This window comes from Castanea sativa, chromosome 2 (assembly GCF_040712315.1).
Source record: "Castanea sativa cultivar Marrone di Chiusa Pesio chromosome 2, ASM4071231v1".
In the NCBI taxonomy this organism is placed as follows: domain Eukaryota; kingdom Viridiplantae; phylum Streptophyta; class Magnoliopsida; order Fagales; family Fagaceae; genus Castanea; species Castanea sativa.
The window spans coordinates 27,262,134-27,334,222 of NC_134014.1; the positions used below are offsets into that span (position 1 = coordinate 27,262,134).

Consider the following 72,089-nt stretch of genomic DNA (forward strand, 5'->3'; position numbering starts at 1 on the left):
GTTAGATCACATCGAATTTAAACAATTAAACACATTTGATGTTTAGGGTTAAAATTGTGATAAGATCATAATGATTTTAAGACAATCCACTTGTTTTGAAATTTCTAGTGGGAGAGAGATACAAGGGTTGGATCTCACGACCTTCATTATCGGTTCATAGTAGTATGGGTAATCACATCGTCTTGGCGTATATGCCTCGTGATCCCAAAGGAGAGTATTTACTTCATAGTACTACAAGATTGAACTTACCCGTTTAAAATAGTGTGAACAAACACCTCGTCTTGGCATATATACCTCGCGATCCAAAAGGAGGGTGTTTTGCTTCATGGTATTACAAGGTTAAACACTATAAGGGAGATGAAATGTGGCTACACATGATTCTAGATAATGGTGTACACTAGACTAAGTGTAATGTTAACCTCCCAAATGAGCTATGTCATTATTGCTTAAAGGCTAAAGGAAGAGCGGAAAATTATTTTTGTTTAGTAAGAGTTACTATGATAGCATTAATAATGAGAATAGTTCTCGCCTGATCATAGTGATTGGTATGACCTCGCAACCGAGGAATATTAATTGCGGGATTGGGTTGTCGTTGCACCTAATATAATATGGTTTTAGGGTTTCATATTATATGGTTATGGATGCAAAATATAATGTCTATGTAGTTATGTTCATAGTCTTAAAATAAAGTTGTCATAGATTTTTGTTCTCTAACTACTATTTTAATTGAATTACATTAACTAGGAAATAATTTTGGACATGGTGCTTAAAGGAGCTGAAGTACATAAATATGTTTCGATTCAGCATTGTCATAATTTCCTATACATGATGCATTTATGGAAGATAGCTTATGATGTGATCATAGTCTCCATTGAAATACTAAAATGTTTCATTGGCTTCTATCTCAATTGTGCTACAGCATGAGATGCAAGAGTTAGTACTAGATTTAGACTTTATATTAAGTCTAAATGAGATGTTTGGTATAAATCATATTGAGTGCTAAAAAAAGCTTAAGCAATTCCAATTTGATGTCATTTTATGAAAATATTTTTATTTTTAAAATGAATTGGAATTCTTGGATGTAGAGATTAAATATTAATCTCATATTGATATGATCCATAAGTCCTTGTTAGAATCATTTGATCAATTCAGATTGTTTTGAAAATAAGTAAATTCCTTTTATATTTTCTGAATTGATGAGTGAGTTCTATGCAACGGAAGACATCCTAAAAGTTAAGGCTAGGATTAATATGATTTAATTCAAATTCTTAGCCTGAACTGAAAGGTAAGGGTTGTAAGAAGATGAATTATAATACCAAACAGTTGGACAAGCTAGTTGCCCTAGTAGTTGCCAAAAGGAAATTAGACTCAAATGTATGAACAAAAGGATTGTGTTTCCATTTTGGTAAAGTTAAGCATTTTTCATGATTGTTTTTTAGATGGAAATTTACATGTTTTACTTTTTAAAGAGAAAGTTGCCATCTTTTGGTATTGTATGTTTTGACACTTATGTCTAGATTTTATTAATTTGAATGATATTCAAGATTGGTGAAAGATGGGCTTTTAAAACCATTATTTTGTTATATTCCAAGTCTATGAATTCTATTTAGAGGATAATATGATCTAGGGCTCCTTTTTTGTAAAGGAATAAAGTTCCAATGATTTCTTTAAGTCAGTGCATACATGAAGGAGGAATACGACTCTTTTAGAAATAGTAAAGTTCATGATAAGTATTTCCATTTGCTTATTTCGTTTGGAAATATACTCCAATTATTACTATACATTTTCTAAAATTCATTTCAAAAGTTTGTTCCTAGGACATTTATCAAATTGTGGATTGGGTGAAAACCTAGTATATGATACTTCCACTTTTGGAGATGTCCATCACTTGTGCTAGAAAGGAAGTCTGACAAATTGGAATCAAAAGGTAGAAAAATGTGTGCTTATGTTGGGTATCCAAAAGGAATTACGGAAGATTATTTTAGTAGTCATAATGATGACAAGGTGTTTGTAAAGAACAAATACAAAGTTTTTAGATAATGACTATGTGAATAATCTTAAAGCTAAACATAAAATTGTTCTAGAAGAAAAATGTCAGAATTTGTTGTAAGACAACTATAAAATACATTTGGAAATGAGATGGTTGTATTAGATACACCACAAGATATTATTCTATATATATAGCTAGTACATCGGTACAATATCATAGTGGGAGGATTATTAATTACCAAATAAATTCATACTTTTGGGATAAACTTTTGAAGTCATTCCACAAGGATATGAATTTGATCATCGGTCCTACGTAAATGTAGTAGATGATATGAATATGGATTACTAGATCAATGTTATGTGAATAGAATTAGATTCTATTTAAAGTCTAGAACTTGTAAAAGGCGCCTAGTGGCATTATGCCTATTGTTCTCAAATAGGTCTACAAGAAAATGAGATTGATAGATTTGAAGGTGTAAACTGATGTGCATTGATAATAGCTTAATTTTGCATATTTATATTATTGTTAGAAAGTATTATCATACTTATTTTGAGGTAATTCATACATTTTATATTTGGTTTTGGAATAATGTTGAATAATCAATTTTGTACTTAATTGAATCTTATTGCATGAATTTATCTTTTGTAGGAGAATGAAATTAAATAAGTGGATTTGTGCAAAGAAGAAAGCTAATGGACTTTACTTTTACAAGGGTCATGATGAAGTTAAAGAAGGCCAACCCAATTAAATTTAAGTCCAATTGGAGCAGTGAATCAAAGGAAATTTGCATCAAATCCAAGTCCAATTTGGATTAGGATTCCAGCCTGCACATCAGTTAGTATTTTTGGCATAACTTTTGGCTCAGATATCCAATTGAGATGATTTAAGTTGGCCTAGAAAGTTAACTTAAAGCGCTACAACTTTGTAGTTTACTAAAAGTCCGAATTCTGAAGTTAAATGGGCCAAAATCGTCAGTTAAGTGAAGCTTAAAAATCTGGGATTTTCTCCAAACGGGAATTCAACATGTAATAGGATTCTTTGACCTATTTAAAGGCTCTTTAGGGCAAAATTCAGGGAGGCTAGTGCTAGGGCTGGGGGCTGAACATAGAGAGTGTGGCTACTTCTTTGGTTTTCTTCGATGACGGTTAGTTTTATTTTATTTGTCTAGTTTAGTGTTTAGTATTTTATTTTTGTGTTTTTTTTTCAATTACCATGAGTAGCTAAATTTATAATTAGGGTTAAGGATGAAACCTTGTTAAGGATTATTAGTGATATTTATGTAATTTGATTTTTCCCACAATAGTTGTTCTTTCATGATTTAAATTGTTCTTGCTTCATATCAATTGACTAAGATGAGATTCTAGATATGAGTTCAATCATGTTTTTCTCATGATTTAGGATTTGTCTTAATTAATTGAATGCTTGGTTTATTATTTCTTGAATTTAAAATTGGATATCTCTTGTAATTTGTTTGGCTACGGATACAATTAATGATTCGATTTTATACTTAAGAAGCAAAGAAGAACATGCTTTAGATTTTTAAACATAAGTTTTAATGATGATATTTTCCATGAAAGCAAGATTGATTTCTAGATTATCAGGTAGTGGTTGGGAAAAATTAATTATCATAAATATATGCTAATATGACTTACAAGGCAGATTCCAAAACCTTAATTCCTTTCTCTTGATTGTTTACATCTTTTTATTGCTTTATATCTTTTGCTTAGTTTAACTATTTGCTTAATTTTTTCATTGGCTTAGTTTATTTAATTTCAAAACAACCAATTTTTATTAAACTAGATTAAAATTAATTTTGTTAAGATTTGATTAATTTTCTTACATTCATACAAATCCTTGTGGGTTCGACCTCGTTCTTGTCAAACTATATTTCGGTACGGTTCGTACACTTGCGAGTACTTTAAAATTTCACAACATAAACCTTCAAAGTCAAGACTAGTGGCAAAAAGATTTATTCAGAAAGAAATGGTTCAACTATGAAAAGATTTTTTTTACCAATAGTCAAGTTTGACTCAATCTAGATTCTCTTATCCATTATATTTCATTTGGATGAAATAAGACAATGGATATTAAGAAAGCTTTTTTTAGTAGCAATCTTGAGGAAGACATCTATATGATGTAACTAGACTTATTCATAGCAAAGAACCAGTAGTGTTTAGTGTGCAAGTTGCTTAAATTCCATTTATGGACTAAAGCAAGCATTTGAATCATAAAATTTCATCTTTGATCAAGCAATCAAATTATTTGATTTTGATCAAGTATTAAAAAGCCTTATGTGTGTAAAAGCTATATAGAATAATAAATTTCTTAATGTATGTTGATGACATTCTAATAATTTAGAATGATGTAGAGTTATTGTCATCAATAGAGTTTTTTGTTGTCTAGTCCAGTTTGATATAAAGTACTTGGGAAAGACTAGTCAAATCCTAAGAATTAAAATTTGTTAAAATTCAGAAATTAAGATGTTGGATCTATCTCAAACTGCTTAAATAGATTAGATTCTAGCCAAGTATAGCATGCAATACTTCAAGAAGGATTCTTTCCTTTTAAGTTTGAAATTCCTTTATAAACGACTATAGTCCTAAGACATATAAAAGGAAGAGCATATTAAAATTGTTCCTTATACCAAATTGATAGGAAGTGTTTATGCTATGCTATATACTAGGCTAAATTTCTTTTTTGCGGTGGGCATGGTAAGCATTTATCAATTGAATCTAAGATCACTTAATTTAGTGGAAGTAAAGCATATACTCAAATATCTTAAGAGAATGAGAGATTATATGCTTGCCCACCAAAGCGAGGTTTAGATAATTACTAGATGTACAAATACTGACTTGTAGTTTGATTGTGATTCATGAAGTTGGGCTTCAAGATATGTGTTCACCCTAGGTGGTGAAGATACACATTAAGCGTAAGTATTATCTCATTAGAAAGATATGAGTATGTGAGATGTAGTAGTAGAAAAGATAATTTATGTAATAAATCTAGCTGAAACTTGTTTCCAAACCTTGCCTTAGAGTGACTATGAATAACTCTAAAGGGAAATAAGTGTCGGATATATGGTAAATTGTCTTTGAGGGCAAGTGGGAAATTGTTGGGGTTTATGCCCTAAAATTCAATTTATTGGCATGTCATAAATAATTAAATTGTTTAATTATATAAGACTATTTGTAAATGAACTAATGAGACATTATCATAGTCCATGAGATGCATAGTATGTGATTTATGTGATTTAGTCACAGAAGATATAAATCACAAGTTCTTTGTAAACTCTAAATTTTAGTTTGTAGTTGGTGATGAAATTGGGCATTTCATTTGCAAAGACTATAACATATCAATTAAGATGGTTTCTCTTGATCATGGAAGTAGAGACTTCTAGTTGAGTCAAGACATATTAATCAATGTCATGAATGTTGACTACCACTTTGAAGATTACTACATTTTAATCCTTAAGTACCCGGTTTAATCCTTTAAGTTATCATCATATATTTATGAAATGCAATTTCATAAATATATACTTTAGTATCTTCTTACTAAAGTAGTTAGGTCTAACATTCTAAATAACCAAATCCATCAAATTTATCTCAAGGGAATATTTTATATCTCCGTTAAGAGATTATGAATTCTATCTTGAGAATTTATGTTCCATCAACATTAAATGCAACTGCCCAACATATTGAGATTTTGATTGTGACTTTATATCTCAATCCTGATATATCAAAGCAACCTACACTTCATGATTAGATTCATTATTCTCTCAGGATTAAGAGTTCATGTAAATAGAAGTCGTGAGATTTATTATTTATTTAACAGTCGTTTGGAGAATAATAAATCTCACAGCGATTCAGTTCAATATGTCTTGACTCTTAAAACATATCAACTAGAAGTCTCCACTTCCATGATCAAGACAAATCATCTTAGTTGATATGTTATAGTCTTCGCAAATGAAATGCCAAATTTCATCACCGATTACGAACTAAAATTTCGAGTTTACAAAGAACTTGTGATTTATAATTTCAGTGACTAAATCACATACTATGTATCTCATGGACTATATGATAATGTCCAAATATTCTTGTTACTATTATTTTAGATGATAATAAAACAGTTTTATTAATCACTACATAATCTCATACATAGTATTATACAATAGAATTTAAAGGGCACATATCCTAACAACTAGAGTTGTTGGTTTCACATCGTTTGCCATCTTCGCAGATCTTAAGGAAGGCTTGTGTGTAGGTTATTGCCATAGATATCCTCTACTCCATGAAAAGTGGAAAATTTTTGCTCTAATTTAACCTAATTTATGACATGTTGTTTCCATTGCCTGCCGTAGACACCCCATTTTGCGCCTCTCATTTAAGCTCACTTGCATTGCATATCATCACCATATCACATCACAAGGAAAAAACTATAATTTTGGTCGTTTAATCTCCCAATACATTTCATAAAATAAATTTTGAGGTTATAACGATCAAAACAGTAGTTCATGGGTCTCAATTGGACAACCAAATTAAAAGATATCAAAACAAGTTTTAAGGATGACATGCGCTTGTATAAATTAATCCCAACTATGTGTGATTATGAACTCTTAATTTTAATTGGTCTAAATTTAGTACAAATTAAATTTAATGATGTGTTAACATTATTGGTTGAACCGTTGAGGATATAGTTTATGGTAAGGTTGCATGCACGGGATTTAATTTGGAGACAAAGCATTTATTGGTTCCTTACAAAAATGGCAAGAATTAATTAATTAAGTACATAATTAATTAATTTGACAAATTTAGAATTTTTTTTTTGAGCTTGAGGACCAAAGAAGTCTAAAAAAAGAAAAGAAAAAAGAATTCAAAATTTGGAAGGAATCCCAGAATCCCCAAAAATCTCCCCCTTTTCAGCCTGTCTTACTTTCCATCAATTTGACCTAGCTCTCCAACTCTTAATATAAATTACCCCCCCCCCCCCGTCACCTTTAGTTCAAAATACAAAGAAACATTGGAAAAAGCCCCAAAATCTCAGAGCTTACTAGCAAACTAAGAATTCTCTCTCTCCCTCTTGAGGTGCTGTCTAGCTTTAGAGTGCTTAGAATGCTGTGTATATAGGTAAAGCTTTTAACATCCTCCTTTTTTATTTATTTATTTAAATTATTATCATGTCCTAGCATTATATTCAATCATCTTTAATTTTCATGTTCTTAGTTATTTTTTGTTTGTTTATCATGCTCGATCCATGTTTTGCTTAGTTTTTCATATTTTCTATGTTTCTAGGGTTTTTAATTCAAATAGTATGTTACTATGCTCACATGTTTAAAATTAGGGCTTTTCCTAATTATAAATATGTTTCCATGCTTTTGATTTTTAATACTAGAATCATGTGTTCTTGTATCCTATATTTATGATTTTTTATTATTATTAAAGTTTGGTACATAGATTTTAAGATTTTTTTATTATTGTTAAAGTTTAGTTCATAGATTCAAGATTAGATTCAAGCATGCTTTTATTTCTAGTTCTTCACATGTTCTTGATTGCTAACATGTTAGATATAAGTTGTCCTTAGAGTTTGCATGATTCAGATTTTCAATTCAATTAACATGTTCACATGTTCTAGATTAGGGTTTATCACACATGACACACATATTCACCATGTCTTTCAATATCAAATCTTTGCATTAGAATCATCATTGAATTCGGGAACAATAGGCTACTACAACAAAATGTATTTTTGGCGATGAAAATTTTCGTCACCTATGACTTTTAGCGACGAATTTTTTTTTTTGGCGATGAAATTGTTTTAGTCGTTTATACCATGTTGCCAAAAGTCCTACAATGAAAAATTTCGTTGCCCAAAGGCCCGACTATTTAAAAAGAAAAAAAACTTTTGGTGACAAAACCATTTCGTCGCTTAATATTTTCCTTACTAAATATATTATTTAGTGATGAAATAGTTTCGTTGCCAAATGTATTTTTTTATTATATTAAATCATATTTGGCAACGAACTATTTTGTAACTTTTTATAAAAAAATTTAGCCATATTTGGCGACGAAAATTGTCGCCAAAACCAATTTTTTAATTCTACCATATTTGGCGACAAAATATTTCGTCACCAAATTTTATTATTCCATCATATCCAAACTGTTAGTGATGAAAATTTCCAAATAATTAGAATTTGAGCATAATTTTCTATTTTCATTTATTTCCTTTCTTTGATATTAACCTGTCATTACATTATTAGAACCTCACATTTAAGCAACACATTTATAGGCAAACGATCCATACAATCCAAAAGTAAAAATAAAACAAGTATTAAATTCAATCCATCCATACAAGCAGTTTGGAATACATACAATAACACAAGATGTATTATAACATTACAAAAATATTAATGTAATATAATTAGGGCCAAAAGAAGATGTCTTCAAATATCTTCAAGTAATGCCAAAAGAAAATGCTCTAAAAGCCACCAATAAGAAATTTGCACAAATATAAAAACAAAACTACATTAAAATTGTAGGACAAAAACATTAACTATGTTATAAGAAACATTCTAACAACACATTAAAACTTGTCACACTAATGAATTAAAGTCACAATCCTAAATAATAAGTTGTCGAAAGCAAAGATACATTTTCAAGTGTAATGTAGTACAAATATTTTCTAACATCGCATTAAAAGTAGTCACACTATGTAATGCACAATTGCTAAAATACAATACTAACCAATAAGTCTTTTAGCTTGAAGACAAGTTACCCCCATTTCAAAGAAAAGATACAAACAATCACAATAATAATTCATATCTTATAGGTTTACAAACATGATAGGGATGGAGCGATACACGTACATATGTCTCTTCATTCTCAGGGTGTATTTTAATGATGAGTGATATGTTAGGAGTTTGGAAAACATGCTGGCTGAGGTCTTTATATGACCCATACAACCCTGAAATTTTTTTTTTAGGACATATGTGATTGATGTTAGGAACATATGTCAACATTTTATGTAATTGACTAATCCATTGACAAAACACACTTTACTTGTAATTGGGTAGATCTAAGATGTGTTTAATACTTCAAGAAACAAGGTTTCAAGTTCAAGTGTTAAAGTCATGTAAGTCTGTCCAAGAATCAAGTAAGAAAGTGCTATTTATTAAAGCTTGATAGCTAACTCGATAGCTAGTATCTATTGAGCTTTAAAAGCTATTGAAGCTTGTGGCTCGACAGCTATCTCGATAGATACAATCTATCGAGGTTTGTGAAACTCAGTTTTTCAGAGCTGTTTGTCATCCAATCCGTGAGTATGTGTTTAAGCTTTCTTTTCTCACAACTCTAAACATATATAAGGATTATTTTAAGGGCCGTCATAAAGAGCACAGTTGCATAAGAGCACAATTTCACAAGTGTGATCGGAAACCTAGTTGCCCTAGTTCATCTTGAAGAAGCTGCTGTATTTGTACACCGTAGGGTTTTATGACCAAGCAACTTCGTGATCTTCATCAGTTAATGAACTAAAAAACTTTGCAGCCAACATCCTTCTCAAGTTGGTGATCAAATTGGGTAATGGGATTCGCGCATCTATTGGTTAGTCACTTACTAGGAGCTGTGCAATACAAGGAGAGATTGTTACTACAGAACAAATTTAATTGGGTATTGGGGTAAGGGTTCAACTGTAGATTGGTATAAGGTACTGAGATTTCTTTACTTGTAACCGCTTATTTTGATAATAGTGGATTCTCGGGAGTGGTGACCTTAAAATCACCCGGTGGGGTTTTTGCCTCGGAGGTTTTCTCCATTCATAAACAAATCACCGTGTCAATTTATTTTCCACTGCATATTTATTTAGTTGGTGATTTATTTGTGCTGCCACGTACATTGTATGTTAATTTGATTAATTAATTAAACTTGGCTAATTAATCAATTAGACCATCACAAAGGGTCAATACGTTCTTGGCCTATCAAGTGGTAACAGAGCAGACACACTCTGATTAGGTTTTAATCTTTGTTGTGTGCTCTATTGACCCCTGTTTGTCATGGATAGAGGACAGTCACTCATTGTACCTCCTTTATTTGATGGAACTAACTATGCATACTGGAAAGTACGCATGAGAGCTTTCTTGCAGTCATTAGATGAGAAAGTGTGGCAAGCTGTGGAGATAGGTTGGATCAAGCAAAAGGAAGCGCCGACCGACTGGGATGATGCAAAGATCAAGGCAGCAAACTTCAATAGCAGGGCATTGAATGCTTTATTTAGTGTAGTCACAAATGAGGAGTTCAAGAAGATCTCCTCCACTGAAACTGCAAAGGAGGCTTGGACCATTCTCCAGATAACTTATGAAGGAGTCAAAGCTGTCAAGGATTCGAAGTTTCAAAAGCTCACTACTAGTTTCAAAGGCTCAATACTAGCTTCAAAGAAATCAAGATAGAGGAGGATGAGTCATTTGATGAGTTCTATGCCAGGCTCAAGGACATAGTGAACTCAGCTTTCAATCTTAGGGAAACCATTTCCGAACCCAAGATTGTGAGAAAGGTGCTCAGATCTCTACTCGAGAGATTTCATGCCAAGATCACCACTACTGAGGAATCAAAGGATATTGACAAGATTCCTTTGACAGAGCTCGTTGGTAATCTGCAGACCTATGAGTTAGGTTTGACAAGGATTGGCAAGTCGGGTAATGGCAAAAGCATAGCATTGAAGGCCAAGAATAATGATACGGATGAGCCTTCCGATGATGAAGATTCTAAAATAAAGTCCTATATCACTAGGCAATTCAAGAAGTTTATGAAGAATGCTAATGCAAAGGCTTCGACAAGGACCGTAGACAATCAAGTTCTTCTCAGTCTAAGAGCTAAGACAAAGGGAAGAAGGATGCTAGGGATGGCGGTCAGTACACTGTTCCCTCAGGACTTAAGTGTTTCGAGCGTCAAGGCTTCGGTCACATGAAACAAGAATGCCCTACCTATCTCAAGTCCATTGGGAAAAGCAAGGCACTTGCTGCAACTTTGAGCAACACTGAACTTGAGGATGATTTCGAAAATGAAGATGACGGAATCCTAAATGCCTTCACCACCACTGTCAATCCTACTGAAGGGATTGTAGAAGATGTGGATGAAGAAGAAAACTTAGTGGAATCAAAATTTGAGAAGATGGATGAGCAAGATGACATCCACACAACCTATGCAAAGTTATACAAGGTCTCGAAAAAACATGAGAAGCTGTATAGGTTGGCCACCAAGAAGCTCAGTGATGTAGCCAATCAGACCATTGGAGCACTGAGGTTTGAAAAAAATTTCTTTTCTGAGAAGATCAAGAAACTTGAGGCGAAACTGTTCCAAGTTAGAGCTCAGTTGGAGAGGACCTCAAGTGCAAAGCTTGATAAGATGCTCGGCATGAAAAAATCTGCCTCCGATCGAACTAGTTTATGGTATGATTTTTCTTCTCCTAATATTGCTTCTTCCAATACTAGTTTTTGTTTCTCCTGCTAATAATATTGATTCTGAGAATAATGATGTTAAAACTGTAATAGATAGTGAGAACATAAATAAGGGTAAATCTATCTTAGGAGCACCCCCTAAGCTTGCTAAGAAAGAAACCAAAAACCTTAGGGCTAAGAAGAGTAATACTCAAAAGTCTAAAGAGAAGAAGCAACATCTCTGTCATCACTGTGGCGTAGCTAGACATACTCGACCTAATTGCTATAAGTGGTTAGCCACTCAACAAAGCAACAACATGATTTTGTCGGGAAACCAAAATCAGCTTCCATCCTCTATTGCTCCTCTTGGAGATCTCCTCAAGGCCTTCATGTTCCTTTCGAACTTGAACAGTTTCAATTCTTCTCCCTCACTGTCGATTCAAAATTTTTCTCAAAGGAAAGGTTCCTCCAAAGTATGGAAGGAAAAAGGCTCCAAGTGATTCTGTCACTTTTTCTCTTTCTCTCCCTCTTTGTGTTATGTTTGCATTACTTGTGTGTTTTGCTTTCTTATTTTGAGACAGTCTAGTTTTTATGCATTGCTTTATTTGACATGTTTTTATTTGGTTGTTTTTCAGTTTTGTTCTTATTTTTGTTTTTCATTCATAAAAATTAAAAAAATTTGAAAAATCAGAAAAATACAAAAACAGTATGTGTTTGTGTACATTGGTACTTGTGTACCTTGAATGGCCAATGAAACATAGTTTTCTAAATTTTGTATCTTTTGTAACTTAGATGAGCATCTCTATGCACAACTAATAAGTGAGCTTTGTGGCTCGTGTTTGTGATGAGTAAGGTTAAGTAATCTCTTGTACTTAACACTCGTATCATTCTTTTTGAAGGGAATGACTAGAAAATTTTAAGAGAAAGGCATAAATAACCATCTCACCACTGTTGCCTGCCAATCATGAATTGACATTGGTATGCTTCGGCATAGCAAAAGTGCAATATCAAAAAGCTTAACATAATTGAGTATTTCTTTTCTCTCTCTTATATGCCCATGCATGGTATGCTTAATAAAAGAAAAAATATGCAAAGAAAAATAAAAGCAAAAAGATCAAAATGCTTTATATATGATTGCAAGCGTGTGTTCTAGAAGATGTGAGAGTTATCACTACAACAAAATATATTTTTAGCGACGAAAATTAGTGAGGAAATATTTTTTGTCACTAAAAATACAGATTTAGTGACAAAATATGGATTTCGTCGCTAATAATGAAAATTTTTTTAACCTTTAGCGACAAAAAGTAATTTTCATCACTATTGATGATCTAAAATATGAGCACCAAAGGGAAAAATTGTGGCGGGAACTTAATTAATCTATAACGACGAAATAGTTCGTCTCTAAAAGTTGAAATTTTTAGTAATGAAAGATTTCATTGCTGTAGGTGTTGCTCTGAATAGTATTAGCTACGAAAATCATTTCGTCACTAAAAGGGAGCATTAGCGACAAAAAACTATTGTTGCTAAAAATATTCACACAAAATAGGTTTTTCATTTCATAGTTTTAGTGACGAAATCATAATTCGTCACTAAAAGTATGCTATAGCGACGAAATCTGAATCTCGTCACTAAAAATATTCACACAAAATAGGTTTTTCATTTCATAGTTTTAGCGACGAAATCAGAATTTGTCACTAAAGTATGCTATAGTGACGAACTCTGAATTTCATCGCTAGAAATCGTAACAAAGTCTGGCTAAAAGTATGCTATAGTAACGAAATTATATTTGTCGCTAAAAATCGTAACAAAATCTGGCTAAAAGTATGCTATAGCAACGAAATTATATTCGTCACTAAAAATCATAACAAAATCTGGCTAAAAGTATGTTTTAGTGATGAAATCATATTCGTCGCTAAAGAGTACGGCTTAAATGGATTAAATTTTAGCAAAAAAATTTTCCTTTCCCACATAAAATTTCATTTCTCCTACCCACTCACTTGAAAAAATTTCAACCCTCCCTCTCTCATTATCACTCACTCCCTAACACAAACACAAACTCAAATACAAACACAAATACACACATCCCTCAATCTAGCAAGTCTCTCCTCCCTCTCGGTCTCTTGGTTAGCTTCTACTAGATTTTTAGTCATCAAACTCTTATCCATGGTTTGACTTCTCTTGCTCTTTATGTTGTGGGTTTTGTTTTAGAAGTAGTTTGTTGTGTTTTTTGGTACATTTAAAATCTTATTGGAGGTTTTTAATTTAATGGAGTGAAATGGATTTTGTTGTTTGGCAACTATGTGAGTTGGGTTTCTTCAGAAATCATTTGGGTTTTTGACTTATATAGGAGATTGGGTTAATTTTAGAAAAAAGGGGTTTCCTTGCATTTTGAAATGTCTTTGGCATATGTGGTTGTGATTGTGGTGTTAAATACAAATTTGTGCAAGTAATATGAACATGTGTCTTTTGCTTACCAAGTGTTTGACAACTTGCCTATATGAGTTACGAAATGGATTTTGTTGTTTGACAACCATGTGAGTTGGGTTTCTTGAAAAATCATTTGGGTTTTGATTTATATGGGAGATTGGGGTTAATTTTAGAAGAAAATGATTTCCTTACATTTTGAAATGTCTTTGGCATATGTGGTTGTGCTTGTGGTGTTAAATATAAATTTGTGCAAGCAATATGAGAATATGTCTTTTGCTTACCAAGTGTTTGACAAATTGCTTATATGAGTTATGAAATGGATTTTGTTGTTTGGCAACCATGTGAATTGGATTTTATTTACCATGTGACAGATTTGGTGTTTACAACAAGAAAAATTTGGATTAAATCATATTCCATGAATTAGAATGTTAGGAGTAGTTTTAAGAATTCTAAGACACATATGGTTGTAATGGAAGTGGTCTCACAGCATTTGGATCAATATAAAAATAATGGTTTAATTTCTAAGTTGCATGAAATTCTATCAAGACAGATTTGAGCATGTTGTCTTGTATGATTTTTAATTAATCATGGTTTTATGCTTTGACTCTGACATTGATATGGTATATACTAGACATCTAGGGGAGTGGTTTTATAAAATTGCATGACGTTTGGATGTGTATGGACAGCCCATTTGTATTTTACAGATGAGACATATGCTGCTAAAATGAGCAGTGAACGCATATGATACACCAAACTTTAAGAATTTAATTCTAAAGTTAGGGTGAATTTTTTGAGCTATAAATTAGTATGCTCATCCTTTGGTATGTTTGGATCATATATAAATTTTATTCCTTGGTTTCTCTATGGTTTGGGTACATAATGTGTTTGATGAATGTATCATGTGCTTTAGGGAACCTTGTGTGATGGGAATTAGAGATTTTCTTGAGTTTGAGAGTTAGGTTGTGATTGATGTATAAGTTTATATATTTAGGAAGAGTTGTTAGTAATAAGTTTTAGTCTTCCATCTAGGTGAAGATAACGTTGTTGAATCAAAGCTTGCTCTTATTAAAGTTTCAGCTTCAGTTGTGGGCAAGTATATATGTTTATTTTCTATTATGAGTATTTAATGGTGTAATGGTTTGCTTTAGTTTCAGTTCTATATTCTCTAATTTGATTGTTAGAAGCTGAAATTTGTGGTTTTGTGTTAGCTATTTGAAAGATTGAAGATATCATGGTCTTTTAGATGCCTATTCATGTAATCTAACATGTATAGTATATGTTTAAAATACCCACATGAAGTGAAAGTCAATTACTATTAGTTGATGATTTTGTAAGAAAACATGTTAAAGCTGTCATTGTGGCAGATTTGGTGTTAACAACAAGAAAAATTTGGATTAAATCATATTCCATGAATTAGGATTCTAGGAGTAGCATTTATGAATTTTAAGACACACATGGTTGTAATGGAAGTGGTCTCACAGCATTTGGATCAATATAAAAATATTGGTTTAATTTCTAAGTTGCATGAAATTCTGTCAGGACAGATTTGAGCATGTTGTCTTGTATGATTTGTAATTAATCACGGTTTTATACTTTGACTTTGAAATTTATATGGTATATACTAGACATCTAGGGAAGTGGTTCTGTAAATTTGCACGATGTTTGGATGTGTATGGACAACCCATTTGTATTTTACAAATGAGGCATATGCTGCTGAAATGAGCAGTGAACAGCATATGATACACCTGAATTTGAGGATTTAATTCTAAAGTTAGGGTGAATTTTTTGAGTTATAAATTAGTACGCTCATCCTTTGGTATGTTTGGATCATACATAAATTTTATGCCTTGGTTTCTCTATGGTTTGGGTATATAATGTGTTTGATGAATGTATCATGTGCTTTAGGGAACCTTGAGTGATGGGAATTAAGGATTTTCTTGAGTTTGAGAGTTAGGTTGTGATTGATGTACAAGTTTATATATTTAGAAAGAGTTGTTAGTAATAAGTTTTCGTTACAAATATAGTAACAAAAAATTGTTTTAGTGACGACATATTTCGTCGCTAAATGTAGTTAAATTTTGTAAGAAATGGTTTTAGTGATGAAAATTTTTGTCGCTATATGTGCCTGGATTTTCTTAAAAATAATTTTAGTGACGAAATTTTTCATCACTATATGTACCCGAAACTAGTTTTAGTGAAGAAATTGTTCGTCACTAAATATTGTTTAATAAACTAAAGTGTTTTTAGTGATGAAATATTTTCGTCATTGAATGTGTTTTTAGTAAGGAAAACATTTAGCGATGAAACGTTTTCGTCGCTAAAAGTTTTTTTTTTAAAAAACAAATCGGACTTTTAGGGATGAAATTTTTCGTCGCCAAGACTTTTAGCTACAAGGTTTCATCAACGAAATGAGTTTCGTCACTACTTAGTAGATTTTGTCGCTAAAGGTCCTTAGCGACGAAAAATTGGACTTTTAGTGACAAATTTTTTCATCACTGAAAATTCATTTTGTTGTAGTGTATAAGATGTACCTCGAAGGTGATAATCCCCATCAAACAGTTATAATTGTGTGTGAGTTAAAGTGGTTTTCTCATACCTTAAATCGTCATAACATGTAGACACTTATGCAATCTTGCGATGTTTTCACACACAACACGCAATATTCTTTGCTACTTTTGATACATGTGCAGGTACAATGTGATTTGGTCATCACAAGGTTTACATGCGCTAATATATGCTCACTAAACTGTCTTAACTTGTTTTTGAAATATAAAATTGGTTAGACTTGTTTAGTGTGTGTGTGTGTGTGTGTGTGTTTTGGATCTAAATGCATGACATTTTTCTTGGTTGAGAGATGATTTTGAGAGCTTAAAATGTTGGTTGGATCTTTGGTTGAGTAGCATGCTTGATTGCATTTATATCTGTGTTTTTCTCTTCTTTGAAAAACTGTTTAAAGCAATCTCAATAGCTCTCGATAGATAAGCTATCTATCGAGACCCTTCAGCTGCTTTTTATCGCATTCTCGATAGCTCTCAATAGCTAGTTCGATCCATCAAAAAACTTTCTGTCTCCTTGATAGCTACCTCGATCCATCGAGCTTCATTGTTGTGAAAACATCTCATTAGATCCTCAATAGCTGGTTCGATAGCGAAAACATGCATTTCTAAAGCTCGATCGATCGAGGTTTATGAAGTTTCTATATATACACGCCTCAAGATTTCAGATCTATTCTCCTCGATCTCTCTCGACTACTTTGAGTCTTTTCACCTCCCAAACACCTCTCACTCTCTTCAAACTTCATTCCCAAGCTTTCTTCGACCTTAATCTTGCTTTTCTTCACTAGTAAGGTCCTTAATCCCTCTCTTCATCATGCATTTCATATGTTTGACCTAACTTTTGGGATTTTTGGAAAATTTTGGAATTTTTCAAAATTAATGAATTTCTTGTGAAATTTTTGGAATGGGTCTTGTTTGAATGGTTTTTAAATCATCATACATTGCATTACATGTGCATTATAACAATGTTTCATGCATTTTAGATATGTGTTTACCTTGTTGTTATGTTGTGTGCTAGTAGGTGTGGATTGGGCTGAGCCCATGATGAATTTATATTTGCATGTCACATGTTCATGCATTTACATGCATACATACCTTCAAGTTTCTATATTTGTTATATAGTATCTTGTTGGTTCTTTTCTGATTGTCTCTCTCTCCCTTTCTCTCTCTTCTTCTTACGTTAGTTGCGTCATGGCACTTAAACGTAAATCCACTCCATCACGGAACCCTCTTTGTTTCGGGGCATCTTCATCTTCTTCTCCTTCTAACCCCACTCCTTTTCACATATGGTTCTATGATGAGAAGGCCAAATCGAACTTCTGGAGAACTTTTCATGACGTGGCATTCATTTGGAACGCCAAGTCATTCTGTCAGATTTTTCTGGCACTGACCTACCCATTGTTATCTACAGTAGGGGTTGGGAGTCACTATGTGGCATCCCGGTCATGTGCCCTTTTGTGATCATACAAAATTTCTTCTCCAATATGCACGGATTTGATTATTCTATACCCCATTTTGTCACTCGCATTCGGGGTATACGCATGGTAGTTACTCCGAGTATTGTATCTGAGGTACTACTTGTTCCTAGGGTAGCACATCCTGACTACCCTGGCTGTGAGCGTCTGAGGACAGTGTCCAAAGACGAACTCTTGCTCTATTCTGTGAGACACCTTCTTCTTGGGGTGACTATCAGTACACCCCTTGCTCGGAATTTGCTAAAGGACCAAGGTTCATTAACATGGTGATGATTTTTGTTCTACATCCATTGTCTCACTTTAACACCATCACAAAGCCTCGTGCTCGCCTTTTGTTATCCCTCATTGAGGATCTTTCGATTGACTTCCCTTCTCACTTTATACTCTCCCTTATAGATGACTATAAGGATAATGCGACTCATGATAAGCTCATTTTTCCTTCAACTATCACGCGGCTCCTTTACCATTTTTCAGTCCCCTATCCTAAGTCTCCCCACTTCACGATCATGTGTGCCATTGATGCCGCTACCGTTAAGCGGAGTTTTGCACAGCTTCGCTCAAGGTGGACTCAGACCAAGAAGGTTGCTCCTCCAGCTTCTATCGCTTCATCCACCTCCGCTCCTTTGTCTTCAATGGGTGGTGTGACACTTAAGGCCATTATGGCACAGCTTGTGCGCATGGATGCTCGCCTTGACACACTCAGTGATGAGTTGTGTCAGGCGAACAGCCGTGTCGGTCGTATTGCACGACGATAGGCTGTCATGGGTGGTTTCATGGTTACTTCTTCTCCATCTCCACCAGCGTCCAAGGATGAGAGTGACAATGGCTCCGGCAATGATGATGCTGATGAGGACGGTGATGTTGGCTCGCCTAGTGATGATGAGATGTCTACTTGATGTACTTACCCCTTTGTTACTCATGACAAAAAGGGAGAGTAGTTTTCAGATGAGAGTAGTCATACTCATAAGGGGAGGGTTAGTTTAGGAGATAGGGGGTGTTTATATTTTGAGGGATGTAGTGAGGATTTCTATGTATCTATATCTTTTCTTTCTATATTAGATACATTGTTCATGTACCTTAGATCTTGTGATCATATTGTGATAGCAAACCTTGTAATTGTTGATATATATACATTTGAGGTTGTTATTACAATTCTTTCACCTATCTCTCCATGTGTTGTTTCTTTTCTCTCTTTATACACATGTTTCTTATTTATTGTATGCAATCTTTTATTTCTGTCTCACACTAAGATGCCTTGATGAGTTTTGTTTAAAGTGTTTCAGAAATACAAGTTGTCAAAGTCTACTTGCCATAAACTCTCTTCTTGGAAAGTTTTTTAAGAATTTGTGTTAGGATATATTTTATTGTACTTAGCAAGTGAATATGAGTTGATTGATTTATGACTTCTCTCATGTGTTCATTTGTTTGTTGTGGTTTTGTCACGGATTGCCAAAAGGGGAGATTATTAGGACATATGTGATTGATGTTAGAAAGATATGTCAACATTTTATGTAATTGGCTAATCCTTTGACAAAACACACTTTACTTGTAATTGGGTAGATCTAAGATGTGTTTAATACTAAAGCCATGCAAGTCTGTTCAAGAATCAAGTAAATAAGTGTTGTTCATTAAAGCTCGATAGATTGCTATCAAGGTTTAAAAGCTGTTGAAGCCTGTGGCTCAACAACTATCTCGATAGATTGCTATCTATCGAGGTTTATGAAACTTAGTATTTCAAAGCTGTTTTTCATCCAATCTGTGAGTATGTGTTTAAGCTTTCTTTTCTCACAACCCTAAACATATATAAGGATTATTTTAAGGGCCTTCACAAAGAGCACAGTTGCACAAGAGCACAATTCCACAAGTGTGAAGAAAAGTGTGATCGAAAACCTAGATGCCCTAATTCATCTTGAAGAAACTGCTGTGTTTGTACACCGTAGGGTTTTGTGACCAAGCAACTTCGTGATCTTCATTGATTAATGAACTGAACAACTTTGCAACTAACATCCTTCTCAAGTTGGTGATTAAGTCGCTTGCTAGGATCCACGCATCTATTGGTTAGTCACGTATTGGGAGCCGTGCAATACAAGGAGAGATTGTCACTACAGAACAAGTCTAATTGGGTATTGGGGTAAGAGTTCAACTGTAGGTTGGTATAAGGTACTAGGATTCTTTTACTTGTAATCGCTTATTTTAATAATAGTGGATTCTCAAGAGTGGTTACCTTAAAATCACCCGGTGGGATTTTTGTCTTGAAGGTTTTTCCCATTCGTAAACAAATCACCATGTCAATTTATTTTCCAATGCATATTTATTTAGTCGGTGATTTGTTAGTGCTGCCACGTACATTGCATGTTAATTTGATTAATTAATTAAATTTGGCTAATTAATCAATTAATCTATCACAAGAGGTCAATATGTTTTTGGCCTTTCAAATTTGATAAAAACTATCACAACAACTTTAACATGTACAATTCAAAATGGGATTCAATTCCTACTTATTACAAGAGCTTGAAACATTGAGCAAGCTGAATTATGGGTTCTACCATGGACAAATTACAACATGGCACACCATAAAACCTAACAATTATCCAACTAAGAAAGGAATTCATCATGGAAGTGTCACTTACCTTAACCAAGGAAGTCAATACCGTACCGGAGGTTGTACCGGTTTGGCCTACGGTACGATATATTTCGGATACCGGTCAATACCGGTGTACCGTTTCGGATTTACCGCTATTTTTTACTATTTTATATAGTATACAAAATTATATCTCTAATAATTCAATATATCATTTTGAGAACATTATATATATATATATATATATATATATATTTTTTTTTTTTTTTTTTTTTGGAGTTGTCATCATTAATATAAGTGAGAAGCTTAAAAAAAAAAAAAAAAAAAGACACCTATTAAATAATCAAAGACCCACCTACTCAATAAATACCAACCCATCTTCTCATGCTTTGAAAATATCAATGGGTAGAGGTCTTTTCTTGGGCAGACCGGCAGACAACTTTGAAAAAAGAAAAGAAAACCGAGACAGAGAGAGAGAAAGAGAAAGTAGCAGAGACGCCAGAGAAAGAGAGAGGAGAAGAAGAAGAAGAAGAAGAAGAAGAAGAAGATGAAGATGAAGGAGCAGCAGCAGCCAAATTAGTCCACGACCCCGACTTGAGGTCGAGAATGTCGAGATCGTCGCCACCTCGCCGGTGGAAGGTGAGAGTGACAAAAAAACATAATTTTTTTTCCGGTCCGGTATGCATTTACCGGCCGAAATCTGAAATTTTCCTCCGGTATGGCCGAAATGACCCGGTGTGACCGGTATATTTTTCGGTACGAAACAACTTTGTTTTTGTACCGGCCGAGGTGCCGGAACGGTAAATACCGGCCGGTACGGTACGAAACAGACTTCCCTGACCTTAACCCGAGAGTCCAAATTTTTCCAAGCACTAAATCCTCTTGTTTTCCCTTGCTAAACATAGCCTTTTCCTTCTTAGAAAATTTGTTACTTGGCTAAATGAGTGGCTGGTCTGTTGGAGCAAGGTTTGAGAATGTTAGACCAAATAAAATGAAGTGATGTCAAGCTATAGCAAGTACAACAAACAGAAGGTTAGTATCCCTATTTTTTTCTTGCAAACTAGCCCTCCACTTATTTTCAGCTCTATTAACTCTCTACCTTCCCAGAATAAAATCTCTCTTACCTTGTTTTAAGAATTTGTTTAGAATTTCTTTGGTTCTTATGTGAATATATTAAAAAATAATTTCAGTGAAATTTTTATTCTATTTTTAAATAAGTAAATTAGTTTAAAATGCAATATTAAAAATAAGAAATCACTTCACAAAAATAGAAATTGACAGTTTTTTAAATGTCATTTTGCTACATCAATAGGTAGTTGAATTAGGCTTGTTGAGAGCAAAATTTCACAAATTTGAATATCATGATCGAGATAATGTTGGTAAGTTAAAAAATGACATTTGATACTTTATTTTATTCATTAACATAGACTGAGAAAAATCCTAGAAGAAAAACTATTTGAAGCTAAAATGGTACTGAACAAACCACAGCAAGTAGAAGCCATAGGTAAAACAAAGACGCACCATGCTTACCTGTTTCCTAGTCTCAGGGAATGTACGAGTCTACCACCTACCATGCTTGAATCAAAATATCATACAAGACCCTATTGCTCACCCTCTCATCCAGATTACCTTCATAGGAAATTAATAACAACCAAGTCAAAACAAACAATGTCTATTAATGTTAAAGTGGAAACTTTTTAAAAAAGAAAAGGCAAGAGAAACCTTGGTCTCACTAACAAAGTGAATCAAATGGAGATCCTCTACCCCACTAAAATTTCCAAATCTTGAAGAATCATATCTCTTCTAAATGCCAAATCTTATGCTATCTTTTCCATGAGAATCCAAATTAAGTACCATATGCATCAATTCTATTTTGTAAACTAGCTTTCCTATATATCCATCCCAACGATTCAATAAGATCATGAATTGGACGATATCAAATTCAAGTTTGCCGCACCATAAACAATCATGTACTCAAGAAGCATGACAAATCATGCTTGCATAATACGACATAAAACGTGGGTGTCCATACTACATTTTGTCTGGCCCCGACTCACGTGTAAAAAAAACAAATTTGAAAAAGGTGCAAACTCATGAGTATTAAAGCCAAAAGGGATAAAATAAAAATACAACGATTGAATGGTGAATCAAAAAGTCACAACGATTGAAAAATCCATTTTACAGCAATTAAGACCAAAACCCTAACCGGGTCAAAACGTTGACTTTTTTATCCGACCGTTGGATCGTGTTGAATTTTGGACCTTCTTGTAGGGCATAGTTTTCCCTTCAAAACGATAGTTTACAGGCCAAAAGTGGAGTTAAAACGGATGAGATATTACCAAAAAAACCAAAAACCCTAATAAAAATCTTCACCTTTTCTTTTAAAAGGAAAAACTAATAGTATTTTACCTGATTTCACGTAATAAACTGTACTGATTGGGTAAGAAATGGAATGAGCAGGCTAGACCATCTTGAAGAACAAGGTCTTAGCTAATCTTCATAAAAAGGGTTCGACGATATCTGCTTGGATTGGAAGATATGAATTTTTCAAGAAAAAACATCACAAAATTTTTCAGCTTTGCTTCACCTTCCTTCCGAGCATGATATTTCGATGACCATAACTCTAAATCGAGTGAGGCCAGGACCGTTGGAAACTAGAAACCCAAACCTTCCTGTGCATATAAAGTTTTAAGAAAACAAAGCTCAAAAAGGCCTTTAAACAGCAGCGCGAAGATCGGACCAAAAATCAGAAAAAGAAAAAAAATGACTGATGAGGTGACAAAAATGGTAGGCTAGCATTAGTTTATCATGATACACTAATGCTAGCTTCCCATTTCCTCACCTCTCCTATAAATACCCCCCCCCCCCCTCCAATTTTTGAGAAAAATCATGAAGAAAAAGGAGAAAAAAGTGTGGAAAAAAATGGAGAAATAGAAAGAAAAAGTGAGGAAAATTCTGAAAAGGTAAGGAAATTAAGAAAGAAACAATCTTGGGAAATTCAAAAAATCTCTCTCTCTCTCTCTCTCTCGGAAACCCTACACAAAAAAGCCTTATCCTTTTCTTTTCTTTTTTGCAATCTTTGTGGGTAAGGCTATAGGGATGGGTTAGTTCCTCAATAAATAGACCCACCCCACCCCTTTATTATCTTCTAATCATCATTTCCATATATATAAAATCATTTCTTACACTTTGCTTGTTGTTCATAGTTGCTTTATTTTTACTATGCTCTTATACATATTGTATATATATCTATCTCTTTATTTCAGTGTTCATATTATTGTTGTTGGTTTATATTTTTCTGTTGGTATCCCTTTATGGGCATTAGACCATCTCCTAAGCTATGTATGGGAAGTATCCTTAGGGGGAAGAAATCTCATCTCACCTAGGCATCAAGGGATTTTATTATTATTGCCTTTTAATTTATGTCATCCCATTTAATTTCTTGCACATCCCCACTCCCCACTCCCCTTTTATATATATATAGACACCTAAAAAAGAAGAAGATTTTTTATCATCTCTCTTAAATGGTTTTTAAACCTCCATTAGAGCACAACATGAGTATGTCTCATAAGAATGGTGATGGCTTAGAACTCCCATTTCTTTATGTTGAAGAATCCATAAGACTTGAAAGAGATTAAAATCCATTTAATAGGAAAAAAAAACATTTTTAATCAATCTTCACAATATTTCAATTTCTTTACTTTTATGTCATTTAAATTTTAAATTCTTTACTTTTGTGTCATTTAAATTTCAAGCTCGTTATTTTCCTTGCAATTTATTTTTTGCACTTTATTATTGTTGTCTCTTTACATTTCTCATTAATAATGTGTCATAAAATGAATATGCTTGGGTAAAACATTTCCCCTACACACTATTCTAAGAAAATTTTTTTTTTTCTTTTTTTCTTTCCCACCTCTTTCTTTCTTAAAAAAAATGAAGTTTTTCAAATAAAAAGAGTCTTTTCAAAAGAAGTGTTTTCCCTTGTTTCTTTTTAAAAGTTTTCAAAACAAAAACCTTTTCTTTATGCTTTTTTCTTTTAAAAAAGAAAATTTTCGAATAAAAAAAATATATATGTTTTTCCAAAGGGGAAACCCGAAACCTTAAAAAAAAAATGTTTTTTCAAAATTTTTTTAAAAAATGTAAAACTGTTTTTCCATATAAAACTGTTTTTTTTCTTCAAAACAATTTTATTTTTAAATCTGTTCTTATAAAACTGTTTTCATAATATAAAAACTGTTTTATAAATCTGTTTTTTTAAAAAAACTGTTTTCAAAATTTTTTTTCTTAATAAAAATTTTTTTTTAAAAAAAAAATGTTTTCAAAATGATACAAAACAAATTCTAAAAGCTGTTTTTAAAATTAAAAAATCTGCTTTTCTAAAAAACTGTTTTAAGAATAAATATCTGTTTTCCCAAGACTGTTTTTTATAAAACTATATTTTTTAAAGAAATATAAAACTGTTTTCAAATAAGAATCTGATTTCCAAAACTGTTTTTTTAAATATAAAAATGTTTTCAAAAACTGTCTTTCAAAATAAAAATCTGTTTTTAAAACCAAAAATCTATTTTTTTAGAAATTGTTTTCCGAAAGCTGTTTAAAAAAAGTCAGTTTTTTAAAAAAAAAAATAATTAATAGAGGAAACCCGAAACTAAAAAGAATAAAATAAATATTTTCAATTTTTTTTAAGAAAGTGTTTTCAAAAAATAAAATTGTAAGGACGGGATTTGAGTCCTAAGCTCAAGAGGTAGCAGGGTTAAGGCCCAAAAATCCCAATACAATGAATTTGTAGAAAATGGGCTGAAAACTAGGCTCCAATGGAATGAACAATGTTCAACATGGACTAAAGATGATATGAAAACAGAGAAAAAATAAGGTTATGTTTCGTAATAGTTTTTGTTTTCTATTTTCAAAAACTTGTTTTTAGGAATACAAAGAAATAACAATTTTCTTGTATTTTTGAAACCAAAAACATGTTTGGTTAGTTGAAATTAAAAAAATAGTTTTTTGAAGGAAAAAAAAAGTACTGAAATATGTTGTTACTAGGATTTGAACTTTAATGCTAACTCATTAAATGAGACAGATTCATTAAATTAAATGCGTATTTTTATTGACTTTTGAAAATTAGAAACTAAAAACAACTTTTTGCATGTTTTTAGTTTTCTTCACAAATTGAGTTTTGAGAACAGTTTTTATTTTCTATCCATTTTGGGTTGTCAAACAAGTTTTTTAGTTTCAAAAATAGAAAATTGTTTTTGAAAATAGAAAATAAGGGGAAAAACAGTTACCAAACATACCACAAGCTTTTTGCAAAAGATCCCTCATCGGCAAAGTCCGAGGTGAACAATTTTTTAATATATTTCTTTTAGACTGGATTACAATTTCAGTTTTTGTTGCTACAATGTTTTTTCTACAGATTCTTAGGAACCCCCTTTTTTCTACAATTTCAGTTGTTGGCTTTGATCTTCGTCCCATTAACACCTTCTTGAAGTCTTTGGGAGTAGTTGTAAGGCTAATTATCACTGTTCAGGTATCACCTCCACATTAATGCGGCTAGAGAGTTAGCTGTAGAGCATTCAATTAGGTGGTAGCAGCTTTCCTAATGTTTATTTTTATCAATAGAATCCTCCGGAGTGTTGCTCTTGATAGCAGACCACACCTTCTAATCTCCGCCTTGCTTAGCCGAAGAGGCATTCCTCCTCGGACTACCTTCCCAAACCTTTATTGTCATAATCTTCTCTATCCCACCGTTTCTTACCCCTTCACTAACGTCTGCTTGTCCTCGAACTACTTAAGCGTCCTTGGACAAGATTCACAGCCCAATATACATTTCTGGGACTTTTATCCCTACAAAAATGTTTTCAAAAGTGTTTTTCTACATACAAAAGTGTGTTTTCAAAAATTCCGTCTTCAAAAGATACATGTTTTTCAAAAGAAATAGATGTGTTTTACCACTTTTTTTTTCAAAAAAATGTTTTCTCCCTTCCTCCAAAATAAATAAATAAATAAAGATTTCAAAATCTTTTTACTATGTAAGAAATTTTTTTTTTCTCAAAAATCTCACAATAAAATATTCTCTAAGAAAAACTTGCTTTTCCAAAATAATAAAGTTAACGCTGTAACTTTTTATTTCCAAGCATTTTTTTTAGAATAGTTTTAGTTTGTAGATTTGTGTTCAAGGTTCATTCTCTTGAGTCTTTGGACACCCTATAAGCAAACATTGTCCCTAACATTTTTTTGCTTTTTCCCTTTTTGGACAATTTTTTGCAAAGTGACCGGGTCTTCTGCATACAAAACAGACTTTTGAAGTTTTTCCTTTGAACTGCTTTCTTCTGAGGAATTTCCATTTCTTTTTTCTAAAAGATTTCTTCTTCTGGTTTGCATAGTGTTTCTTCTTCCAAGAATACTTCTTGAAATGATCTCTTCTTTTTGTTGGACAAGCACAATTTTTGTCATAGCACTTGATATGCAAATCTTTCCTTTTACAATTGTCTTTAAGCTTGCTATGGACCTTGTCAATTTTTGAAAGAAACTTTCTCTGATTGCAGAGATTTTCAAGAGCAATAAGTACATGCTGATAGATTTCTCCCAAGGAGGCTTGCTGCAGGGTGATTTTTTGAAGGTTCATCATGCGAAGAGTTTCATCTCCTAATGTCTTTGGGAAAGAGTTAAGAAAAGTGTGCTTGGAATTGACATCATCCATTCCATTAAAGGAATAGTATCGGCTTGACATTTTGTCAAATTGTTTTTCCAGATCTTTTCTTTCAAAAGAGCAACATTTCATCAGTAAGAATTCTTCTCTTGCCACCTCTGTGTAATGGGCCAGTGAACTAAGGAATTCACTATGAATGATTGTGAAAAAATCTTCTAGAGTATTGCACTGGGCTGCTTGCCTTTGCCTGTATTCTCCAAGGTTGATCCACCATTGTCTCAATCTTCCTGTAAGTCTTGCAACAAACTTGGCACTGATCTGTGCAACAGTATTATTTGGGGCCTAGAGTTCAGCTGTGCACCATGAATACATGTTAAAAATCTCATCATGCCATTTTGAAGGAGGACTATTATCAATGGTAAACAAGTGCTTTGAATCTGTGGTTGATGAGTAGGCTAATCTTGTATGGTGATCAAGGATGAAAGGTGGTGGTGGAAATATTGGTGGTGGTAGTGGTTATTCAGGGTGAAGGACATCATCATCTTCTTCCACTTTTGGGTTGGTCATAAATATTCCGTCTAATTCAAGGCCAGACAAGTCTAGATCTGTGTCATCAATGACTGGGAGGACAAAATGTTCTTTTGATTCTTGAAGAGTTAGAGTTTTAAGAAATGATGAAATTAGGTTTGGGGGATCAAAGTTTATGGCCAACACGTTCATATCTGGAGGTCTTGAAGAAGCACCAATAGTTGGATCTAGGGATTGGAATAATGGTTCTTTGTCCTTTTTTATGGGAGATGGTTCATTTTGTGGTCAGGTTTGAGATTCTGGTTGGAGTGGTGTTGAGCTTATTATGCTGGGAAAAATTCCACTTGGTTTAAAAGGAATATGAGCAGGATGTGTCATGGTTAATGGTTGGAGGTTCTGGTAGGGTGAAACTGGAGAGAATGGTGAGGTTAAAGGTATGAACAGATCTTTATACAATGATTGGCGAGGTTGATAAGGCATGTAGACTTGCATTGGAAGAGCTTGGGTAGCTACCTTTTATGAACTCTCCATAGACTAGAGTTGCATCAACAATTGTTTTCTTTCTTTTTCTTTTTGCCAGATGAGAGGGAAAGAGACAGACAAATCTTTTACTGTGGAGGCAATTGTTGCCAATTCTTGTTCAACTGACTGTATTTTCTTCTTCAAATCTTCAATAAGAGAATTTGAGGACGAGAAGGTATGAGTTACTACTTCAGACCCAGAAATCCAAACCATCTACACATCTCAGCCTCTTATAGCCCCACTAACTGGCCCCACACCAATAGCCCAGGTTCACATCCTTCTTGATACTTATTCTAGACCCATCCCAGTAATAGCCTTGTTTGATATAGGAGCAGCAGCAACAATTCTCCATCCTAAGATATTACCGAAAACTTTTGGTTACCCCATCATCAGATGTTCAGAACAGCCAATGGAGAAACATTTCTGATCGCCCGGAAAAGTAAGCCCATTCGCATTAGAATCTTTCCAACCCTTACCATTAGACACCAAGTCCTTAGATCCCCACTCACAGGCAGAGACCTTCTCATAGGATTTGATCTCCTTCATCAAATACCTAGTCTTAGATGGTCATCAAAAGGACTTTTGCATAAACAACACCTTCTCACCTGGACCCAAGTACCTCATTTGTTCTCAATAGATCCCTTTGATTCTTTGAGACTCCAGATTATCAATGAATGTTGTGCAACCACACACTCTGAATTCCTCCTTAAAAATCCAAATCCTTTGTGGAAAAACTAATCTTTTTTCATAAACCTACCCTTCAAAAAGAATGAAGACGTTAACCCCACAAAAGCTAGTCATAGAGGAATGAAACCAAAACACCTATCCTTGGCTAAGCAAGAGTTATCAACCCTTGTTTCAGAAGGCCTTATTAAGCCCACAACTTGTCCATGGGCGTGTGAAGCTTTCTATGTTAACAAGCATGCTGAACAAGTCCGAGGAAAGCTTAGATTGGTAATTAATTACCAAGATCTTAATCACTTTCTTGCAAATGACAAGTTCCCTTTGCCAAACAAAAGTGCCATTTTCCAACATCTTTCCCATGCTAAAGTATTTTCAAAGTTTGATCTCAAAGCAAGATTTTGGCAATTAGGAATCCATCCAAAAGAAAGATACAAGACAGCGTTTTGCATCCCAGAGGGTTCTCCAAGGAGCAAGCCCAGATTCATGCAGAAGATACCCCCTTTTTAGATGTTGAATCACTCTTCTCACTGGATAATGATTACTCTCCCCAGGCCTTGGCAGTCATGGCTTATTCTACCTCAGAAGATGATTCAAATCCAAACCATCTACACATCTCAGCCTCTTATAGCCTCACTAACTGGCCCCACACCAATAGCCCAGGTTCACATCCTTCTTGATACTTATTCTAGACCCATCCCAGTAATAGCCTTGTTTGATACAGGAGCAGCAACAACAAATCTCCATCCTAAGATATTACCCGAAAACTTTGAGGACAACCCCTTGGTGTTCTACTTGATGTTCGGGCAGAAGGAATCCTCCACCCTCCAGAAATAAAAGACCAAATAAAGACCCTTCTTTGAAGCCAGATCCAAAAGAATCATTAGAGTCCTCCATGATTACCTCAAAGAACACCAACAAGCTTTTATTAATGGCATATATTTCTATAACACTATAGAAAATAATATGAACGTATGGAATAGAACACAGAACAAGATACAACAAACTGAGGGATATTATTAGATTCAACAAGCTTTTTACAGGACTGGAAGACATATATCAGACTGGAATTATTACATAAAGTTTTCTTTCACTGGCTAACTCAGCCGTTCTAAGGATACAAGAGGCTTATTTATAGGCAATAATTTACAAAAATATTTTACATTCAGAGGATAAGAAGTCTCTACAGCAGGTGGTAGGGGCTAGTTTATCTTTGACAAATGTCCGATAGAGTAGGGGTCCTAAAAATGGTGTGACAAGTGTCCTCTGGAGTCAGGGGTCCTAGTGCAGTAGGTATCCTCTTTCGGATATGTTGCTGACAAGAAGTAAATATCATGTGGGAAGAAGGATAAGATTTTCTTGCATGGTTGACATGTGTGAGCAGAAAGTAATAGTTACGGTCAACAAACATATTGTAGGGAAAGTAGAAGCTGGTGAATGAAAAGTCTACTATAGTGGCTTTGCTTGAAAAGTCCATAATAGTGGCTATGCTTGAAGTTGTTTCTGACACTCTTGTGTGTGTGTGTGTGTGTATATATATATATATATATATATCTAGTCATCTCACCCATCTCTTCCTTGGAACCATTCTTCATCAACATCTGCATCTAGATCATGATTATGATAGTAAGGATCATTATAGCCGATTAAAGGATTGTGCATCTCCCAATGGTCTTCATGCCACCATTGCTATTTGCAAACATCTAGGTCGGCTGGTACTATGTCTAGGAAGATTCCCTGATTGAGAGATTCTGCCATTGTGAGGGAATAGTGACAAGATATCCAAGACACGCCCATGTATGTGTGAAGAGTACCTTCAGCATTAGTCACCCAATGTATTTCTATAGGGTGGAGGATTCCTTCTGCCCGAAAATCATTTTTGGAATTTAGCTTGGCTACCATACATGCAGAAGTAATTTTGTGACCAAAACGTGGGTGCTCTATTTTGGAATATTTGAACCATTGACCATCATGAGCATCATTTTTCAAAATTTCAATCCAGAATTTGTGAAAATATATATTTTCACGAGGGAAAATATATGAATAAAACTCTGGTTCAAAATGGAGGCACAAATAATACTCATTGAGTAAGTACCACATGTAGAGGTAGTGTACAACAGTCCAATTTGTTGTCCAAAAGGCAAATGTAGTTTTCCATGGTTGTTCAATGTCTGGGAAAATGGCAAGGAAATGACGTTGGTGTTCTTTGAGGTAATCATGGAGGACTCTAATGATTCTTTTGGATCTGGCTTCAAGGGTCAGGGTTTTTATTTGTTCTTTTATTTCTGGAAGAAGGGTTTCTATCATATGAAGGATATCATTAGGGTCTACGGTAGAAGGGCCAGAGGATGAGGATGGATTTGTTATATGATATACACATAAAGGTGGAGGAATTATTGTGATATGAAGGACTGGAGGCTTTCTAGAAAAGTAATCAGAGATAAGATTATCTTTACCTTTGATGTGTTTGACTTGGAAAGACTATTGTGAACCAATTTGACCATCTGAGTAACTGAGGATGTGGGAGCATTTTTCTTTTGAATTGGAGCATTTTAGGAAAAGAGGACATGTCCATTTCTACAAGAAAATTGTGGCCAAGGAGGTGAAACTGGAACTTTTCGATTCTATATTTGACTGCCAGAATTTCCTTGAAAGTAGAATAGTAGTGAAGCTCTAAAGGGTTAAATGCATCACTTTTATAACCACAAATACTTCCTTTGTCATCAACTTCTTCAAAGAGAGCTGCTGCCCAATATTCATCACTTGCATCTGTCTGCAGGACTAGTCTACCTGGTCCTGGAATCTGCAAAGAAGGAAGTGTTGCTGCTAATTTTTTCAATTGTTGGACTGCTTTTGTATGAACTGAATCCCACTCTAGAGGAGATTTTTTCAGTAATTTAGCTAAAAAATCCCCGTGTCTAGAGATTTTTGGAATGAAGTCTGACATGTAATTAACAATTCCAAGAAACTGTTGGATCTGTTTGTTGCTGGTGAGCTTATCTGGAAATTCAGTAAGAGAGACTGCTATGTGGGGCTGGAAAGTATACTTTCCATCTGAAATGTTTACACCCAAGAAGTCAATAGAGGATACTCATATGACCATTTTCTTTTCTGAAAGCATTATTCCTTGAGCCTTTACTAAATTGTAAAATTCAGTAAGCAATTTTTCATGGGATTCTGCATCTTTGGAAGATAGGAGAATGTCATCTACATAAATTAATGCATTTGACAAGAGTGGCTGAAACAATGTTACCATTGCTTTTTGGAACTGAGATGGAGTATTTTTAAGACCAAAAGGCATTACAGTCCATTGGTAATGGTGGTCTAGGATGCAAAATGCTATCTTGTATCTTTCTTCTAGATGAATTCCTAATTGCCAAAATCCTGCTTTGAGATCAAACTTTGAAAATACTTTAGCATGGGAAAGATGTTGGAAAATGATACTTTTGTTTGGCAAAGGGAACTTGTCATCTGCAAGAAAGTGATTAAGATCTTGGTAATTAATTACCAATCTAAGCTTTCCTCGAACTTGTTCAGCATACTTGTTAATATAGAAAGCTTCACACGTCCATGGAGAAGCTGTGGGCTCAATAAGGCCTTCTGAAAGAAGGGTTGATAACTCTTACTTAGCCAAGGATAGGTGTTCTGGTTTCATTTCTCTGTGACTAGCTTTTGTGGGGTTAACGTCTTCATTCTTTTTGAAGGGTAGGTTTATGAAAAAAGATGAGTTTTTCCACAAAGGATTTGGATTTTTAAGGAGGAATTTAGAGTGTGTGATTGCACAACATTCATTGATAATCTGGAGTCTCAAAGAATCAAAGGGATCTATTCAAAAAAATAAAAAAGCCAAGTATTTTATTTCTTCATAAAAAGTTAACATTCGAAATAAATTAAAATGAGGTACTATCTTCAAATAGGCGTTGTGGGGTGCTTAACAAATTCCCTACACATAACCAAACTTCCTTGTCCATGATCTTTGGTTCAAAGACTTTTGGTTTACCTTAATTAATGAACCCTTAAAATTTGACTTAGTTAATTAGGTAACTTAAAATGAATTAAAACATCTAAGTGACCAATCACACCTAATACAAAACCAATAATTTGTGGCGACTCCTAAAATAAAAATAAGAAAAAAGGACTCATATACACACACCCCACCCTAGAGACACAATCACACAAAAGTCACGTCGCCAAGGACCCAATATACAACAAAACCTAGAAAATTCTAGAGGTGTCCACAGTTTGGAGACAAATAAAAACTATTTTGATGTAAATCTAGAAAATTATAAGTTACACATAAAGCATGTTATCATGTGAAGGCAGTGGCAATAATTATTTGTTTCCAACAATTCTTCCAAGTTGATTTATTTTTTTTCAAAAAAAGACAAATAAGAAGAAAGAAAAAGACAATGGGGTACATTACCCAAAATATTTAACATTCGTTTGGGAGAAGGAAATGAAATGGAATGAAAAGAATATTTTTAAAATATTCTTCTCTCCCCTTGTTTGGGAGTTTCAACGAAGAAAATAGAAAGTCCGTCCCCTTATTTGGGAGCTTAAGTGGGAGAGAATGGAATGGTTAGAAGAGAACACTCATTCGTCCATTTTCTCTCAAAACCTCAAATTTTTGTTCCGAAGAATGAGAGGAAATGGATTTAGGTTTAATGAAAATTTTGTTAAAACTCCTAAAATACCCCTTCAATTTCAGACATTTTTACACATCAAGACAACTTTTTTTTCTCAACTAGCCATAAAAAAATAAATAAATAAATAAAAAGCATAGCTATCATTCTTGCACTCTACTACTCACGATGCTTGTGCCGTTCTCTTCGCAGCTGCTGCTGTGTTCACGTTGATTCTGTTAGGATTAGTGCCATTAAATCCTATTGTATGATGCTATGTATGATATTATGTATGACATTATGTATGACATTATGTATGACTTAATATTGTGATTGATAAAGTTATTTTATTATTATCTAAAATAATGGTAACATGAAAATGGGGCATTATCATATAGTCCATGAGATGCATTGTATGTGATTTATGTGAAAAGTCACAGAAGATGTAAATTACAAGTTCTTTGTAAACTCAGAATTTATAGTTCGTAGTCGGTGATGAAATTGGGCATTTCCTCTGCGAAGACTATAACGTATCAACTAAGATGGTTTTTCTTGATCATGGAAGTGGAGACTTCTAGTTGATATGTTGATATGTTTTAAGAGTTAAGACATATTGAACAGGACCGCTGTGAGATTTATTATTCTCTTAACGACTATCAAATGAATAATAAATCTCACGACTTCTATTTGCATGAACTCTTAATCCTGAGAGAATAATGGACTTGATCATGAGGTGTAGGTTACTTTGATATATCAGGAGTGAGATCTAAAGTGACGGTCAAAACCTCAGTATGTTGGGCAGCCACATTTAGTGTTGATGGAACATATATTCTCAAGATGGAATTCGTAGTCTCTTGATGGAGATATAAAATATTCCCTTGAGATAAGTTTAATAGATTCAGTTATTCAGAGAGTTAGGCCTAACTACTTTAGTAAGAAATTACTAAAGTATATATTTATGAAATTGGATTTCATAAATATATAATGAATAACTTTAAAGAATTAAACTGGGTACTCAAGGATAAGATGTAGTAATTTACAATGTGGCAGTCTACATTTATGACTTTGTGTTACTACGAAATTTTATGAAGAGGTTGCATGTATAATAAAGTCTTGGGATATAATTTATTAATAAGGCCTAAAGTGCAATTATATTTATATAGTGGTATTAAATATAATTAATGGTAACTTTGGACTTGTCAAGAGTTGACGGAAAAGCCTAAGGCCCATTGGAGCTAGTGTCTTATTGGTCACTTTTGGTCCCACTCCAAGCCACACACTAAAACCCAATTGGAAAGGCCCAATAGGCCAGCCCAATTAGATAATTAGTTAGTTATAAAGGGAGAAACATACAAAATTTTTGTTAGTGAAAAAAGAGAAATAAAAAACGGTGTGTGTGAGAGAGTGTGAGACACACTTTTATTCTCCCTTTGAAAACTGATTGAGAGACCACACATCTTGGGCGTAAAGTGAAATTGGAGTGAAGATTAAAAGTGTTCCCAAGTGCTTCTAATCTTTGTTTTGAATTTCTCCACACCAAGGTACACTATCTTGTTCTTAAATTCTGAAATTTACATAGTGCACGTTATCAAACATGAATGAAATAGATCTTTGTTTGTTGCTTCCGCTATGTGTTTTGTATGAGATACAAAACCAGAATTTTTCCTTTAGATTCATCATATTCTGTAGGTTTTTATATTGATTTTGCTAGTCTCTTAACAAGTCTTTCTTTGTATGCTAGTCATTCAAGTCTTTCTTTGTCCGCTAATCTTTCAATTCCAAGCCATGCCAATTTATCACGCCATTTTTGTGACTATGCAGTACCTTTCTGGCAGAATATCTAAAAGTTACTTCAACAATAGCTACTCAGATATAGAGAGTTATTATTGACTATAGGTTTGCTTACAATATTGTTTACTCTAAATTACCAAGAGATATCTACAACTCGCTACCTATTAATTAATGGAACTATGCCCAGAGATTTAATAGAGATTCAATGGCAAGACAAGAAAAATCATTTAATATTTAATAATTTAATGGAACTATGCCCAGTTTTGTATTTCTATCAACCCAACCATTTATGTATTTCTATAATTTAATATTGTTAGTTTTGTTTGTCTATTTGTTTGCTGCTTTTCTAGTATTGATTTGTCATATTGCTACTTTTGTTTGTCTATTTGTTTGCTAGTATATTTCTATCATTCAATATGCTATGCAACTGTCATATTGCATAGTGCACCGCTATGAACCTTGATAAAACTCCTCTATACTTAGCTATTAAAATATTTGATTTTTTTTTTCTTTTGTGAAAGTTTCTTGTTCATATATTTAAATATATGTTAAAATATAAAAAATAGTTAATTTATAGAATTAGGTTCAAGTTACACTTAGTGTAACTCTGAGCAATGTTACACCTCCCAATAACTTGTTATTGAATTAATATTTTGAAAATCCAACCATTGAATTACATGTTCTATATGTTCTTAGCATGCATGCCAATTTTTATGTCAATCGGATGCTATTTACCATTTGATCCATAAACTCATATTTTATGCATTATGTTAAACTACAAAAATTTGAATTTTAACAATTGATTGATGACATGGATATTAATTTTTAATCACCTTGAAATTTTACAAGCATAAAGAATATACAAAGATAATGTAATCTAACGGTGAAATTGTCAATATTTGTATCCAATTAAAAAATATCGAGTGGTGTAATATTGCTTAGAGTTACACCAAGTGTAACTTGAACCCAACCCTAATTTACAATTTAGAAACTAAATATATGTACACCATATTTGGAAAACAAAATAATATTTTTTGCTTTTTAAGATAGTCTAAAACTGATAATATGATCTCAATTTTTGTAATAGGATTTGCAGTTTCCGGTAGTAATAGAAGTGTCCAAATTTTATAATGAATAGAACATGTACCTATAATTTCTTTGACTAGGACTCCAACTAATAACATAACTATAATTTTACTTTGATGGATTTGAATGATGAGGTTCTTAAGACCATAATTTTTTCGGATTTTATGTGAAAACTAGCATTGGTTCATGCTACATGCCATTATTTGTACTACATTATTTATCGAAGGCAATGACTAAAAAGACGTGTTCCCCACATTCCTACATAATCAACCATAGAAAGACAATTAGTTTGTGATGAAATAATGCATCGACTTAGAACTAATGAAAAATGTTATAATGTAATACGCATGCAGCCACAAGCTTTTCAAGATTTGTGTGACATTTTGCTAAAAGACAAGGATCTTCAAGACACACAACGTGCCATGGTTGAAGAGCAAGTTGCCAAGTTTCTTCACATTCTATCACATTATGTGAAGAATTGTACAATTTCCTACTTTTTTCGTCATTCCGATAAGACCATTAGTCATCATTTTCATTATGTGTTAAGATTAATAATTATGTTAGACGATCAATTCCTCAGACAACCTGATGGAACCCAAGTGCCACCTGAAATACTACAGAGTGTATATCATGTATTCAATGTGTTCAATCCATATTTTAAGGTAAATAATCATGTATATATTATGTAAAGTTGTAATTTACAACTATTTATGTTTGCTTTAATTTCTGCCAAATTTGATTGTAATTTCCTCGATCATATTTCCTTGTATTTATGTGGATATAATTGTAAGGGATGAGTGTGAGAGAGTGTGAAGACTAAAGCTTAAAACGATGAAGAAGTGGATTTCGCGAGTGCCTTACGAGTAGCTATTCTGCAAAAGAGCCACATGTAAAGCACATGACTAGAAGGCGAAAAGTCATGCCAGCTTGGAGGATTTCGCGAGTGTCTCGTAGGTAAAGCCTTCTCCCGAAATACTCATGAAACATTTTGTTTGGCTAAAAGGTCATGTTTTGTTTTACCAAGTCTTTACCCACACTATATATACCCTCATTACCCACATATTGTAAGGAGTGATTTTCAGAGAGAAAATCTTAGAAAATACACTTGAGAGTTAAAGATTGTTATACCCACAATCATCTACACATTTCCTTGTGGTTTTCCTCTACTCCTATCTCTCCATCTCTAAATCCATGAGAAGTTGATAGCCCAAACGCTTACCACACCCAATTTGAGTGTCAAGTGAGATTTTGGTGCTGCTGGGAAGCATTGGAAGGAGTCATTCATTGGCAGATACAATAAGGCTGAATTGTGGGATCCGAGAAAGCTAGAGAAGACAAGGTTACAAGAAGCCAGTTGGTAACAAGAGCTTGGAGGGCTCAAGTACATTGGGTAGACTAGGCTTGGAGGGTCTTTTGTTATTCATGTACTCCAATTATTCTCTAGTGGATCGATTTACCGCTTGGAAGGTGGCAGAAAGGTTTTTCACCGAATTCTTCGATTTCCTCTTAGATAACACATCTCGGTGTTATCCTGTGTTTGCATCTCTGTTCCCTACTCTTTAAGCTTATCTTTTATTGTTGACATTGCATAAAATATGGCCTAGGGTAGTCGTATCAGTTGTTTGCGAGCATTTACTCCTATTCCGCACTTAATTTAAGTTAGAGTAAAAGCAATCTAGCCATAATTTTTATTGGGGGTCTAAACAAGCTCTTGTGTTTTCACACAAATCCAAGCTTTCAATTGGTATCAGAACGGGTACACTTCTCGGATTTCAATATCCTTGTGTGATCCTAGACCCCAAGTGAGATGGATAGATCCCAATCTCTTAATGGTCCTCGATTCTTTGATAGGAGCAATTATGCCTTTTAGAAAGTACATATGCCTGCTTTTCTTTGTGCTATTGATGAGATAGTATAGGATACTATTGAGAATGGGTATGTAAGACCCACTACTACCAAATCCGAATGGGATAAGGCTGCTCTTGCTTTGGCGAACGCCAATAGCAAATCAATTAATGCTATTTTCTGTGGTGTTTCTACTGATGAGTTCCACAAGATTTTGCATGTGAAGACCGCCAAGGAGGTGTGGACTATTCTTGAGACAACCTATGATGGTACCAAGAAAGTCAAGGACACCAAGTTTCAAATGCTCACTACTCGGTTTGAAGAAGTTAAGATGAGTGACAATGAGTAGTTTGATTCCTTCTATGGGAGACTCAACGAGATAGTGATTGTCAAGCTCAATCTTGGGAAGAAGATTAAAGATGCTTAGTGAAAAAGATTTTGAGATCCTTACCCAAAAGCTTTCAAGCTAAGGTCATAGCCATTGAAGAGAGTAAAAATTTGGATGAGATAAAGATTCATGAACTCATTGGATCTCTCCAAACATATGAGCTCGAACTGCCTTCTCACAAGTCCAGCAAATTACTTGCTCTCAAAACTATAAATGAGAGAATGGGTGATTCCTTCAACGAAGATGACGTAGAGAAGGAGGTGGCATTTCTTGCGAAGAACTTTCGGAAATTTCTCAAAATGAAGAACAATGGAAAGTCATTTGGCAAAGGAAAGTTCTCATCCTCCAAGAATGACAAGAGGGTGTTCAAGTAGAAAGATGGGAAGGATTCTCCATCCACTCAAGGACTCGTTTGCTATGAATGCAACGGTCATGGACATCTCAAGAAGGAATGTCCAAACTATTTGAGAGGAAAGGGTAAAGTGTTTGCCACTACCCTTAGTGATTCTGAAACCTCAAATCCCGATGCGTAAGGAGAGAGTGATAGTGAGGGAAACTATTCAGCTTTCATGGGAATTACCGTGGTTGACTCTAGTGATGAATTGAGCAACTTGGTTGATGAGCTTGGTGTGCATTTGAACGGTGAAGAAGTTGAAGGTTCAAATGATGAGGATGTGTGCCTCAACGAAGGTGAGAAGAACCTTCAAGAAGTGTATGATGCACTGCTAAAAGATTGTGGCAAATATGCCAAGGTTGCTAACAACGCCATCAAGAAAATGAAGAAAATTGAAGAAAAGCAAAAGTGCACTCTTGTTCGACTTAAGGAGGCCAAGTGTGAAGATGAAGAGCTAAAGGGAGAATTGGTGGAAGCCTATTCAAAAATCAAGTTTCTTGAACTTGAAATTATACAAGCAAATGTCAAAATGGAGCGCATTTCCACTAAGAAACTTGACAACATGCTTTCTTCTAAAAAAACTTCACAAGACAAGACTGGTCTAGGCTATGCCGGTGAAGGAAGCTCTAGCAACGAACCCAAGAAGGAAGTGAGGTTCGTATCGGCCAAAAATATAAAGAAACCCAAAGTGGAGAAGCCCGAGATTGAGACCCCTACAAAGAGAGCCATTGGTGCAAAACCAAAGGATAAAAGGAAGTCATTACCCAAAAATCAAAGGGGATCTCAAGTGAAGCATTGTTGTCATTATTGTGGCATGCAAGGGCACACAAAACCAAATTGCTTCAAGCTTCAAGCACTCAAGAGAGTTGATTCTATGCATGGCCAAGAAAATTCAAGAAGAATGCCAAAGGGAACTCAAGCTAAAATAGAAAATGAGGGTCAACTCATTGGAGATGTTGAAGAACATTTCATTATGCCTTGCTAGCTTCACCCCGAGGTTTGAAAGTTATGTCGGTTGTACCCCTCCATCTAAGGATCTCACCCAAAACACTCATACAGTGTAGGTGAAGAAGGGTACTCACGCATGACCACTCTCTATGCCAATGCATTAATACTTCTAATGTATTAGGGTTATAGGTTCATGCATCATGACATATGCAATCTTCTCGTGTCATTTCTTATAGTTTGTAGCATGTTTCTTTTTCAAGTTTTTTGCTTGTTGTTTGTATTGATCTTACTTTGCTTGTTTTGTTTTTGAGTGTGTTGAAAAATTCAAAAACCCATAAAAAATGAAAAATCTCAAAAATTTTGATCACTTGTGTTGTGTATATCACATATGAGTTTAGCCTAGTACCTCCATACCAATAGCGTAGTGCATTTACGAGCATAGCTTGTTATGTATGCACATTTTCTAAGTATAAGCGACATCTAGAAATCTACGTTTTGACTGTTGTAAATAGATCTTCAAGCTTGTCATGAATGATTATTCAATAGCCTTGTTTGATCTTGATGCATGCCTAGACTTGTGCCTATATATCTCCTCGTATTTACTTTTATGTTTTTGCTTATAACTCAACCATTATCAAATCTCGAAAAGAGATTTTGAGCTGTAAAAGTCATCGCACACACTAGTATTTGACTAGGAAAAAAGAAAAGTGACTTGTATTAAAATGTATGGTACCAAAGTCAAAGGCTAATTTGTCAAAGTTCTATAAAAAAATTTATGACATCGCTTCTCAAAAATTTTTTTTTTTTTATCAAAAGTATGAAAAATGGAAGCCAAATGAAAATTTTTCAATCAATTGTAATCACATTAGTGAGGGGTCATATATGTTCATTTCTACAAGTGAAATAGGTCACTTGATTTCGTACTAGTTATATATGACTTGATTGAATTGATCATTGAAGCTTCATACTAGACTATGAACTAGTTCATACTTGGTCCACACACATAACACACAAATCTAATGTTTTAATGAATGCTTATTCTATTTGTGTGCTTGTACGTGTTCAAATGTGATGTATATACTCAATTGCTTGTCAATCAAATCCAAAAATATTTTTGAGTGTTTTATATGTTTTTGAAACTATTTTTACGCTTTTGTGTGTTTAGAGTTTTTGTCCAAAATGTTTACTTCTTATTTTTAACAAAAACCTCTTTCAGAGGCATTTTCACGAGTATGTTGCGATTAACCTCTTCTCGTAAAAATGAGGATGGCAAAATTTAGAAATCATTGAAATTCATACAGAGAGTTTCACGACTGTCTCGTGAGTAACGTCTACCTGCAAAACTGTTTTGTGCTTCAGTGGCCATTTTTGCGAATAACTTTGCGAGAAGCTTACTCACCAAAAGCACATGTTTGCAATCTTTAAAGGCAAACATTGACAGTTTTTTAAAATATATTCTATTGCCTCCTTCGTGCCCCTCTCCACCCAAAACTCGTTTTCTTTCAAAATCAAACCCAAAACTCAAGATCAATCACTCCTAAGACACTTCTAAGATATGTTTCAACATCTTTTTACTTGTGAATGCATAGATTTAGTCTTAGACTCTAGGATTTCTAGGGTTGGGTTTATTTTTGAAAGGGTTGGGAAAACTTAATTTTCTGCAAAATCTTTTGTTTTTCTTGTTTGGGCTGAGTCCCATTTTGTTTGTTTGTTTGTATTTGTGTTGGCCTTAAGTGGCATTTTAACATGTATTTAGGCAAGATTCCATCATGTTCATGCATTATTTTACATGTTAGTGGTTTGTACGCATACTATGTGTTTGATGAAATGCCCAAATGACATTTTGTTGTTGTTTTGGACTCCGATGAGTACCAAACTTTGGTGATTACCATATTTTTACATTCTCAACATGTTTTAAACATTAGTTGTGTGTTTTACACACTTTGCCCCAAGTGGGCTTGATCATGCATCACATATGCACACCACATGCACACTTGATGCATACACTTGATCACTTGACATGTTTTGCACTTCAATTATGCTAGATAAGTGTTGTTACACATTTAGCACTTAAAACATGGTCTTGTGATATTAGGTTTTATGTTTTTTATGTTTTTTCTAGGACTTTTGGTTTATGGACTAACTTGGAACAAATCAAGTTTATTTCCTTGTTTTTGTTTTTATCCTTGTTCCTTTGTGTTTGTGTCTGTCTTGCAAATGTCTCCTCTTAAGAAATCAGCCACAAAGAAGTCCTCAAAATGTCCTCGCACTTCTTCGGCTGCATTCCGAGATGCTGATGCAGAAATGGCCTATAACAACTACTACAAGAGTCGATCATCTTGGAAAGGACTGTATATTTTGAGTCCCTAGAACACACTTTTATTCCTGAAGTGTTCAAAGAAAGGACGTGGACAAAGCTACTAAACCAAGCTGGGAATGTCCATGCCGAAATCAGAAGGGAATTCTATGACAATGTCATTGTGGAAAGGGATCGCATAAATTGTTGGTTGCAAGGAAGAGAGTTCTATGTCACAAGGGAGTCCATCCAAGAGATATTGGAGGTTCACCCAACGACTCCACACACATCCCTCCAGTATGATGGGAGAAGAGAAAAGCTTAGAGAAATTGTGGAAATCCTTGGTGGTGAAATCAGCAAGAGGGCAATGCACACCATTCCATTCACCCTGGAGATGAGAAAATTGGCCTATATCATGATCTTCATCCTCTACCCAGTGAAGAATTTGACTACCTTGTCAGCACCAAAGGCCACATTTCTGTTTGATCTCTTCACGCACAAGGAGATTGACATTTGCAACCACATCTACTTCCTTTTCACCAAATGCATCACAAAGAGGAATTCGAGGATGATCGTAACATTTCCAAGCATAGTCATGGCTCTTATCACAAGGGCAAAAGTAAAGATTCCTAGGGGTCTTCCCATGATGCAAAGGAATTATCCAATCGGTGCTCGAACCACGAACCGAAGCAAAGCCCATATCCCCAGACCATCTGTTGGTGTCTCCTAAATCCCAAGAGACACTGTTGATGAAGAAGGTGGAGACACAGAAGAAGAAATTAAGCATTTCACATCAGCTCCGGAGGATCGTCTTGATCATCTCATTGCAAGGGTTGAACAAATGTGTGGCATGATAGACTCCCACATGATGAAGCCAGATCACTGCACTCTCATCTCAAATTGATGACATAATGAGGGACCAACAGCAACAAGAGGATTCAGAGTCAGAATTCGAACAATTCTAGTCTCTTTGGCCATTCCGGTCAAAAAGGGGGAGTAGCATAGCTTGAGAGGAAGCATTGGTTCATTGGTTTATCTAGTTTACAATTTATTAGTATTTACTTTACTTTAAGTTTTTAAAACTTATGAATATTTACATTGCTTTCTTTTAAAGCTTTCAAGTACTTTAGTTTAAATCTTGGTATTTCCTTTAGTACTGTTTATGTATCTTGATTTTTGTAACCGTTTTGATGCTTATTGCTTTCTATCGCTTTTAGCTTTAGTTTCTATAATGCATCGTGCTTGTTGGACATGCAATTAACTTTTGCATTGCTCTTAATTACATTACGTGTTCGGATGATCATTTACTAGTTAAATGTTCATTGCAGTCATTCCTTAATGATTGTTCATGTTTGATCAAGTTATGCTTCATAGCTTATATCTTGTATTGTATTTTGATCACATTTTACTTGTTCCTATACATACCTTATGTTCTACTTGTCATGAGCTTAATGAAAATTTGATGTGTATGCAAGCGTTTCAGGATACAGGTGTATATGGTGCAAGTGCTTCACAGCTTCTAGAATTAGGTGTGAGTGAGTTTTGCCTATGTTCCCAAACTTACGTTTAAGTCTAGAATCTGTTTAGAGGTTTTGTCATGGAATAGCCAAAGGAGGAGATTGTAAAGTTTTAATTTACAACTATTTTATGTTGGCTTTAATTCCGTGTCAAATTTGATTGTAATTTCCTCAATCATATTTCCTTGTATTTATGTGGTTTTAATTGTAGGGGATAAGTGTGAGAGAGTGTGAAGACTAAAGCTTAAAACGATGAAGAAATGGATTTCGCGAGTGCCTCGCGAGAAGCTATCCTACAAAAGAGCCAAGTGTAGAGCACATGACTGGAAGGCGAAAAGTCATGCCAACCTAGAGGATTTCGTGAGTGTCTCGTAGGTAAGACCTTCCTGCGAAATACTCACGAAACATTCTATTTGGCTAAAAGGTCATGTTTTGTTTAACCAAGTCTTTACCCACACTATATATACCATCATTACCCACATATTATAAGAAGTGATTTTCAGAGAGAAAACCCTAGAAAATACACTTGAGAGTTAGAAATTGTTATACCCATAATCATCTACACATTTCCTTGTGGTTTTCCTCTACTCCTACCTCTCCATCTCTAAATCCATAAGAGACTGATAGCTCAAACACTTACCACACCCAATCTGAGTGTCAAGTGAGATTTTGGTGCTACTGGAAACATTGAAAGGAGCCATTTATTAGCGAATGCTATCGGACCGAATTGCAGAATCCAAGAAAGCTAGAGAAAACAAGGTTCCAAGAAGCCAGTTGGTAACAGGAGCTTGGAGGGCTCAAGTACATTGGGTAGACTAGGCTTGGAGAGTCTTTTGTTATTCGTGTGCTCCAACTTATTCTCTAGTGGATCAATTTACCGCTTGGAGGCAACGGAGAAGTTTTTTGCTGAGTTCTTCGGTTTCTTCTTCGATAACACATATCTGTGTTATCTTGTATTTGCATCTCTCTTCTCTACTCTTTAAGATTATCTTTTATTGTTGATATTGCAAAATATGGCTTAGGGTAGTTGTATCGGCTATTTGTGCTCATTTACTCTTATTCCGCACTTAGTTTAAGTTAAAGTAAAAACAATCTAGCTGTAATTTTTATTGAGGGTCTGAACAAGCTCTTGTGTTTTCACACAAATCCGAGCTTTCATATTATATATTTGATAGCAGTATAGTATAAATATATTTTAAGATAAATGTCTTTGAGAGATAATGTTAATCTCAAGGTTGTATTGGAGCACTTGCTGGAACACATGTCTGTGTTAAAGTGTCTAATGAGGATGCACCAAGATATCGAGGTAAGAAGGGTTATCCAACACAAAATGTGTTGATGGCATGCTCATTTGATTTGAAATTCATGTATGTATTTCCAGGTTAGGAAGGAACTATTTTAGATTCAAGAATAATAAAGAGTGCTTTAACTAGAAATGATAATTTGAAAATCCCACAACCTAAATTTAATTTAAATACGTATTAGGATGTATTCTTTATAATTAAAAAATTTATAGTATATAATTAACAATTGTTATTGTTTATTAGGTAAATATTATCTTGTTAATGCAAGATACATGAATGGAAGCCGTCTGATTGCACCTTATAGGGGAGTGCGTTATCATTTAAAAGAATACTGTACTCGTCCTCATGAAAATGCTAAAGAATTGTTTAATTTGCGACATGCATCACTGCGTAATGCTATTGAAAGAGCATTTGGTGTACTGAAAAGAGACTTCCTATCATAGCAAGTACTACAAAGTATTACATAATTATATATTTGTTGTATTACCATTTTTCTTGATTTGTAACAGTCTAAATCTGCAGACAAGAAGTGGATGACAACAACTTTGCCCAACTACTCTAAGATAACACAACTTTGGGCTAAAGATAGAGAAAAATGTGATCATGCTAAAACTGCAAAGGAGAAACATGCTAGATATGCTGCATCGACCACTATTGATGAGATTGATATTATGGTATCTCAAAATGAAGTTTCTTTGGAGAACTTTGAAGTCCAAGATGAGGCCTTATTTGAAGTTCACACAACTTTGGGGTTCATGCAACTTTGGGTGTACTAGACTTGATCCAATTTCAAAGACGGAGGCCTACATATTTTTTATGGAAAATCCAATGTATAAGGAGATGTTCTTTGGTTTCCTAGATCATGAGTGCAAATGTGTCCTATTGACACTAATGTCTAGGCCTAAAGATTAAAAAGTGTGGGATTTTTTGGCCAACTTTAGATTTGCCTTATTTTGTTTTGTTTTGGCAAGACTCATTATAGGAGTTTTTTAAAAGATATTTGTTTGCATTTTTAGACAATGTTTATTTTGTTGACAATAAATATGTGATGCATGAATTGCTTACATCATAGAAATATACATAACTAGATTTTTAGCTATAATAATTTTTTTCCCTAAACTAGAATCATTTTTTATATTCTTTAAAATGAGGGGTATAATAGTAATGTTATTATAAAAAAATTCCATTCAATTTCTTCCAATGTCACTTCCAAACAATGTTACTTATGTTCCATTCCATTCTATTACTTTATTTTAAAACATCCAAATGAGATTTTTTAATTCCATTCATTTCCCTACAAAATCTATTTCATTCTATTCCATTCCATTCCCTTATGAGCTCCCAAACGAAGCCTAGGAAATAACAATGTGCTCAAATCCCAAATCCCATTTTCTCAAAGCCCTCAAGGAGGATATATGTCTTGAAATTAAATAGCCCTCCCATCTTGGTCTCAATCTAATTTCTCTACTTAGCATGTTTTCTCTACAAATTTATGTGAAGTTGCCCTTTTTAAATTTTTTGTTCAATCCAAATAGAGCAAGCAAGCAAGCAAAAAAAAAAAAAAAAAGGAGAAATGATTCCATGGTCAACACTCATGAAAATAAACACATACACACACACATCCAAAATCCTTATGGTTAATGAAAATAAATAAATAAAAATTATAATTTGCAGTAACTTCATACCAAGAACTGCTAGAATCAAAGAATCTCCAACAACAAAAAACTCATCACCATCATCTAGTTACCATGAAAACCTTGCAAAACAAAAAATATAATAAACCCATATTTACACTTAGAACAAAACCCTCAAAACCTATATCATTTCACCATAATCAAAACTAAAAATTAAACCATAAAACTTGGCAAAACTAACAATATAATAAACTCATATTTACACTAGGAGCAAAAACCTCAAAACTCATGTCTTTTCAGCAAATCCAAATTAAACCAACTTTCACCAAAATCAAAACTAAAAATTAATCCAAAAAACTTAACAAAATCAATTCTAAAAATTAAACAAAAAAAAAAAATCAAGCAAAGGAAAGGAAACTTACCAAAGTGCGAAGATGATATCAAAATTGAATGCCAAAGCGAGAGAAAAGGTAAGGGGAAGGAAGAGAGGAGGGAAGGGGGAAAGGAGGTACGGCGGTGGTGGCAAAGAAGGAGATGAGAGGAGGTCTGATGGTGAGGTGAAGGGGAAAAGAAAAGAAGGTGAGGCAAAGGGGAGAGAGGGGGGAGGAGGTCGAGACGGCGGCGGCGGTGGTGGCTATCGGAAGAGACAGTGGCAGTGGTGGAGTGGGAGAGTGAAGGGAGAGAAAGTGAGGGGAGAGAGAGTGAAGGGCGGCTGAAAGTGAAAAATGAGAAAATAAACCTAGACTAAAAGTTTAAGTGGCTGGCTTTAGTGACAACGCCTTTGGTGAAGAATTTTTTGTCGCTAATGGTGACCTTCTATGACAAATTTATTTTCGTTGCCAAATATGTTCCTAGTAAACTTATAGCAACAAAATTATTTTGTCACCAAAATGTTATACTTTTAGCAATGAAAAATTTTGTTTCCTTGGAGCAATTAAGTTTCGTGCTCGAATTTTTGAGTGGGCGCCTAACTTTCGAACTCGAATTTTTGGACTTAAAATAAATAAAACCCTAACTTAAATCTTCGGCGACGAATTATTTCGTCACTAAAGGTTATCTTTTGCGATGAGAGAGAGATTTATGGAAAAGAAAAAAAAATTATACAAAGTAATAAAGAGTGGATGAAGAAAAATAATAATAAAAAAAATCAAACACCAATTAATCTTAATTGAAAAATAAAGAGGTTGTCAAGACTCAAATGAGTGAAGAAAAAAAAATAGAAATGACCAAATAGAGGACATTAAATAATTAACAATTAAATTCAATCATACAAAATTTAAACTTGAAACTAATCAAATTGTAACGGGGGAAACCATATTTCCTATTGTAATTAAAAGGAAGATCTTCTCCAGTAATAATAGAATTTACATAAGAAACAAAATTGACAATTTAATTTTCTTTTTCTTTTTTCAATTCATTTAAACTTATTTAAAAACAAAAACAAAAAATATAAAACTCTTAAAATGTTTATGATCTTCATACAACATGACTTCTAAAAATCTAATGAAATATTCTACCTTTCATTTAATCTCTATGTTATGCAAATTATTAGTTAGTAGATATATGATAATGATAAGAAACGTTACAAATGAGATCATGAAAAAAAAATATGATAAAATTAATAAGCCATTATCATTATGGAGTAGAAGTCTCTTTTTTTACGCATCTAAGGAAGTGGAATAAATAAAGTTTACTTAAGGTATATGTAAAGATTCACATTAAAAAAAAAAGGTATATGTAATTTTTTTTTAAAAAGAAAAAGATATATGTAAGGTTTTTATTAACTTAAAGGACAATAAAAAACCAATTATTAATAACTACGACAATAATTACTCCATAGATTACACACAATACTACATTCAATATTCTAAACATCTTATAAATTACAACCCAAATCCGTCGTACAACTACACTAATCAAATAGATACTCAAAAAAAAAAAAAACTACACGATCAAAACATGAATATGTAACATGAATTACCTTCTAAATTACTGCTTGAAATTTTCACAATTATTGGAAGAGAATTGGGGTAACACCAAGACGAGGTACACAAATTTTAATTTTCAACTTCCATTAAAGCAAAGATTGTCCACAGTATTTCATTTAATTAGTATTACTATTGATACTACAAAATCCCTATTTATCATTTGTTACAAGTAAAATGAGTCGCGCGTCTATATAAAAAATTTCGCATGCATGTTTCCACATGCCAATGGAGTATATCGACATTCAACTTCCATGATAGAAGCATACACTATCCACAATATTTCATTTGATTGGTATTACTATTGGTACTAGACTAAAGAGCTTCTCTTTACCATTAATTTGCTACAAGAAAAAATAATTCAAGTTAATATATCAAAAACTTGGCATGCATGTTTTTACGTGCCAAATGAGTATGTCGACATTACACTTGTTTAAGTAGTTTTATCACACCATTAATGTATACAGTAATTTTAAAAATACACTAATAACTAAATGCTTTTTGTAGTATTCTTCAGTAAAATAATGTGTAAAAACAAACTATTTTTTAAGAGACAGAGAGAGAGATTATGTTTATTGGTGACCTTATGGACTTCCTCAAGTTGTATATTACAACATGATTGGTATTTATTTTTTGCTTTTTTTTTTTTTCATTATTGGTTTCTAGGACTTTGTTTTTAGCTATATGTTTTTGTTATAAAAAAATGGAAATTTAACATAAAATTGTAGGCCAATTCTAATTGTATACAAATTCTGAGCAATATCATTCAAAGTGAAGCATATTTTCATCATATATTGGTTGATTTATAATTTTACCTACAAACTAACATTTAATTCTTTGCTTCATCAAGAATATAATCGGCTAAAAAAGGGAAAAAAAAAAAAGGTTATTTAACACATCAATTTGTGCCAATTGCTACAACATCATATGGCTAGAAACAAATAAGAAAAATTCTTTATTAGAGCTCACAAGTATTTTGTATGAAGACCATTTGGCATCTCAAAAAGCCAAATATGCAAAAATATTAGAGTGGGTCATTGGGTTCGTGAATGCTCTCCTTATGGAAACAAGGAATTGCATGTAACTTTCAAAATGTATTCGATTGACTTAGAAATGTACAAATTAGTCAATCGACTATGGTAGGATAAAGGTTTCAAAAATTAAATAAAACAATGCTACAATATAAAAAAAAAAATTATGTTGTGATATGATTATGAAATGCATCCTTCATTAAATTAGTCCAAGTTGCACAAAAAATAATAATAATAATAATAATAATAATAATAATAATGAGACCATCTAGAAAAAAACTAGCTTCATTACACAAGTTTTGCACATGCGATGAAGCTTTTTTTTATTTAATATTATAGTTTTCATTTCATTCATCTATTCATTTATTTAATATTGTAGTAAATTTGAGTTTGCTAAATGACTATAGATTTTTCTATTCAAAATAAAAGAGAACATATAAGAAGCAAGAAAAAAAAAGTGTGTTTGTTTAAATTTTAAAAAAATGATAAGAGGTGTTGTAAGATGCTGAGAATGTGACTTTAATCGAAGCTTTTAAATTGTGAGCTTTCATTTTAAGAATTTGTCTCCCTTGATTGGAAACTTGTAAGTGAGCAGAGAGTGGATATTTTGAGATATCCAAGATTTAGAGTCCGCGGTTTAAACAAGAATTGATGAATTATTTGATTTGTTTTGAAGGTAACATTAATATTAATGCACACCATTATAAAAATAATTAAGATAACATTAATATTTTAGAAATTTAAACTTAAAGTTATAAGTTTTATGGGTTTCTTGGAAACTAAAGAAATAAGATTTAGTGGGTCATAGACTCAAGCCCAAGTAGCAAACGTGCTTAAAGTATAAAAGCTGAAGAGTAGAGTCTTATGGTTTCTTGCGTTGAAAGGTAGAGAAAGAGAGACCACGAGATTAAGAGCAAAAGAGTTCTACATCTATGTGGTACATGTAGTCAGGTATATCTCTCTCTCTCAAAGATCTATGGGAATAACCTATGAAGTTAGTGTAGTCTGATAGATTTGCATGAAAGTTTCGAGATTTCTCTTACGGATATTCCATTCGAACTTGTTAAAATATATTATTAGCAATGCAATGTGTTATATCATGTTGTATATGCTAGAGTGGATGCAGAAGGGGAAGCATATAATAGGAATATCAAGAACACGTGGGTTACGTGGTTCAGCCTTGTCGGCCTACATCCACGGAGGAATCCCTTAAGGGTTACATCTTTATTATGTAAGAGTATAGTATAATAACCTGTGTTAGAATGAACCCTAACATGAGTATATATAGACGACTAAACCCTAGACTACTAGTACAAGTAGGAGTGGGCTTAGGCCCATTACATTGGGCTAATATGTCTAATATATCTCTAACAGAACTCAAGGATATGTAGTGTTAAGTTCATGACCCTTGTGATCTAGAATATTGAAGCATATCATTTAATTAATCAGAAAAATTAGCATCTTGGTGCAGAGCTTCTCTAGCTATTAGAGGAACATCTTCCATCCAATACATGTCCTCAGTAATATTCCTAGCAAATTGAGCTAATACATGAGCAACCCGATTCCTCCCTCTCCTAATACAATCAATCCTTACCCAATGCAAATTCCTAATCAATTATTGGATATCCCCAACCACATTTCCAAGCACTGATTGATCAATCTTCAGCATTGAAATAGCTGTCATAGCCGAACTGTTGTCTCCTTCAATAACTAATTCAAAGAAGCCCGCATCCACCGCAAACTCAATCGCCTTTCTACATGCAAGTAGTTCAGCTTCCTCACTGGAAAACACTTCCAGACCCTTAGCTGCCATGGCTGCCATAACCTCACCTTTCTTATTGCGTATAATTGCACCATACCCAGATCTGTTAAAGCCTGAAAACACCGCTACATTAAAATTAAGCTTGAATATTGATTGTAGAGGAGGCTGCCAAGTATCCCAAGGTTGCTGCATCACTAGTTCGGTTCTCATCTGTTCTTGGGCAGTCCGAAACTCCTCTAACAGCTCTTATGCTCGATTAATCAACCATCCCAGATCATGGAACTTCCCTCCATGTACAACTCGGTTTCTTTGATTCCAAATCAGCCAAGCTTGAACCAAGACCTCCTCCATATTGTATAACTCAACCCGATCCAGCAAATATTCTATTAGATGAATAAAATCAGCCAAAATCGAGACCGCCTTCTGCAAAATTTTCAAGCTACCAGCCCATACATCCTTGGCCGCCTCCCATTCCCACAAAGTATGGATAGCTTACTCCGAAAATCTCATACATATAGGACACATCACATCCTCAATTATTTTTCGCTTTGACAGATTTTGTTTTGTTGGCAAGATATCATTGCAAGCTCTCCACCCAAACACTTTAATCTTATTTGGAATCCGAAGCTTCCATAATGCAGCCCACACTCTTCTCCCCACGTAGCCCCTTGAGCTCTCAACTATATTTCCTTCATGCAATACTTCCCTCGCCACCTTATATGTGGACTTGATAGTAAACAACCCCTTTTTATGATGCAGCCAGATCATAGTGTCTTCCACATCTCTTCAGCTTAACTAAATTCTACAAATGGCTTCCGCATCCACTTGCTCAAACATGTTCATAATAAATTCAGATCTCTAAGCATGCAATTCTTGATCAATTAATTCAACCAATATCACCTCTTGAACCTCATCCCTGACTGGAAACAAAGGCGCATTTGTTGGATAATTCGGTATCCATTTATCCCCTGAAACCCGAATGGAAAGGCCATTCCCAACTCTCCAACAACATCCTAACTTCAAGATAGGCAATGCAGCTACAATACCCTTCCATACAAAGGAACAATTTGGGGATTCCTTAGCATCAAAAAAATGAGTTCTAGGAAAATATCTAGCTTTAAGGCATTGATATACTAAAAAGCTATCATCATGCAACAACCTCCACCCTTGTTTAGCCAACATAGCTAAATTAAATGCCCTTTAAATGCTAAAACCCATTCTTCCATCCTTCTTTGATCTTGTTAACTTTTCCCACCTTTGCTAATGAATTTTTCGTTCATCCCCCACTTGCCCCCACCAAAATTTAGCACACATTGCATCTAGTTCATCACATAGCTTCAAAGGGAGTTGAAACACACTCATAGTATATGTGGGAATAGACTGAGCAACTGCTTTAATAAGTATCTCCTCACCAGCCCTAGACAACATTTTCCCTTTCCAACCTTGCAATTTCTTCCAAATCCTATCCTTCAAGTATGAGAACATATGATATTTAGTTCTCCCTACTAAGGTAGGTGTCAGGGGCGAAAAAGTTTCCTTTCTGACAAATGAGATTTATGTTGGGTTGGGGGCCTAAACCGAAACTCGAGGATGGGCCCGATGCACGACCCAAAGGCTATCGGTGAAGATCCACATAGTTCACTATATTTTTATGTCTTGGGCCTAGATTTGGACTTACAAGAATGGCCCATAAAGAATCCCTGCAGCAGATACGTCAGTGTGGTTAAAAAGCACGATGTAAGAAATAGCCCAACAGCAAAGTCTTTCTGCAGAAAATAACTCAGCGGCAAAGTACTTCTGCAAAAATTAACAACACAGTTGTAAAGCACTTCTGCAGAAAATGACCCAGCCGTAATATGTTTCTGCAGAAAATGGTTACTCAGCAATACAGTAAAACAAAATAAACTTTAAGTATCTCACAGATTAAGAGGAAACATCAGAATCATCATCCATTAGCTCTAGGGAGGAATCTTCTAATACAATTACATGAGGGAAAAATTCTATGGTAATAGTTACATCATAACCATCAATAGTAAACAAATAAGTAAATGTCATGGGTTCCATAATAACGAATAATGAGGAAAGCTTAGTATGAGATGAAGGGGGAGAGAGAGATCCCAGCTAGTGCAGCAAGGTCATTATGGTGCCAAGTCATGCTCTTGGATGTAATACATGTAATGAGTAGAGAAGACCATTTGTGAGTAGCATGAGTAGTGAGTGGGAGTGTGTAGTAGGGCTTGCTGAAACTTTCTGCTGGGGAGGAGTTGTACGTTTTTAGGTAAAGGTATGAGAAGTGTTTTTGAGTTAGGAGTGGGGGAACTCAGTTTCCATGTTTGAAACTGAGAGTTTTATGACTTAGAACTTTGCTGGGATTTTTAAGGGCTGAAACAAAGAGGTTTTGTAAGAGTTTTTCTCTATGAGTATATCTCTTGGTGTGTTCTTGTTCCCCCCTTGAGGCATTAATGGAGGGTTCTATTTATAGTTGAGATTTAGGGGGCAATTGGCAAATAACCTTTGCTAAATCTTCCCCCCCCAATCTTCAGAAAATCCTTAAGGCTTCGTTCTTAGAATGTTAGCTAAGAATGGTAAGCTTGACCATTTGAAGACTCTTGCTGTTTTTGGGTAATATCAGCTAGGATTCTGACTTAGCATTAATGCTGATTGGTCTTGGCTGATGGAGTTAGAGCATACATTAAGCTAATGACCTTGGTTGTGCTGCTTACTAGATTCAGAGCTCCCAAAGGCAGGTTACATCACCCCAAGCCAGGTGTCAACCTTGGAGCATTTGCTGGAACTCTGCTGGGATCCCCTTGGTGCCCTCCAAACCACATTTCTCTAAGCTTCCCCATTAAGGGTTCATGTGCTTGGTCCATGAACCAGAAAATACATATTTTTTAGCATGAAAATGAGTTGATTTTAGCTTGCTTCAGGAGCTTTAATGGCTTGGTTATGGCTGCCTTTGATGCTTGACTGAATACGTTAGAGAAGAAAGAAGGGGTGGTTAGCTGAAGTGCTTTCAGCTCCTTGTTGGGTCTTCTCAGCCTTTTGTCAAGTCCACTTCAGCTTTATGTCACCCAATGACTGATGATATTTCAGAAAGATTTGACCCTTGATGGACATGTGTCTTGTTCTGACCTGATGGGACAAGCTGAAACCTGTCAGCAGTGGGCTCCAGCTGTTGACTTGTGCTGGATTTTTGGCTGATTAGCTCACATGAGCTTCTGCTGATGGTACCTGGGTTTTGGGCTGAGCTGGTCCAGCTAGGCCTTATGTTTGGGCTGCCTTGGTCCTAATTGTTCCTACAAAATGAGGAATTTTTCCATGAGTGACATACATGGGCTTTTATCAACTTTGCAAGAAAAGTATCATTTGAAGGATGGGTATTTATATTTCCCATGAGTAAGGGATTTAGTATGTGTGAAATAAGTGTTAAGATAGTATTTGAGTTTTGTAAATATGTGCCAAAAATAGTATTTGGGCTTTTAGAAATAATTGCCAAAATAATATTGGGCTTTATGAAATAGTTGCCAAATAATATTGGGTTTTAGGAAATAGTTGAAATAGTTGCCAAAATAATATTTGGGCTTTTAGAAATAGTTGCCAAGATAATATTGGGTTTTAGAAAATAGTTGCCAAAATGATATTAGGCTTTAGGAAATAGTTGCCAAAATAATATTGGGCTTTAGGAAATAGTTGAAATAGTTGCCAAAATGATATTGGGCTTTAGGAAATAGTTGCCAAAATAATATTGGGCTTTAGGAAATAGTTGAAATAGTTGCCAAAATAATATTTGGGCTTTTAGAAATAGTTGTCAAAATAATATAGTGCCAAATTAGTATTTGGGCTTTGTAAAATAGTTTGAGATTTTGTAGAGATATTTCCGTGTAACAACGGACTTTGTAAGATTGCCGTGTAGCAACGGACTTAGAGGTGCCGTGTAGCAACGGGCTTTACTAAGGTGTTGTGTAGCAACGGGCTTAGATGTGCCGTGTAGCAACGGGCTTAGAAAAGGTGCCGTGTAGCAATGGGCTTAGAGATGCCGTGTAGCAACGGGCTTAGTAAGGTGTTTTGTTGGGCTTTTAGGTCTTGCCATAATTTAAATGATTTTGGGCTTTTTTGTGGAGGAAATATAATTTGTGACCCAATGTTGGTAGCAAGGTATATTTGTGAAAACCCAAGTTGGACAATATGTGGAATATAATGGGTAATATTTGTGAGATGGCCCAAAGTAATTTGTGGGGCTTATATATGACGGAATATTTATGGGAGCCCAATAACATGGAGAATATTTAAGTAATATGTGGGAAATATTTATGTGAGTTTCGAAATAATTCTTGGGCTTGTGTGGGTATTTTGTGAGTGGGCAAAAGAAATTAGGGCCCAAAAATTTGTACCTCAACAGTAGGCAGCCCCAAATATGAATCAAATCGGTTTACCTCCTGAACTCCCAAGACCCTTAGAATATCTTGTTTCTGGCTAGTTGAAGTGTTATTACTAAAAAAGACTGAAGACTTCTTCAAGTTGATGCATTGTCCCAAAGCATTAGCATAGCTCTAAAGCACCTCAGAAATTACTTCCACTTCATTTTGTGTTGCCCTGCAAAACAAAAGGGAGTCATTTGCAAACAATAAGTTAGACACTTTTGGCGCCCCTCTGCAAATAGAAGCTCCATGGATTTTACCATCATTCTCTACTTTTTCCAATAAAGATGTGAAACCCTTTGCACACTATAGAAACAAGTATGGGGAGAGAGGGTCTCCTTGACGGATTCCCCTAGATGGAAGCACATTGCCATAAGGTTTCCCATTGAGTAGAATAGAGAATGATGTGGTAGTGACACAAGTCATCACTCTCTCAATCCACTTTTCTGGAAAACCCAATTTCTGCATTACTCCCTGTAAAAACAACCATTCCACACGATCATAAGCTTTGCTGACCTCTAGCTTCAAAGCCAAAGAACCTGTCTTGCCTTTCTTCCTACCATACATAGAATGCAAAGCCTCATATGCCACAATAACATTATCTGTAATAAGTCTACCTAGCACAAAAGCACTTTAGGTGGGGGAAATAATATCAAGAAGCACTTGTTTCAACCTACTGCAAGAACTTTAGAAATAATCTTATGGACAACATTGCAAAGACTGATTGATCTACATTCATACATTTTCTCTGGATTCTTCACTTTAGGGATGAGCACCATGTTGGTATGATTTAAATTAGGTAACATGACTCCATTATTCAAAAAGTCTAATACAGCATTCACAACATCATTACCCACTATATGCCAGAATTTTTGATAAAACAAGGCATTCATACCATTAGGCCCAGGTGCCTTTGTTGGTCCCATCTGAAATACAGCTTCCTTGATTTCATCAGTAGTAAAATCCCTAGCCAAAAGATCTTGCATGGCTGGACTGACTTTGCTTGAAATAGTGCTTAGGCATTCCTCCATTTGATTACATGAACTTGCACAAAAATATTGTTAAAATAATCAACTACTACCCTGGCTACATCTTCCATCTCTTCCACCCAACACTCTTGTGAATTCATAACACCCTTAATATGATTCCTTTGTCACCTTTGTGATGCTTTCGAATGGAAAAATTTAGTGTTTCCATCTCCATGTTTCAACCATGCAACCCTAGAATGTTGTGCCTAGTAAATCTCCTAATTTAGCAAAAGATCATCCAATTTTTTACTAACCACCAAATATTCCTCCTTACTTTCCTCAGTAGTGTCAGCTCTATTGATTTTATCAAGCTGATTTTGAAGGATTTTAATCTCTTTCTCTTCGGGTTTAGTCCTTGCATCCTCCTATGCCTTCAAATCATCCCCACAAGCCCTTATTTTCGCACGTACAACTGCTAAACCCTCCTCCCCATTGCCGAACAAGCTCCAAGCTTGCTGAATCCATGCCTCACAGTCATCCCATAAAAGCCAGCTCTCCTCAAACTTAAAACCCCGATCAGCTCTTTTATTTTTCTTTCTAAACTTTTGAACTTGGATAGTAATAGGGATATGGTCCAAAGCATGAGGAAGAAGATGCACCACAGTACTAATTGGAAAATTATTTATCCACCCCTTTGTTGCCACAACTCTATCAAGTCTCAACTTGGTATTTGCATCACCATGTCTCTTGTTAGTCCAGGTAAATGGGTAGCCTTTGTAACCTAGATCCTCCAATTGACAACTTTCCAAAGCTTCCATAAAAGCATTTATCTGAGCAGTATGGGGCTGCCTAGTGCTTTGCTTTTCCGAGGAATGGAGAATAGCATTAAAGTCTCCAAAACATAACCAAGGACCCTCCACATAAGTCTTCAAATGTTCCAATAGCTTCCAAGACTTGAATTTTTGTTATGTCTCCGGCCACCCATAAAAAACGTGTCATGAACCACACAAATCCATCTTCTTCTATTACCCTAGCTAAAACATGATTTGCGGTATAGTTAACTACCTCTAGCTTTATATCATCCTTCCATAAAAAGCCAACCCTCCACCACCATCCGGATGCTTAACAATAATTTTATTTTGAAAGGGTAAATTACCATACAGAGTATTAAAGCCCTCTGTATCTAGACGTGTCTCCATAAGAAAACACACAGTGGGAGCTTGTTCCCTCACTAGTTTGCGAAGGCTTTGGCCTGTCCAAGGGTTCCCAAGCCCTTGGCAGTTCCAATTTAGGATCCTCATTGCACTTGGCAAGGGTGGCTTTCCACCCCCGCCGATATAAAATTATCAAGATCATCCCTACTCCCTACCTTTACACGTTTACTTTCCTTGCTTCCAAACACCTCACGCTGCCCTTCCTCCAATTCTAAATCAATGTTTCTTTTCCCACGAGTTGGTAGCATGAAAGCCTTAGACAGCACTCCAAGCCCAAAATCCATGCGATTAATCCTTGTCCATGTGGATTTGGGCTTTAGATTGTTAACTATGGCCTGATGCTCTTCATGATTCAATCTGTTGTAAACTGCCCCACTAACCTCATCAGCAAGCTCACCCGTTGCCACCTCAATTAATTCCAATCCAACTAGCTTCTCTACCACATTATCCTTCAAGGCCGAATCTGGTACTGTTCCACTAGAATTTTCATGCAGCACGTAATCTTGGCTTTCCTTTTCCACTTTATCAACTTCCTAAAAAATAGGCACAACCCCTAGAATCTCGGAATCAATCTCAATCAGCCTACTAGGGTTTGTGTTCCCTAAACCCACCACCGGTGATGCCACTACCCTCGAACTGTTGCAAGTAGACTCCCTGAACCCTTGTTCCCTTGCAGCCCCAACACTGTCACTAGTATTTCTTGGTGAGAAAGATTGTGGGTGCCCTCCCATGGCATGTAAATATATTCCATATTGATAATCAATCTCCCCTCTATTTTGAATGCTAGCAAAGTGTGATGCACAATGCTTCACATCATGCCTTAACATACCACAATAATGACAAAACAGGGGTAAACGTTCATACTTAAACGACACCCAAGTACGAATACCATCTGACCCAGCAATAAAACTTCCTCTCCTCAGGGCCTTCCCAATCGGTAGTGCAACTTTGACACGCATAAAAAAATTAGGATCATCTTGCCTTCGCTTCCATTCTACTTCCTCAATAATACCGAGGTGACTTGAGATGAAACCATATCAGATGGTGCACCTCAAATTTGAATCTAGAGAGAAGCATGCTCTAGTTTTATGTTCCCCATAGTCATCCTTTTCTGCCACCTTTGAAGCAACAACAACTGATTATCGAACGACCATGGGCCATCTTGTAGAATTTGAGCCATATCAAACTCTAAGTGAAACTTGAATTGAAACAAATTCGGACCTACCTCAGCGATTTGTAACCTATTTTCCAATCCCCATGCCCTTCGCAACGTGTTCTTTGCCGTTCTTTCATTAAATGGTTTACATGTTAAGAACTTCCCAATAAGACTCAAACTACAACTCTCCAAAGCCTCCAATCTGCCTTCATCAAATATGGGAATCACCTCCTCTTCATCAGATGTCAACTTCATATTACCCAAACCAGCAACAACGTCATCAGCCATAGCGTCAAAAACCAGAAAAAATAAATAAATAAATAAAAAGAGAAAAAAAAATGTTACCCTTAGACCTAGGTCAAGGGAGGAAGATACTCGTTTCACACGAGAGGAGAGCTCCACGGGAGGGAGAAAAATGACTCACTTTAGGTTTCCAAGCATATATTTACTTTGAAGTCAACTTGTGCTGGGAGTGCTTCCAAATAACATAGATAATTACACAAGGTCATTCAGCTCACTGGAATTGTTTACCAGATAAGTGGACTTAGTTGATTGACTAAAGGTAAGTGGAATTCAAAATATGACATCTCTCAAGACATGTATTTTTATATATATATATACACATATTTGCAAAAGTGAAGTTTCAAAATATTATATAATTGTCAATGCATTATACATAATTGAATTCTATTATTTCTTGTATATTATTTTGAAATTGTATATGTTAAGAATGACTCAAAAACTATATTTTTGAAAAAGTATTCATTATATGATATATGATTGGTATTGAAAATACTATAGTAAAGTAAAAATGTTTTCAAATGGTTAGCTAGACAGTCTGCAGCCTTACAGGATTCAATGTTGGCCTTCGGCCGAAGTAGTATTATTATGGTGTGGTACAATGTTATTGCTTGTTCTTAGTATTGCCTCTCTGAGCTTATTGTTATTGTTTCCCATGGGAGTCACCCACTAAGTGTTTTAGTAGTTTATGTCTTGTCTGACTAATATTTTTTATATTGAACTAGTGATTTATTGTTGTTGGACTTTATAAGTGGGAAAATTTTTTATTTTTGTGTTATACTTTTTATACCTATTTAGTGTATTTTGGTTAACTAAAGTGGTTACTATTTTCTTCCTAAAAAAATGGTTACTATTTATTTACTAGTTTCATTGTTAAAGTTAAAAGTTCCATTTTTGATAGTTTTATAGAATATATTATATTACTATTAAAACTATATATAAGTGTTTTGTAAAGATTATATTTTGTCAATGATACTATTATTCTATTTTGAGAGACATCCTCATGTTATATAGTCTCTCATTGAGCTTTTAGTTCACCCTCCCTTTTTCCACCCTTTCAGATTAGAGTCATGGAATCTCTTTTGGTGCATGATCATAGGAGCCATAGATTGAAGACTAAAATTGGAGCTATGTTAGTTAATTGATTATTATGTTTTCTTAGAATAATGAGTTTAGTGCTGTTGAAACTATTTAAGATTGTATTTAAGGACTTTATTGTTAAAATTTTAGTTTGATAGATTTAAAAAAAAGACTTCATGGTTTGGTTTCTTATTTGTGGATATTTAATTAGGTTCTATTCTATTATTTTAAAATTTTATATACATATAAGACCAGCCGTATATCTAAATTTTTGGTATGGGTTTGGACATTATAATATATTATCATGCGCTACGCACAAATCTGCTTCTGATTAGAAGTTAGGATCCTTGTATGTAAGCATTGAAAGATTGATTAAGGGGAATAAACTCGAAACATGGTTATGATAATCATTAAAATTTGGGTCGACTGACAGTAGAATAGGAGGAAACGACTGGTGTCATTGATGGTTCTGCCATCGAGGGTAGGTGTTTGGCTGGCATATTGAGTTTCTTTGATTGGATTGGCTGGTGGCTGATTAGGTAGCAAGTATGGTGGCATGGTTGTGGTTGTGGTTGTGGTTGTTGCAATGGGAGGTCGGGTTTCTTATGTTGCTGCCCTTACTGTAACTATTTTTGTTTTTGTCATTGCTAAGGAAGGCTCCGGGAGTTCGAAGTACGAGGTTACTTAAATCTTGTTAACGATAACTATTGATAATACCATTAATGAGAGATTCCATTTTTCCAAAATTTCTAGAGAATGAGGAAAAATATTTTCTAAAATTGGTTCTGCATAAATTTTCAGTACCAATTTTAAAACTTAAAAAACAACCCAGTCAAATGCCGTTTACACCTTGTTTTCTTTGTTTCTAAAACCAAAAACTGTTTCAGAAATTGTGAATCAGACCCTTAACCCTACCAAGACAAAAATCCCTTGTCAACCAAACTACAACAATAGTCCGGAATAACAACTTCTCTATTTAAAGAGTTTTTTTTAAATAAAAAAAAATAATTCAGATCCTCTTTATTTGAAATGAGATGGAAAGAGGCAAGTTAAGATTAAAAAAAATTATGAAAATTTTCATTTAAAAAAATTAGATTAAAATATATTTTTTTTTATATTCAATGACGTATATATGTATGATATCATGTCATTTAAAATATTAAGTGAAATGCATTAAGTATATTCTAGGATCTATAATGTTTAATCTCAACGATAAAATCAATTCATTTGGAAAGAAAGTATAATTGTTTTTGCTTTTTTCTGATTTTTTTTTTTTTTGTTATTTTGTTTAACTTACCCCCAACGACTCTAATTTTTTTTTTTTTCTTCTTCTTCTTCTCTTTTTTAACAAGTAACAACCTTCCTTGAACTGGGAAAGGAAGGATGAGAAAACAACTAGAATCCACAAGACAAAAGAAGACCCACACCCTCTTTGATTTCATGACCTTTGCCGTTTTCTTTATAATTCGTTATTATTAATTGGTCATTTGTGTTTGACGCTTTCTTTCGTTTTCTTGTTATAGCACCATAATAGAATCCCATTTTCTGTCTTCAACAAACTCAAAAAGATGGTTGTGCTATATGTATAAAGCTTCTACCTTCTTGAACATCTAGTCTTCACTTATTTACATTAATATATATGCACGCTTTCTGCATTTTCTCTCTTATTTAAAAGCAAGCCATTACTGCCACCAAAACACCATTCCATCCCATATGCATTTAGGAGCTTTATTATTCAGACACACTTATTGTTGAGCAAAGCAAAAAGAAAGATGGGTCTTGTGATTGTTTTATTTCTCTTATCTCTTCTCGGTCTCTCACGTAAGTTCTTTAACAAATTGATCAACCCATCTTAATTTTACAAAGTAAATATACTAATTCCACTTTCTTTTACATGACAGGTCATACAGAAAGTTGGAGCGAGGTTGGCATCAACTATGGCACCATAGGGAACAATTTGCCGTCACCACATGAATCCATTAAGCACATCAGATCCATGAAAGCTAGCCGTGTGAAGCTCTACGATTGCAACCCTGAAATCTTGAAAGAACTATCAGGGACCAGGATCCAAGTTTCCATTATGGTCCGAAACAATGAAATCTCAAGCATTGCTTCAAGCCAGACCATAGCTGACCAATGGGTCAAGACCAATGTCCTTGCTTACTACCCTAAAACACTGATCCGAATCATACTTGTTGGCAACGAAGTCCTTAGTTACAATGATCAGAAAATGTGGTGTGATCTTGTCCCGGCTATGCGTAAAATCCAACATTCTCTCAGAGCACATAACATCACAAACATCAAAGTGGGTACTCCATTTGCCATGGACATTATGCATTCAACTTTTCCACCATCATCTGGGACGTTCAGGTCCGACATAACTGCCACCGTGATGTTACCATTGCTAAAATTCCTAAAGGGTACTCACTCTTTTTTCTTCATCGATGTGTACCCTTATTTCCCTTGGTCAGCCAACCCCAACAACATTCACATTGATCAAGCACTACTAAAAGGAACTTTTCATTATACTGACCACGTAAATGGCTTAATCTACACAAATCTTCTTGATCAAATGCTCGACTCTGTGATCTTCGCCATGACCAAGCTTGGGTACCCAGACATACGGCTTTCGATAGCTGAGACAGGCTGGCCAACCGCAGGTGATGCAAATCAACAAGGAGCGAATGTCCACTTTGCAGCCACGTACAACCGAAATCTGGTGAAAAAGATTGCAGCAAAACCAGCAATTGGAACCCCAGCAAGGCCTGGCATGGTCATACCAACATTCATTTTTGCATTGTACAATGAGAACCAAAAGAGTGGTCCAGGGACAGAGCGGAACTGGGGCTTGTTACACGCAGATGGGACACCGGTTTACAATATCGACTTGAGTGGGAACCAAGCAGCTTTCTCATCAGACTTTGTACTACCGGTGCCCGTGGGAAATCATAATGTGACGCATAGGCATAGGGGAGAGGCTTGGTGTGTGGCGAAGGCAGAGGTGGATTTGAATGCGCTACACTTGGCATTGTCGTTTGCATGTGGTCTATGTGAGACCTGCGGTGCTCTTGCGCCTGGGAGAGAGTGTCATGTACCAGGTTCAAATTCATTGACTTTGCATGCAAGTTTTGCGTTTAGCTCATACTTTGCAAAGTTCCACAATCTGGGTGCGACTTGCGACTTCAACGGACTTGCTACGCTAACCACAAACAATCCCAGTGAGTTTTCTCAATTGGAACTTAATTTCCCAATCCCCCGTTACATCAAGTTTGTTTGATTATATATATATCCTTATATATATATATATATATATATATATATATATATATATATATATATCAATCAGATGTTATATATATATCCTTAACATGTATACCAATTTTCATATCAATCAGATGTTATTTACCATTTGATCCATAAACTCATATTTTATGTATTATTTTACATTACAAAAATTTGAATTTTAACAATTGATTGATAACATGACTATTAATCTTTGATTACCTTAAAATTTTGCAAGTACGAAGAATATACAAAAATAATGTAATCTAATTGTGGATTTGTCAATATTCACATCCAGTTAAAAAATTTTGAGTGATATAATATTATTTAGAGTAGTTATACCAGGTGTGTATATATATATACACACACAGCAATTAATTTACTCTTCTGCGTGCTTTATTTTCTAACTTATAGTATTTATATATATGGAGCAGGTCATGGATCTTGCATGTTCCCAAGTGTAACTCTTTGAAAGATATATGATTGTGATTCTTCCGCAAATTAAATTGACACTTCGGCAGCTGATACACAGGAGACAACGATTCATTGATATTTTCAAACTATTATTATACATCTTTTTAAGTATTTGTGTTGCTCTTCCTCCCCTCCCACCCCTCCTAACTTGTATCACGAACACTTTATTTAATTGACATTACTTCAATGACATAATAAATACATATTTGTAATATTGTTACATAGTGTCTGTTAATTTCTAATTTTTTATGAAAATTGTTAACGGATATTTTAAGGGTTTTTGTTAATGAATTATTTTAAGAAAAGTTTTATGAAAAAAGGAAAAAAAAAAAGTAATTAATATTTTGACAATTTTTTCAATTTTCTATAAAAGTTGTGTCAAAACTTTCCTAGAATAATTTATTAATAATTACCCTAAGAGTACTTGTTAACGAGACCCATTTTTATATATAGATTAATCAATATGTATGAGCCTTTTTATTTTATTTTAGGTGAACTTCCTGTTATTAATAAGAAACTATAGGTGGGTTCCAGCTAGCTCAACTGGTAAAGTCTTTAATGGTTAAATAAGAGATCTGGAGTTCAATCCCCGCCTACACCAAAAACTGATTGGTGTCTTAGTCTAATGATAAAATTAAGGAGCTATCATCAAGAGCGAACGTCATAGATTTAAACTCTCTCTCTCTCTCTAAAAAATAATAATAATAAAAAATAATAATAAAAACTATAGGAATTTAAGTGGTGCCCAATGGTATTGATACGCTTTGTGGTGCTTAATATCTATGATCTAAAATCCACCTCCCATTCTCCCCACTTCTATCTAGCATGCACTTCCCTCCCTTTAATTCGCATCTGAAACAATACGAAGAAAAATTATTCTCCCATTTCCTTTCAATTCCATGGTTCCTACAACAATTTAAACGTCATATCATTGACCATTTATTTTATTTTTCTTTTTTTATAATTTGATAATTACAATAATGAGAAAAGGGAATGTGAGACCTCAATAGTCTTCTCCTTACAAATGCATCTTCTTCTTCTTCTTCTTCTTCTTCTTTTTTTGATGGGATAACTGCATCTTTTTGAACTATGGGCCATCAACATTTGGCTCAAGTAATACACACCCAATTACAAATACATCTTTCACCCAATTATTGTAACCCGATGCCACAAAGTTAGTTTTGGAGAGACATGACAATACAACATTAGGTTTCCTTTTTCCTCCTTAAAGTCACTAGATTTCCTCCAAGTATCCGTTGTAAAATCATATACAAACACGATTTTGTAGGTACTTACCATAATACCTCCAAAACATATATAGTGGAAGAAAATTTTCAACAACAATTGACAGTAATCAAGAATATAAGTCAAAAAAGTCAACGCCATTCTTACTGTTAACGTATGTATAGTATTATGGACTTGGCCCAACTAGATTACTTACTTGTATAGCACACATTGTACTACACCCTTACTTGTACTGCACTCATATTTCCTTGTACAGCACTCATATGCCTCCTATATAAAGGCACTCATGTATATTGTTTCAGTGAGAAATACAATACTATTGAATTCAGTATTTCTAATATGGTATCAGAGCTACTGCTCTGACCTTTTCTTAGCAGTTTTTGTCTTTATTGGTGTAACCCCATTCTTAATATTGCTTCCGCTGTCACAGCAACTGCCACAGCCTTTCGCCGTTGAACCTTCGAGTCTTCCAGACATCGTCCTTGGGTTCCGGACCTGTAGCAGCCGCCGTTGAGGAGTTCGAACACTGCAAAGACCACTGCCTTTTCCGGCACCATCGTGAATCTTGCTCCGATAAATTTTCTGAAGGTACCACAAAGACCGTCTTGCACCGATCTACCCGTTTGTGGAAGCCTCGCAGCCATCGGAGACCACACGCGCCGATCAAAGAACCTGCGCTGAAGCTCACGCACCTCACGCACCGACATCCCTTCCAGGCTGATGTCATCAGTGCCACGTCAGCCTTAGCTTACGTCAACATCCAGTCACCTGCTGACGTCAGCGACACGTCATCTTGCTGACGTCATCTCAGACCGTTGACCGCTGATCGCTGACCGTTGATTGTTGATCGTTGACTTTTTGCAGCCCAGGTTTTCCTTACTCAGTTTTCGCGTAGATTTCATTTTTGCAGTCTGTTTTTGCATATTGTGTCTCTAAATGGATAAAAATGATGTTTTTCTTCCTCGCCCCATCAATACTGTATTGGAGGGGACTAGGAATTACTTATCTTGGTCTCAAGCTATGCGTAGTTTTCTTAAGGGTCGCATGCTCTGGCATTATTGTACTGGTGCAATCACTATTCCTGTAAAAGGGGCAAGTGAAGAAGATACCGTCTTCCTCAGTCACATGATTGAATGGGATAGTCACAATCACATGATCCTCACATGGATTCGAAACACTTCCATTCCCTCCATCTCCAATTTGCTGGGCAGCTTTGATGATGCGAAATCAGCATGGGATATGTTGGCCAAAAGATACTCTACTACTCACGGATCCATGAAATATCAGTTAGTGGTTGAATTGCATCAACTCAAGCAAGAACCAGGGCAGTCTAACAATGACTACTATGATCAGCTTCGCTTCATTTGGGACCAAATTGACCTTTCTGATCCAACTTGGGCATACTCAAAAGATGCTCAACAATATGCTGCTGTTAGAGATGAATTTCGTCTCTATGAGTTCCTGATGTCACTCCACAAGGACTATGAGCCCATTCAAGGTCAGCTTCTTAATCATAGTCCTCCTCCCTCTCTTGATACTGCTGTGAACGAGTTAGTAAGAGAAAAAGCTCGCCTTGCAACTCTTCAAGCCCAGGATAAGTTTAATGTTCTGGCCCTTACTCCTTCTGCTCCACCCATAGAGCAACCTCAACACTCAGGTGATCCTTCTGGCTCCAGCAATCATCGCAGACAAATCAACAAAAAGTTCTGCAACTATTGCAAGCGTCCTGGCCACACTATTGAGACTTGTTACCGTCGCAACAAATCTACTGTTGCAGTTGCTAATACTGAGTCTACTCCGCCAATGCCTCCCATTTCAGCTGAGTCCCAGTCTTCTGGATCCACTATCAACCTCTCACCCACTGAACTACAGGAGATCATAGCTCAGGCGGTTCGTATGGCTGGTAATGCATTTCTTTCCACTGCTCTCTCAGTTTTACCCGGTAAGTCTCAAACTTGGCTTTTTGATTCTGCCTGTTGCAATCACATGACACCTCACTCGTCCTTATTCTCCAAACTTGACCCCACACCACATCCCCTAAATATTCACATAGCTGATGGTTCCACCATGCATGGGAATAGTCTAGGTTTTGTTTCGACCTCCAACCTTTCTGTTCCTAGGGTCTACCATGTCCTTGACCTATCCTATAATTTGTGTTCTGTGGGACAATTAGCTGAACTAGGTTATCGCCTTATTTTTTACTATTCTGGGTGTATTGTGCAGGATCCGAGGATAGGGCAAGAGCTTGGGACCGGCCCTAGAGTTGGGCGTATGTTTCCCGTGGAAAATCTTCATCTTCCACCTATTTCTCCGATGTCTATTGCTACTGCTGCTGCTACGGTGTCTTCCTTACCCTCTCTCTCTCACTTTGGCACTCTCGTCTTGGTCATGCACCCTCTTCTCGGGTACAACAATTAGCTTCTAAGGGTCTGTTAGGTTCTGTGCCCAAAGACAATTTCGATTGTACTTCATGCCAATTAGGAAAATAGCCAGCTTTACCTTTTAATAATAGTGATTCTGTTTCTAATAGTATTTTTTAGTTAATTCATTCTGATGTTTGGGGACCCTCTCCTGTTGCTAGTATTAGTGGATCTCGATATTTTGTTGTTTTTATCGATGATTATTCTCGTTACAGTAGGATTTTTCCTATGAAATCTCGTTCTGAAATTTTGCCAATATACAGTAACTTTGCAAAAATGGTTGAAACCCAATTCTCCAAACGAATCAAAATTTTTCGTTCTGATAATGCTCTTGAATATACTCAATATGCTTTTCAAGCTCTGTTACACTCCTATGGCACTATACATCATCTAACCTGTCCAGGTACCTCTCAGCAAAATGGTCAAGCTGAGCGAAAACTTTGTCATATTCTTGACACTGTTCGTGCTCTTCTTCTTTCTGCCAAAGTTCCTCCCCCATTTTGGGGTGAAGCTGCTCTTTATACTGTTCACACTATTAACCGCATTCCAAGCACTGTCATCCATAATCAAACTCTGTATGAATGCCTCTTTGGGTCACCGCCTGACTATCATCACCTTCGCTCCTTTGGATCTACTTGTTTCATTCTTCTTCAGCCTCATGAGCACAACAAACTTGAGCCTCGATCTAGACTTTTTTGTTTCCTTGGTTATGGCGAAACACAAAAAGGGTATCGGTGTTATGATCCTGTCTCTCATCGTCTTCGTGTCTCTCGTAATGTTGTCTTCTGGGAACACCGCTTGTTTGTTGAACTCTCTTATTTTCGTTCTTCCCTAACTACCTCATCTGTACTCGAAGTCTTTCTAGAGGAGTCTCATGTTCCTTCTCCACATCCTCTTGATCCTCCTTTGGACTTCTCTATTCAACCTCCAGATCTTTTTGATGCCTATTCTGGACATGTCGAAGATGAACAGGTTGATGACGAGCTACCCCAACTTGAGCTTGGGTCCCTCACTCCTACTTCACTTGAAGATCCTCCACAAGACCTTCCACCTCCACAAGACATTCCACCTCGTCACTCAACCCGGGTAAGATCCATTCCTACACATGTACTTGATTATCATTATTACACTGCCCTTGCTACACTCCACGAGCCTCAAACCTATCATGAGGCCTCCACTGACCCTTTATGGCAGATTGCAATGAAAGAGGAACTTGATGCTTTAACCAAAAATCATACTTGGGACCTGGTTACTCTCTCTCCTGGACAGTCTGTGGTTGGTTGTAAGTAGATCTACAAGATTAAGACTCGCTCAGATGGGTCCATTGAGCGCTATAAGGCTTGTCTTGTTGCAAAAAGTTTTACACAGGAGTATGGGATTGATTATGAAGAGACCTTTGCTCCAGTTGCTTGCATCTCATCTGTTCATGCCCTCTTGGTTGTTGCTGCTACTAGAAAATGGGATCTTTTTCAAATGGATGTTAAAAATGCATTCCTTAATGGGGATTTGAGTGAAGAAGTTTACATGCAACCTCCTCCAGGTCTCTCCATTGAATCAAACAAGGTTTGCCGCCTTCGACGTGCATTGTATGGTCTTAAACAAGCTTCACGAGCTTGATTTGCAAAATTTAGCTCTACCATCTTTCGCTTGGGTTACACTGCCAGTCCTTATGATGCTGTCTTATTTCTTCGTCGTACTGATAAAGGCACCATTTTACTTCTCCTCTATGTGGATGATATGATCATAATTGGTGATGACCTTAGTGGCATACAAGAACTCAAGAATTTTCTCAGTCAGTAGTTTGAGATGAAAGATCTTGGACACCTTAGCTATTTCTTGGGTCTTGAAATCACTCGTTCCTCAGATGGTCTTTATATTACTCAAGCCAAGTATGCCTCTGACCTTTTGTCTCGTGCTGGACTCACTGACAGCAAGACTGTTGACACCCCAGTTGAGCTTAATGCGCATCCGACTCCCTCGGGGGGGAAACCATTGTCTAATCCTTCTCTTTACAGACGATTGGTTGGCAGCCTTGTCTATCTCACAATTACTCGTCCAGACATTTCCTATGTTGTTCATCAGGTCAGCCAGTATTTGTCTTCTCCACGGTCGACTCACTATGTTGTTATTCTGCGCATTCTTTGATACTTAAAGGGCACTCTCTTCCATGGCCTTTTCTACTCAGCTCAGTCTCCTCTTATACTCCGTACATTCTCTGATGCTGATTCGGCAGGAGATCCCACTAATCGTAGGTCCACCACTGGCTATTGTTTTCTCTTTAGCTCTTCCTTGATTTCTTGGCGAAGTAAGAAACAAACCTTTGTGGCCCGCTCTAGTACTGAAGCAGAATATCGTGCTCTTGCCGATACCACATCTGAGCTCCTTTGGTTACGATGGCTTCTTAAGGACTTAGGTGTGTCTACATTCTCTGCTACTCCTCTTTATTGTGATAATCAAAGTGTCATTCACATTGCTCACAATGATGTCTTCCATGAACGGACTAAACATATCAAGATTGATTGTCATTTTATCCGTTATCATCTTGTTCATGGTGCTCTCAAGCTCTTCTTCGTCTCCTCCAAAGATCAACTTGTAGACATCTTCACCAAGTCCCATCCTAAGGGATGCCTTCGTGATTTAGTTGACAACCTCAAGCTGGTCTCACATCCACCTTGAGGTTAAGGGGGGCTGTTAACGTATGTATAGTATTGTGGGCTTGGCCCAACTAGATTACTTACTTGTATAGTACACATTGTACTACACCCTTACTTGTACTGCACTCATATTTCCTTGTACAGAACTTATATGCCTCCTATATAAAGGCACTCATGTATATTGTTTCAGTGAGAAATACAATACTATTGAATTCAGTATTTCTAACACTTACAGTTCAAAAAGAAAATCTACAACTTGCAAGTCGTTCAAAATCATCCATGTTTTTTTAAAAAAAATGTAATTAGAAGGATACCTTATGACAATTACGCCCTTACACATGGGAAAAGAACAAAATGATCTAAAACTTAAATCTAGGAGATGCAAATACATTTTGCCATGTGAAAAAAAAAAAAAAAAAAAAAAAAAACTGTTTAGTATCAAACTATGAATTTCGATTTAACTAATTCATAAGACTTATAGCATAAAAAAATTATTTGTAAGGCTCAAAGCAAGCAAATATTAGTCATTGCAATATGAAATGCTTATTCTATTACAACTAAACCATGCTTTTTCTTTTTTTTTTTTAACACTCTAGGGTAAAAATAATACAGTTCTAGCATAGTTCGAATCTACATGAGACCACCAAACTTGACAATTTACAAATGGTGACCTGAAACCACATGCGCATCAATATTTGTACAGTTATGTATTTTCAACTAAAGCAATTTTGCAAGTACCTAAAAATTTAAGAATAAAGTAATGTAAATTAGAAAGCTATTGAGACACCATCATGATGAAAGAGGCAAAGAATGAAAGAATTACATATTTTCTTTTTACTTGAAATTAGGTGATATTGGGCTTTTGCCCTTAGTTTGCAAAAATAACAGCAATATGTTCCTGTTTTGTAACTATTTAGGTCTGTGTCCTTGTTTTTGAAACTCGATTTTAACAAAACCAAGTTCGGTATAAAACTCGATATCCTCAAAATTGAGTTATATGTAAATTTTTAATTGAAACTCGACTTTAGCAAAGTCGAGTTTTACTTAAATTTTTTTCTAAAATTAAGTGGCAAAATATGCATAGAACTCAACATTGCTAATGATGAGTTCCACTCCCGTTATTTGCTTTTTTCAGTCATCATCAGAGAATTCATTAGAACAATTAAACAGAGATTTTCTTACATGGGTATAAACAATTAAACCATTCACCACAACACTTTTGAATAATCTCTTAATATTATTATTATTCTTAGAAACTTCAATACAAGAAGAACTCTCTAGTCGAGTTTTAGTCTCAGGCCCAGTCCCAGTCCTAGTCCCATCACTGAGGGAAGAAGAAATGCCCAACTCAACCTGAAACTCCTCCTCCAACTCTTGTTATATGGCTCATGCAAATCAACATTGTAATTAACGATTAACGCACCACGACGAATTTTGGGA

General features: G+C 35.0%; 1 protein-coding gene and 1 long non-coding RNA gene across 2 annotated transcripts; one reads left to right on the forward strand and one right to left on the reverse strand.

The window, feature by feature from the left end:
- Positions 1–8,218: 8,218 nt before the first annotated feature.
- On the reverse strand, positions 8,219–47,371 carry LOC142623223 (uncharacterized). The gene is made up of 4 exons (XR_012842081.1): positions 47,080–47,371; positions 46,709–46,779; positions 21,983–22,081; positions 8,219–8,461 (listed from the first exon to the last, which is right to left on the reverse strand). It is a non-coding gene; the product is annotated as an uncharacterized LOC142623223 (long non-coding RNA).
- Positions 47,372–62,346: 14,975 nt separating this feature from the next.
- On the forward strand, positions 62,347–64,328 carry LOC142623533 (putative glucan endo-1,3-beta-glucosidase A6). Its single transcript, XM_075796970.1, has 3 exons — positions 62,347–62,395; positions 62,476–63,792; positions 64,291–64,328. Exons 1-3 carry the CDS (start codon positions 62,347–62,349, stop codon positions 64,326–64,328), a joined length of 1,404 nt encoding a protein of 467 aa, XP_075653085.1.
- The last annotated feature ends 7,761 nt before the right edge of the window (positions 64,329–72,089 follow it).

Coding starts and splice junctions, on each gene's coding strand:
- LOC142623533 (XM_075796970.1), top strand. CDS start 62,347: ATGGGTCTTGTGATTGTTTTATTTCTCTTATCTCTTCTCGGTCTCTCA. Junction 62,396..62,475: donor ATCTCTTCTCGGTCTCTCAC/GTAAGTTCTTTA, acceptor TTTACATGACAG/GTCATACAGAAAGTTGGAGC. Junction 63,793..64,290: donor GCTAACCACAAACAATCCCA/GTGAGTTTTCTC, acceptor TATATGGAGCAG/GTCATGGATCTTGCATGTTC.